The sequence below is a fragment of the Myotis nattereri genome, assembly GCF_964212035.1.
Source record: "Myotis nattereri genome assembly, chromosome: 19".
Lineage (NCBI taxonomy): Eukaryota > Metazoa > Chordata > Mammalia > Chiroptera > Vespertilionidae > Myotis > Myotis nattereri.
The window spans coordinates 24,597,195-24,658,142 of record NC_138095.1 but is presented as its reverse complement, the minus strand read 5'-3'; the positions used below and the strand labels follow the sequence as shown (position 1 = coordinate 24,658,142).

The following is a 60,948-nucleotide window of genomic DNA, read 5'->3' as shown; positions in this document are numbered from 1 at the left end:
TACAGTGAGTTTCTCATTCCAAATGTTCGGGTCTGGACCCCAGGCTGCTGACCCCAGAGCCTAACTGGAGAGGAGTCATCACAGCCTCCTGGCAACCAGGATGGCCTCTAGCTCCCACCTACAGGGGCCAGCTCCCAGGGTATCTATTTCACAGAGGAGCTTTTCAGGTGGCACCAACTATCTGCCGACTGAGTGAGTAAACAAGTGACCAGAAGAGTTAGTGAACTCGGGGCTAATGTGATGAGTTTCTTCTAAAAATAGTTTTGTGTTTTTTTTTTAAGAACAAGAAATACATTGGACAAAAAAGGATGACAGTCAATCCCTGATCTGAAATAGCTTTAAATAGATTCTCCCCTTTATCATGGAAACATCTTTTAAAAAATGGGTTTTGAAGCTCTCCCTCCCTCTTTTAAAAAACAACAACGAAAAGGCTGGAAAAATATACAAAAACCTACCCTTTGGGTCTAAACTATCTGATAGTCTCTTTCTCTCTCTGTCTCATGGAGAACCAATACGTCATAGTGCATTAGGTAGAAAGGATAGTAGACATTTTGCAGGCGAGATGAGCAACTTCAGCCACGAGCAGAGGGCTGAATAACCCTGAAGCGGCGCTTCCGTAGGGAGATGGGTGGGAACCGTATCATTCAGAGCTTAGCGTGGCCCCGATGGGGTCCTGGCCACGCGCCCCTTCTCCCCTCTCCCCCCCCCCCTCAGGAAGGCAGCCCCAGGACGCAGCAGCTCCATCGCATCCTCGGTCCCCAGCCCCTTCAGACACCAAAGCTGCAAACTACATTCCTCCTGGGTGCTGGTCCCCGCACACCCCCTCGATCCATTTCTGCAGCCCCTGGGTAGCAGGGAGCCCGAGATCATGACTGTGAACTCGGCCCTTTCCCTCGGGACGATTCCAGGGGACTGAGGGCACTGGGCAGAATCACCCGTCGCACCCGGGGCTTCGGCGGCCTGGCCCCGCTCCCCGGAGCTGCGGACCTCCTACCCCCTTCCCAGCGGTTTCCAGCAGCTGCCTAAGGTGGGCTGGAGGAATATGGCTTCGGAGACCTGACGATCTGTACATTGGGATTTGCCACGAGAAAAGAGGCAGCATTGCATCGTTCCTCAGAGTTTGTACCCATATCGACGAGCTTTACTTCAAGTTTCTGGTTCATTTTCTAAGGCAGGTGTAGCCCTGAGCTTTTCAAAGGCCTGAGCTCCCTCCAAGGAGACAACAGTATCTACACATGATGTGGTTCAATTAACGCAGCAGTGACTTTTTTTTTTTTCTTTCAGCAAAAGTTGGCGGTTAGGGTTCTTTAAAATATATATATTTAAATAACTTTTTACATTTACATAAAATATCTTAAAAAACAAAGCCGAGAACTCAATCCCACACACCTCGGAACCCCAAGCACACACACTTTACAAAACAGAAGAACATGTTATCAAAAGAGGCAAAGACTCGGAGAATTTCGTCTGTCGGTTTGTTAATGGGAGGGCGGGGGGCTTGCCACAAGGGGCTCACAGTTTGGGCTGAGAAGGAGGGCTCTCTTTATTACCACTTTTGTGTGTTTGTCAGAGCTAAAAAAAAAAAAAAAATTATTTTTTTTTCTGAAAAAGTCAGAGTTTGGAGTCTCCGTACAGTTCCCATTTCCACAGAGTTCCTTCCGGGCTCAGGCTCCCGTGCCGCCGCTGTCTGCTGGGCGAGACCTCTGTCCTGGGAGAGAGAGAAGAGCCGTCAGGGAGGAGCCGGCGCCACGGGCCTCGGGCACAATGCACAGGAACAAGGGACTTGGCTGCCCATCCCCAGCCCGGGGCCGGCTCTCCGAAGTGACAGCTCACAGCACTGGAAGGACTGTGCATACGGCAAAAGGCTTAAGCAGAGCGCCTCATGCTGGGCCAAGCACAGGTGTCTCCTAGAGAGCCAGCCTCCCTCATCTGGACCTACAGAACCTTCTGGAAGCCCTTAGGTAGCATGCAAACACCATGTTCAGAAGATGTGCATCAGGCACTGTTGCAGGCACTGGGGAGAGCAGGGAGGGGAGAAGAGACCCCCTCACCCCCTCATAAGCTTACAGGCCTCAAAACAAAGTGATTTTGGGTTGTGATCACCTGGGAAGGACACAGGGTGTGAGATAACCTCAGAGGTAGCTGGAGGGAGTCATTTAAACTGAGATCTGGGGGAGCAGCAGCAGAGAGGTCTGGAGGCTAGAATGAGCTGGAGGAATGTTGGAGGAACAGGATAGCGGCCACAGGGAGGCTACATTTTCAAAATTCCAAAGGGCATGCAAGTCATTAAAGATTTTCTAGTGTAAAGACATAGACTTATGTTCAAAAAAGAACACTTTGGCCCTGGCTGGGGAGCTCAGTTGGTTCGAGTACAATCCCAATACACCAAGGTTGCAGGCTTGGTCTCCAGTTAGGGCACACACAGACTCAACCAATGCATGCATAAGGAAGTGGAACAACAGATTGATGTTTCTCTCTCTCTCTCTCAAAAAATAAAAATAAATTAATAGCCCTAACCGGTTTGGCTCAGTGGATAGAGCATTGGCCTGCGGACTGAAGGGTCCCAAGTTCGATTCTGGTCAAGGGCATGTACCTGGGTTGCGGGCGCATACCCAGTGGGGAGTGTGCAGGAGGCAGCTGATCGATGTTTCTAACTCTCTATCCCTCTCCCTTCCTCTCTGTAAAAAAATAAAATATATTTAAAAATAAAATAAATTTATAAAAACGAAGAAGAAAAACAAACAAACAAAGACCACTTCAGCTCCCAAGTGGAAGAGAAGGCAAGACCCGTGACAGGAGACCACGCAGAGGTGCCGGATTGCACTGTTTCTTACCGAGACAGAACGTTTGGGAACTTTATAGCAATCTGATGATGCCAGCTGAATCTAATAAGAATTCTGGACTTGGATTTGACATGTCTTTTGCTAAGTTTCATTTCTCTGGGTATTCAATTTTCTGGACAATTCTCACAGGTTGAGAAGCCCAGGACACAAGTGGGAGGGGCAGGGTGGGCCCAGGGTTAGATGGTGCTGGGGTTTTGGGTGGGGAACCTTGGAGGAGGGGGTGCAGGAGAAATTTGAGAGGGCTGCTGTGGACCTGACAGGTGGGGGTGCTTGCGTGGCATCCAGGGGGAGAAATTATGGAAGCAAAGGGCCCAATGGGTCTGGCACTCGGGGAAGGGCTGAGTTGGGGGGTAACACTGGAAGTTACCAGGTACAGATGGTGTTTCAAGTCAACGGCACAAAGGGAGCCCTTAGAACATGACCGCGGAGAGAGAAGAGGACCCGACTGGCCTGCTGTCATCTGCTCTCACCTGCAGCCTCAGCGGCCGTGGCACTGGACTCCTGAGTGTCCTGGGAGGCACTGGGGAAGCTGGCCCTGGCAGCCCCTGCCTCCTCCGGAGGGCGGACAGGTGGCAGCGGTGCCCTGGGCTGGCAGCACAGAACCCGCTCTTCTTCCTGGGCTGCTCCCAGGCTCCTGTGGGGCTGCAGGGTGTGGGGGCCCAGCGTCCCACCCCAGGGGCTGAGGCCGCGGGTCCCTTGGCAGTCTGAGGGCAGGCCCAAGTCACAGTCCACATCCTCTGGAATGATGGGGATGCGCTGGCTCAAGTCCCGGGCCCCCGGGTGGCAGCTGGGCGGGGGCTCTTGGGCAAGCGTGTACTGCACGCTCACCGAGCAGTCCTCAGTGTAGCAGCCGCTGCCCCCTCCGCCGCCGTGGGCCACCTGCTTCTCTTCATAGAAGCAGCAGGGCAGGCCCTCATATTTCACCCCATCTGTCCTGGGCAAATGGTCTGGGTGAAGGCCACACAGGCCCTGGGAGCCTCCCGGCTGGGACTCCACACCTGTGGGGCCACAGCCCTCACAGAGGGGGGCGCCCAGGAATAAGGTGCTGCCCCCAGCCACTCCCCCGCTGGGCTCCAGTGCAGAGGGCTGGGGCTCGCAGCAGCAGGCGCACGACGGCCCCTCGCGGCTCCCCTTCCAGGTCCTCCTGAGGTCTGGGGCGGCCCCAGAAGCCTCGAGCCCCACTTCTGAGGTAGAGCTGTTGGGCCCCCTGTGCTCCAGGGAGGAGTTGCTGCTGTAGTTCATCTCCAGGCTGCAGGTGGACAGCTGGTCCCCCGAGGGAGAGGCAGGGCCCGGCCAAGGCTCTCCCCGCCCGGCACCTTGAGCGTGGGCTGCTGGGAGCTCCTCGGGTGGCGGGGAGCCCTCGAGGTGCACAACCGGCCCCCGGCCCGAGCCGCCCGAGCCCCCCACATCGCTGGCGCGACAGGGGCTCCGGCTGCGATAGATGAAGGGGTCGTAGTCGCTGCTGAGAGAGCTGCGGAAGGTGGAGCAGCTCCCGTACACGCCCTGATTGCTGACCTCCGTGCAGTCCACCACCGAGTCGCTGGAGGAGCAGTGGCACTGGCCGGAGCTGCTGCTGCTGCTGCTGTCGCTGCCGGGGCAGTCGGCCAGGTAGCCACTGCACACGGAGCGGTGGCCGTGGTAGCAGCTGAAGCTGGACGTGCTGCCGCTCTCCAGGTGGGAGGGCGGGGCCATGTGCACCACGGTGGGGAAGAGCAGGCTGCCGCCGCCACTCGGGGGGAAGACACGGGCCGGGCCCCTGGGAACGAGGCTGGGGGGGGCCTGGCCCTCCTGCTCGGGGTAGCTGAGGCCCTGGAAGAAGTAGTGCTGGTACATGGTCTCATACTGGGAGAAGCAAGCTGCCTTGGAGAAGCTGCGGCCGCTGAACTTGGGCCTGCGGAAGGGGTGGGCCGGGGAGTAGGCTCGGTGCTCCAGGCCGCAGCGGTGAGGGGCCAGGGTGTGGTCCTGGTGGAGGGGCGGGTAGCCTCGGATGTAGGCGGGGGTCTGTGGTGCATAGAGGCTCTGCTCCCCGTGCCGGTCCATGGTCAGCAGGGTGACGGGGTTCCCGTGGGAGTCCATGCTCGTCCTCGTGGGGTAGGCTGGGATGGCGTTGGTCCTGTGCACGCGGCCGGGGTAGTGCACCGGCAAGATGACCCTCTGCTGCCGGCTGCGTGCGAGGTTGCCGGTCTCCACGCAAACAGCGCCCGGGTTCCCCTTTTGCTCTGGGGAAAGGCGGAGGAAACAAAGTCAGCAGGGCCGGAGGGACACAGAGGTCGGTGCAGAGACCGAGGCAGCAGGGTTGGTGGTCACATACCTCGGTGCCCATTTCACGACCCTGATCTGCTCTAAGCTGTCACCAAACTCGGCCTCGTCGGCAGAGAATGAATGACCCGCTTCTCTGAAAGGCGGTCACTCCCATCAGGGCTCATCCCCCACCTCCCACTGCTCCGCCCAACAAAGGCGCCACAGGAGTTTGCAGAGGGCAACAGGGCTACCAAGATGGAAGGTACCGTCCCTCATGGCAGTGCAGCCGCCTGGAGTGCACCCTGCGATCCAGGCCCGCCACCCAATACCACAGTGACAGCAGCAGCGGCAGCACGACCCTGCCAGGCCCAGTCACCATCCCCTGTGGCCCGGGAATGACTCCGCAGTGCCGGGCACGGGCCAGCACCACTACTGTCACTCCCTTTAAAGAGATCGCGGGCCTGAGGCCTGGACAGGCCAGGACGCGGGTTCGTGTGAAAGCCAAAACTCAAACTCAGGGCGAGTCTTCATGCCAGGCTCTCCTCAGTGTTTGGAGGCTGGTAACCTCCACGCCCGAGGCGCCCACACCTCCAGTCCAGAGGGCAGTGCTGTGGAGGTTCTGCTCGCTCACCAGCCTGCAGCAGGTGTCACCCTCTTGCTAGGCAATGACTCTGCCGCAACGAGAGGCAGGTGACAATTACCTATGATGTTGTGCCGACAATGGGGGCAGGTGTGGTGCTGCAGCAGCCACGGGTCCACGCACTTCCTGTGAAAGCGGTGAGTACAGGGGATAACGCGCAGTTCCTGGGGAGGGAGGGAGACACACAGCCTGAAGGCAGGGGCTTCTTCCTGTGGAGCCCAGTGGGCGCCAAGGAGCCCTGCCCCCCGTGCCAGTACCCCAGGCTCCCCACCAGCCCCCTCATCTCTAGTACAGGTGGGCCCCATTCCCTGGAGTCAGAGCCCACACAAGGGATCGAGGGAGAGGGGAACAGGCCATCAGCTAGCCCCGTCCCCACGAGCCCAGCCTCTGCCATTACCTCTCCGTCGATGTACTTCTCAAGGCAGATGGCACAGTCGGACGTGGAGCTGCTGCTAAGCGTGTCCAGGGCTCCACAGCTCCCCTCCCGGCGCCCCTTGTTCTTGGAGTTGAACTTCCTGGTCTCCATCTTCTCCAGCGCCTGCACAGCCAGCCTGTTCATGGAGTTCTGCATGGCAGAGTGTGGCCCGCGTTAGGGTCTGGCACGTATGAACAGTGCGAGTCACCCTCAGGGCCTCGGCGCTCCATCAACCAGGATAGGGTAATGCTAGTGTCTATCAGGCCAGAGCAGGCTTGTGGGAAATCACCGAAAATTCAGATTGCCACAGCCCAGATGTGCCAGGCTCCTGAGTGCCCATGACAGCCACCCAGGCCTCTCCCAGGGGAAGGACCGGCAGAGGTCTACTTCAAGGACTTGGCCAACTCTGCAAGACCCTGCTCTGTCCCAGGGTTCCTCCTCTTTACCCTGGAGGAAGTTCTGAGGGCCAATGAGACAGTGTGCGTGAGGGCTCAGCACCTGGTCAGTCAGATGTGCTCGGCAAACACCAGTCACTGTTCTACTGAGAACTCGGCGATGCTCCTCTCAACCGACTGCCTGCCAAGGTCCCCCATCGCTCCCCCGAGACAGCACGCTGCTACCCATGTGAGGGTCAGGATTCCCGCCTCGCCTCTCATCACCTTTCACCCCCAAATCCTTCCTACACAGCCATGTGCCAGCAGGGGCCCCAGAGCGCCTACTCTGTTCACTGAGAATCACCTGGAAAGCGAGGTAGATGCGACTTAGATTCAGCAGGTCTGAGGCGGGGCCCGAGACCCTGCATGTCCACCAAGCTCCCGGGTGAAACTGCTGCTGCTGGTGCCCACATCAAGGCTCTGGGTTCCACATGAACATTTAAACATTTCTTTGGGAGAATGCCTGGCTGGCAGGCAACACCCCTAATGCTCGGCCTTCGCAGGACCGGGCCTTAGAACAGAGAAGACACAGCGCTGTAAGCTGTGCTCTAGCTTTTCTGTCTTTGCTATTTCTAGGCTCCTGGGACCGGGCAGGGCAGCTGGCATCAGTGTGCACGGGCATTACCTGACTGCGTCTCTGTTTCAGCTTGATCTTGACAAGGAGGATGAGGCAGACCAAGGAGACCACGACAAAGAAAGCCAGGAAAATCCCCATGTCGAAGTACTCCGTGGGTTGCTGGAACAGAACACAGACACAGTGAGTCACCGCTCTCTTCAGCCTGAGGTTCGGTGCACGGGCTGTGTTGGCTCAAGTCGGAATAAGGATGGGGCAACTGGGGTGCACTCCCCCTTGCCCCCCCATCTGCAGGGAACACCTGGGCATCTGCTAACATGCACACCGGGTGCTATTCAGGCCAGGCAGTGCCCTCCAGTGTCGCCAGGGGGAGGCCTGCAGCGGTCTCAGCCAGGTCTCCTAACAGTTCATAAAGCCCAGCTCTCAGCGGAATAGTGCAAAGTTCGCTAGAACCGGTAGGAGAGGCTTCTCCAAATAAACACAAATATCACATTTTTGGGACAAAGGAATGAGTGTCATGTTTTGAGGGAGCAGTGATTACTAACCATGTAATTAATGGTTTACAACAACTCAGAGAATTGTACGCTGCTTCCACAAATATCAGCTTCCACTACAATGAGTCATATTTACCAAAGTGCTCTCTTTTCCCTTTAAAAAAGAAGCCAGCATGTCAGCTCTTCTGCAAACTCCCTCTACTTTTAGTTCTTACCTTTTCCTCACGTCTCACTGCCTCCTAAGACCTTGAGGTCACCTTACCTACGACCTGCCTTTAGCCAATAGGAATAGGATTTTGCTAATTGAATGCTTCAGGTGTCCAGCTATGATGTACATGGAAAAGAACCATCCTAGAGTGAAGATCCCAATATCTGTGAGAAGGAAATAAACCAGATATGGGGCACCTGTCCCAGGTTCCTAGAATCTTCAGAAGTTTAGGCAGAAGATGCCAGACAAGAGTTCATGGTCAGCAGTGTCGACACCCTTAAGGGAAGCCTTAAAGACTATTCATTAACCTCCTACAAGCCATGAACTTCAATCCCAGTTGACAGCTAACTTTTCCAGAATCAGTATCAGTTCGGGGTTTAATAACGCTATTGACTCCCCGGAAGAAGGAAGCACAGGCTTTTCCCCTCTGGTCTAGGTCACGTGGGAGGAGACTTGGGAAGCTCTGTGCTGAGTATTCCTTCCCTTCAATCCTCCTCAGTCAGCCTTTCAGAGGGAGAGAGAGGAGTTTCCCAAGTGGGAGCACTGGGTGGAAGAGGCCAGGGAGATCCTGGCCCGAACCAGCTAGTTCTGATAGGGCTTTCCCACCCCCGCTAAAGGAGCATTGACCTAAGCCGACAGGAACCTGGGGCGCACCAGCATTCGATCGGAAAGAAGACGGGAATGAGAGCCCAGAGCCTAAAGGGAGCGAAGGCTCAGGTGGCAGCAGAGAAGGATTGGAGGCTCACTCGAGGGGGCCGGTGCTGAATCCTGGCTCGAGCCACTTTCTGCTTGTTGACGATGTTCATCAGCTTGATGGCATCTGCGCCCTTCACGTACACCACGGGCCTCTTGAGCGGGTCTTCCTGGCCCTGGTTTAGCTAAGGAAGAAGAGACGCTCCCGGTTAGAAGGCGCGCTTACTGTAAGAAGCAGGAGAGAGAGAGAGAGGCTGGAGGAAACGCATACGGAATACCCGTTTGGAAATCACCCAACTCCTCACGCATGACTGCCTCGGAGCTCCCAGATGGCAAGGCTGAGGATGAGGCTGGTTCTAGGCTGGACCAGGCAGACTGAAGGCCCAGAGGGTCTTGGGAAATGTCCCCTATATCCCAACTTTCCTGGCTCTTAACCCCTCTCCATAGTCTTGCCTTGAGTATGATGTCCAAGCACGAACAGCTACCATCAGCAGACAATGCCCAGGCCCTGAGATGAGGCTGACAGGACTGTGACAGGCCAAGCTACCCAAAGGCGGGGGGGCTTCTCTTGGGAGGGGGCGGTGCCGGCACGGTCCGAGGATTTACCTGGTCGATAGCTTCTGGGTTTTCAGACACATCGAAGATGACGGCGGTGGCTCCCCGCTGCACTGCTCGCTTGGCCTGGCAGAAGGAAACAGAGCAGGTTGGCATTCTGGCCCTCTGACCTTTCCTCTCTGTACATCAAGGGGCAAGGCCACCTACCTTGGGAACAAGATGAGTTAGAATAGGTGAAGATAAAAAAAACTGGGTACTCAATCAACCCCTGCCTCCCTATCCAACCTAAACACTAAAAACAAACTACAAACCAACAACCTGCCCCGTCAGCATAAAGGTATTGGTTTCAGTATTTTCTGCTATGAACACAGAACCACTGGCAACCAAAGCAAATGCCTTTGGTCCCTCTCTTGTGGTCCCCCTCTTCCCATGGCACCCGGCACTGCAGTTGGAGCAGCGTACGGAGCATTTCTGAAGGCGTCTCAAGATGGTCAATTTTAATAACTGACACGGGCCGAAGGCCTTTGGAGACGCCGTCAGAGGGAAAAGCGACGAGAAATCATTGTAAATGGGGATTTAGAGCAGTTGGCTGCCAAACCTGGCTGCACATCAAAAACCACTTGGGAAGTTTGTAAAGCAGATTTCCTGGCTCAAACCACAGAGACTGATTCAGCAGGGCTGGAGGGAGGCCCAGGAAACAGCTCTAAAAGTTTTCTGAGGGATTCTGATGACTGAACTAATTGGGAAACTATTGATCAGAGAGATGAGATTAGAATGTTTTAGGAACAAATGAGAAGCGGTGAGATTCTTTTTTGGGGAAAAGGATTCCTTTCCATCCCAACGTACCTCTTAATTTTATGTCCAGCTAAGTGGAAGATGGGTAGAAGCTACAGAAGAGAAAGACATAAGACATAATCTCTGCATTTAGGAACCTGAATCTTGTTACAACCTCTAACAATGGGGGAGAGAAAGAAAGAGGTGCGGGCCCTAACTGGTTTGGCTCAGTGGATAGAGCATCAGCCTGTGGACTGAAGGGTCCCAGGTTCGATTCCAGTCAAGGGCATGTACCTTGGTTTCAGGCACATCCCCAGTAGGAGGTGTGCAAGAGGCAGCTGAATCGATGTTTCTCTCTCGTTGATGTTTCTAACTCTCTATCCCTCTCCCTTCCTCTCTGTAAAAAAATCAATAAAAAAAATATATTAAAAAAAAAAAAAGAAAGAGGTGCGGAAGGACCAAAACCTCCTATAAGATGGGCAAATAATGGCTAATGCTCTGAGGTCAAGATAGTTTCTAGAGCCAGGGTTTTTGAGAAAGTATACAATTTGAATTCCTTCCATAAGAATAATCACTCTAGACCCTGCCTGGGTAGCTCAGTTGATTGGAGCATTGTTCCAATATACCAAGGTTTCAGGTTCAATCCCCAGTCAGGGCACATACAAGAATCAACCAATGAATGCATAAATAAGCGGAACAATACATCAACGTTTCTCTCTCTCTCTCTCCAAAATCTCCAAATTTTAATTTATTAAAATTTTGTTTTAATAAAGTAAAAACAAACAAAAAAAGAATAATCACTCCATATAGTTGCAGCATAAGAAAGCAACACTGGATCTAAGTGGATGAGGTGGCTAGAACTATGGCTCGGCTCTACCAGCCCACTAGAGGGCAGTCTTATCCCACCTTATTAGAACAAGTCAGCTCCCTGTGCTTTGCGCTCAACAAGCAGGGACACTGCGAAGGCCTCTGCAACTTCGCCAGCTCGGGCACTCTGGTGCTGTGCTGCCGAAGCTGTCCTGTCTGCTCGGGACTCTTGCTTGTTGATCTGAGACTCAGTGTGTGACTCTGAATACATAACGTCTCCTCTGCCACTTGTCCACCCCGCTGCAGTCAGGAGTGACCCTTGAGGAGCTCTTTCTGGCTCTACTAGGGAATTGAACCCACAACCCGGGCATGTGCCCTTGACCGGAATCAAACCCGGGACCCTTCAGTCCGCACGCTGATGCTCTATCCACTGAGTCAAACCAGCTAGGGCCCAGTTCCAATCTTGGACACTCAACTGACTGTCCAGGGCAATGCGGAAAGAGCTGGAATTGTCCCATCACCTGCCTCCAGCAGGAGAGGGCACGAGGCACAGACTCCTTTGCCTGAGGCCAACAGCCCGTGGACCCCGAGTCAGCCAGCGCTTGTGTCCCCGTCTTTCACGCTCTCCCAAGATGTCGAAGCGCCTGGAGGAACAGCACGGAATACGGAATACGAGGTAATAAACAGGACCTCTCATTCCTGAACTTGGCTTTCATTCCACGATCAAACACATCAAACAGCACCTGAGGGGAAGGAGCCTTCAGAAGCATCTAGATCAGGAGCACCCGGCGCCCCCGCTTTGATGCTGGCGCACCTGGCGAGGCTAATGGCTGCGGGCGAACGCCTGCAAGATTGGGGACCTGTGAGGCTTCCAGGCTCCCCTGCGCCACAGGAGCGTGGCGGTCTCGGGCTGTGGAGGTGAGGCCACGACCCACCAGGGGCAGGCACTTTGAAAAAGACATTTTCAACATAATCTAGGAGGGTTGGCCAGTCTCCTGGTTTCCACTTTGGAGAGAGCAGGTCAATATTAAGGTGCTTAAATCCCATTTACAGCCTCACCTCAGAAACAGCCAAGCTCATGCACGGGATCCAGGCACAAATATTTAGTTTGAGAAAATGATAATTCTCACAGTTGACTTAACTTTAAAAGTCATGTTTAATGTAAGCTGCTTTTAAATTAGGCTCATTTCCTGCATATGCCAGGACTGAGCAGGGTCCTCCTGGGGAACTTGCCAGTTAGGAGCCGGCTCGGGATTTGAAAGGGGCCACAGATAACCCCTATTGAGAAGAGGACACGTTTATTATACTATTCCCAAGGCCAATTTAAAAGCACAGGACACTACTTGGTCACGCTGTCCCCCTCGCCATGTTTTCAGTGTGATGGATGACACATATTCCTTAAACCAACCTTCCTACTTTAGATCGTTTACCGTTTTACCTTGTCAGGCTTGGAAAGACTATTTTAAAAACCCATCTAAACCACAGTGGGGAGATTCTGATTGCCAGAAACCTTATCTTTACAACATCCAACAGTCTCAAGATAAGGCTGTTTCAGATAGGATGGGCGAGATGCCCTGGTGGATGTTGCCAGACGAAGGTCACTGGTAAACTGGGTTACCCGGGACTGTGCACAGAGAGGCGGGAACGGAAAGAAGAGCGCGAGAAGGGTGTGAATAGCAGGAAACAGGTGGGAAGTCTCGGCAAGTCCTCCCAGAAGCAGCCAAAGGCCTTGCCTTGCTGACCTCCGCATGCCCTTCCCCTCGACCCCACCCACACAGGTATTTTTCCCATCTTTCATCAGCTTTGCTGCTTTGATCAGGCACGGGGCAGGTCCGCACCAGCCGGCGGGTGACCAGGAGCCCAGCAGCAGAATGTGGAATAAAAGGTTGTCAAGGTTCTTTATTTACCTTTCCCGGCCTGCAAGACCCGAGGCTAGACAATGCCCATAGCCACTGAAACAGGTATCAAGAGTGCAAACATCTGCACACGCGAGGTTTGTAAAGTACACAGTTCTAAGCCCTGGAAGACAGGGTCCCACTGTGGCTGGCACTTACTGCCATGCAAGGCTCCTCCGGTTATTCAATGCATGTTTATTCTACATGAGAGAAAGCCTCCTGGGACCACACTCTTGGGTTACTGTTCCCTGAATGTGGATGTGGTTTTCCCCTAAGGAAGTGCTTCTATCAACCTGATTCCTTTTAAAAAATATGTTTTTATTGATTTTAGAGAGGAAGGAAGAGGGATGGAGCGATAGAAACATCAACGAGAGTAAAACACTGATTGGCTGTCTCCTGCACGTCCCCACCAGGGACTGAGCCCACAACCCAGGCATGTGCCCTGATCGGGGATTGAACCATCACCTCCTGGGTTCATGGGTCGACGCTCAACCACTGAGCAACACTGGCTGGGCTGGGCTGACTGATTCTTAAATTTCCAGATGTGAATGGGGCATTCTGATGAGAGTATTCCGTTACTACCTTGTGGATGGGAAAACTTAGTCTAGAGACTAAATTAGTGTCCATTAAGTTCAGGAATTCCAATCGGGAATGAATCTGGCACTCTTTCGGCCTACTCAGCCTTGGTTTAGGGTTTGGTCCCACGGTATACTCACTCCTCAGAGGCCCTGGGCACAGACTCCATTTTTCACCTGTTGCCCGTTTCTTTGTCAAGCACTGAGTATGTTGCCCCCAGTGCCTAATCTTTATTGTAAGAAAATTTTGACAAAATACCACCTTAATAGGAAATAACCCAAGAGATTGTCCCAAACTCCTGTCCATGGGGAAACCAAGGAAGCTGGAGTGTATGTAACCGCTGATACGACAAGTGCCTTCAACCTCTCACAGGAAGTTCTGACGTACAGGGGCTCCCAGCAGATTTTTTTTCCCTCCATTGAATACGGTTTTGGTTGTTGTTGGGTTTTTTTGTACTTATGATAAGCTCCCAACAAGTCATTAAAAATTCATTGTAAATATTTTAAAGGCTGTGATATATCCCTTCACATAATCTACTTACTCATGTGTTTTAGATATTTGAGCTATTCCAGATTTTTATTATAATTAATGCTACATTAAATAAATCTTGGCTTATTTTTTCAATTTCCTTAGGATGGAGGTCCAGGGCCAAAGAAGATGAAGATTAGTACTAAGAATCTTAATATAATCCACACAGGATTTTAATGCCCCTCCGTATAAACCCACATAACTCAATTTATCTGCAGTAATGACAAGATAGGCTGGCACGGACAATGTGAGACAAGTTTATCAAGAGATTTAACTTCTGGGTAAACTGACCTGTTGGTAAGTTAGCTGGGAGAGGGAAGTCAGTTTGTTAGTAATTCTGCATGCAACTTCACAGGCAGAGAGATAAAAACCCAGAGTGAAGTATAAGTTGATCATACCTCTCCTACGGATTCAAGGTCAAGTTCATGGGTGACCCCTCCCCTGAGACGGACACGTCCTTCTCTTTAGTCAAAACCGCTCTTATTCTTTACTGAGCTCTAATATCTCTAAGGATTTCTCCTCTGCTTACCACTTGCTGTGATGCATTTCCCGCCCAAACACGATCACCTTTAGTGACTTTGCTACTGACAAAAGTAATATGTGCTTGATGTGAACATTTTAATACAGCAGGTCCTTGAATAACTTCATTTTGTTCTAACGTTGATGAAAAAAAACCCACAACACACAAAACAAAACACAAACACACTGATTACCAGCGGGGGCCACTGTGGGGAGTTTGCATGTTCTCCCCATGTCTGGGGAGTTTTCTCCGGGGACCCCAGTTTCCTCCCGCAGCCCAAAGACGTGCCCATGAGGTGAAGTGGCGTGTCTACAATGTGAGTGTGTGTGTGTGTGCCCTGCAACGAATGAATGGTGTCCTGTCCGGGGTGGGTTCCCACCGTGGGCCCTGAGCAGGCTCTGGCCACCTGCAACCCTCGACTGGAATAAGCGGGTTGGAAAAGAATTTTCTTTCCATTCATCTTTCTTAAATGCTTAGTTCAATGTTTAATATTAGAAGTATTTTAGGTCTTCCTTTAGAAGCTGGGTGTGTTTTTGTGACCAGGAATATGCTGCGGGAGCTTACCTCTTGTTTCTATCAATTAGCCTGTGGTCCTATTGGTTTTGCTACCTGTCATCTATTCGGCTTAAAGCTGCAGTTTCCAAGACCCTATGGATGGTATCAAATGAGGACTTCCTGTGATTCTGAAAGTAAAAGCAGAAAAACCTCTCGTCCTGTACCCTACTTTTTAAAAATTTAATTTAAAAAAAGTCCTCACTGGAGGGTAGTTTTTCCATTGCTTTTTTAAGAGTAGAAGGGAGGGAGGGAGGGAAGGGAGGAGGCAGGGGGAAGGGGAGAAAAAGGGAGAGAGAGAGAGAGAGAGAGAGAGAGAGAGAGAGAGAGAGAGAGAGAAACATCGATGCAAAAGAGACATATCAATTGATTGCCTCCCATATGAGCCCCGACCAGGACTGAGGATCGAACCTGCAACTGAGGTATGTGCCCTTGACTGGGAATCCAGCCCTCAACCCTTCAGTTTGCAGTCCAATGCTCTCACCACTGAGCAACCGGTCAGGGCTCTCCTAGTTTTATAACAGTGTGGTTTGTATCCTTCCATATTTTTTTAAAAAGCCATACATCAGCAGGAATAAAATGCATATATGTATATACTCACATTTCAAAATAACACTTAAATATAAATTAAATGTATATACTGTTCTGTACTCTATTTCCCCCTTAATGTAACAATTTATTCAATAATTTTGATGTAGAAAAATGTTCATTCTTCTTACCAGCTACACATATTATTCCATTATATGGTTGTGCCAGAGTTTAAGACTTTCCTTCTGAAGGCATTAGAGGATGTCTAACTTTTTTTTTCCTTTTGTAACAAATTACTTTGACGGAATGGTACAAAAGAAAGACGAGTGGATGGTTTGGTACAAGTTATAGAAAAGGTAAAGGTAACTCCAACATGCAGTGCTGCTTTGGTGACCAGTCTAACTTTCCACTATTAAAAACAGCGCTGTATTTCTATTCTTACACTTCCATTCTGGTGGCATCCATCCTTAAAATAAATACCCACCAGAGGTCTTGCTCAAGTCAGAGGGCATAGACATCTTACGTGTGAATGCCTCACCTGGGCGCTAGGCTAACCTGCCCTCCGGGTCTAATGGGGTCAGGAGGTAGCTCTTTTTTTTTTTTTTTTTAATATATTTTATTGATTTTTTACAGAGAGGAAGGGAGAGAGATAAGAGAGTTAGAAACATCGATGAGAGAGAAAAATTGATCAGCTGCCTCCTGCACATCTCCTACTGGGGATATGCCCGCAACCCAAGTACATGCCCTTGACCAGAATCGAACCTGGGACCCTTCAGTCTGCAGGCCGACGCTCCATCCACTGAGCCAAACCGGTCTCGGCAAGGAGGTAGCTCTTACTGACCAGTCTGTGTGCCCCATAAAGCCTACCAAAGCAGGTTGCCCTGGGACTGTCTACCCTAAACCAATTAACACAGCAGGTGGGGACGGAGTTTAATTCTATGTGTAGTGCCACTTATGAATTTATGTAACAGTAGTAATTAACCAGTTACTGCGTGTGCTAGGCCCCGGGGATACGTTCAGCAGTGAGCAGCAGGCAGACCTCTCTGAAAAGGCCAGGGGAGCCATAGGAATAGTCCGAGAGCTTCGTTCCATGGGCAAATGAGTAATTTATTACAGCCAGGGGTTCACTTAGCCCACGTCTCTGACGGAGCTTTTCCTGAAGTATGGCCGGGGGATGACAGGTTTTCTTGCTCAGTGTCCTTCGAGAAATGCTGAATATACTCGAATTGTTACCCCTGACACAGAGCACATTAGTACCCTAGAGGCTCTTTCTACCTGGCATCCCCAATTTTTGGGGACACATGCTTTTAACAGCAACTCCTGTTAACACCCTTCCCCCCATGGGAGACGTTTGGGACCCAACGCATGTGCTACTTGGTACACTAAGTTAGAGAAGTATCACCCCCCAGTCACTCCCTTGCTGTAACTCACAGGTAGGAAAGACAGGGATGTGACAGAGACCTACATTTTGATCTGGAAAACAATGTATAAGAATATATACATCACAATTTGAATGAGATGGTTATTGTTATGAAAACAGTTATACGGTTCAATCTGCCAAGTATTTAAGAGGGCCAACTGTGTGCCAGGCACCCCAGGAAAAATACAAGCCAGGACCTTCTAGAAGTGTCTGTATGTATTACACCCCTGCTGCTGTCCTGCAGGGAGAGACCTTATTTAGCACTGAGTGTTCCCGAAAAGTCTCTCCCCTTCTTATCCAACCAGGGGTTCACTTTGGCTCTTGTCTGACACGCTTCTAACAGGGTGACCCCAGGTGGCAGAAACCGTGCTTGTGGAGAATCCAAAATGGCACCAGAGTGCCGGGGCTTGGTTCCTATGACTTGGCGTCAGCATTTTGCTTCAGCTTGGGTCCCCAAGACATCTATGGTCATGTCTTGCTCAGGCTGATATGGATGCACGGGGTCTTGCAATGGGGCTTACTCTTCATCCAATCCTTCCCTTCCTCTAAGCTGGACTCCCTCCTCAGGGAAGTGTCCCCCTCCCGGGGATGGGGTGGGGCAGGTCAAACCAAAGCGCTTTGCCCTCACCCCTACACTCAGCTGCTTACCATGTTTTGCTGATGCCATCTTCCAAATCCATCCACTGCTTTTCCATCTCCACTGCTGCCGCCTGTCTAGGACACCACTCTTTTCAGGTGACTCACAACATCCTCCCTTGGGGGTGTCCCTAGCCCACCCTGCCTGCTCCCCAGTATGGTCTCCATTCAGTGACAGAGGGTCCTTTCTAAGTCACTGATCTGACCGGTACCACGCTCCTCGAATGACTGCACTGCTCTAAGGATAAGATGTAACCTATCCACTGCTGATCGCAAACTCAACGCTCCAGCTCCCAATCTAACTCGGCTGAGCTTCCAGGAGTTCTCTGACCTCCTGCACCCTTTCCACCGAGGAACGCACTACCTACCCCCACCAACACTGGCTAGCCTTTATCTCTTCTCTCATCCGGCTCAGGTCTTATTCCCTCTGCACGGCTAGTGCCTGTGGCCTGTCTCTGTGCCCCACTGCGGCTCTTATGACATCACATTGTAATTGTTGACTTAAAAATGGCTCTCTCACTAGAGGGCAGCCAATGTGTCAGACTTCTTTCCTGCTGAATCCCCAGCAACCCAGCCAAGGGCCTGCCACAGGGGTAAAAGGCCAAGAAATGTTTGTTGATTAACCTGAAAAGGACCAGACTTTTGCCCTCGGGGTCAGCATCAAAGACCCTGGGCCCTGGACTCGCAGCTCAGACCATCACTCCCGGCCACCTGATCGCCTTGGACTCTGACGCTGAGAAAGTCCATTCTCTACCAGGTCTTCTTGGAACTCGAGATGGTCTGCCTTCTGGATGTTGAGGATTTGCTTTCTTATGAACCGATGCAGGCCTTCTGCGATGGTGTTTGCTGTGGGCCTTTGATGGGTGGTTGGTTCTAAGGCAGATATCACTGTCTCCCGGCAACTTTGGCCCCAGCCACTAAAAATGGCTCGGCCTGCTGATGGATCTTTCTATCAGGCCTCAGGCCTCTGTGCGAGCACATCTTTGATGTCAAAGCTCCTAGAAAACAAGTCTGTGCACTTGCAGTGTTTGTTCCCAACATTCTCGGGAGGGAGGAATGCAAACCCCCTTTAGAACTCTCACCAAAGGGAAGCCGACAGAATGACCACCCCTGGGCACAGCCACAGGAACGAATGGCACCAATGGCATCTCTGGCATGAGATGCGGGATTTTTTTCCTTCCTTCCATTATCACTGCGGCGAAGCCCTAAAAGACTGATGGAGCCCACCCGTGGCCTGCAGGCTGGCCGGCCTTCCCCAGCAGGTGTGACCATCTGGAGCGTGGCTTTCTGGGAGAACTGGGGGCAGATTCCTCACCCCCAGACTCCATGGTGTGGGGCAGTGAGACCACCGCACAGACTCGCGCGGCACATCCACCTGAGGCCTGAGCCTCCTACGCATCGCTGCCAGGAGTGCCGGGCGCCAGTAACAGCCCTGCTTCTGCTGCCACTGCGGCTGGCCCGCTCCTGTGGTCAGGGAGGGGCGAGGGACGGTGAACACCAACCAGCCAGTCCCAGAGACTGGCCACGCCTGATGCCCATCAGTCCCTCTTGGCTGGTCCTCCCCAAATCCAAACAGCGGGGACTCACAGGGTCCCTTTATGCCCCTCTCTCTGGAGGCCTCTAAGTGGATTTCAAACCTCCCTCCTCACTTTTTCCTTTCCTCCACTCCCATCTCCTGCGCTTAGCAGTGGCCACCCAGGCACCAGGCTCTTGATCTTTCTGGTCAGCTGCTGTTCCCTGCAGCATGAGTCACTGCATGACAGGGAACTCTCTTGCCAGGGACAGGGGCTTGTAAGGCCCCTCTCACCCAAGCCCTGTTTTCCTACAGAAACCTTTCATTCCAAAGGAAATGAGGTCACACACCACAGCACATGGGTAACCGGTGAGAAAATGCCGGTGCCCAGAAGGGAGCGGGTGTCAGAAGAAAATGGGAGGGGCAGGACCCTAACACACACAAACCGCAGGGGAACCACCTGCCCCTCTGGAGGGGTTTGTAGGGAGGGGGTACACTCAGCTTAAAAAATAACAGGTTTCTTTTCTGACCAAAACCAAACTTGCAGGGCATTTGCTTCGTTTACTTCCATGACTTGGAGCCTCTAATCCACTGCCTAAAGGGGATCAACACACAGAACATTTGCAGAAGAACAGAGTGGGGGGGGTGGGGCGTTTGCTGGGTGGCCAGGCGGTTTCACTTTGGGGGGGCCGGGTGAAAGGAGGTGGGTGCAGGGTGAGGGTGGATGGTGCAGCCCTGTCCGCTCCACTGGCTCCTCGCTCCGGGGCTTGGCTGCAGCCCGGCCTGACCTTCCAGGTTTCCCTGGCAGAAGATCAAAGCGCTGAAGCCACAAACACGGCTCAGAACTTGGAGGCCCTAGCGGCCTCCCCCCAGGATCCCTCCTCCCCTTCCACCCCTCCCGCCGGCTTCTCCACGCCCCCCCCAGGTCCCGCCCCCTCCACTTCCCCACGCCCCCCAGTCCCTTCCCCACCCAGTGGGGCGGTCTTTGGGGGCGGGCTCCCATCCGGCCTTCCCTGAGCCGCACCCCTCCCACCGGGGGAAGGTATTTCTCGCCATAATTAAAGTCATTAAGCCTCCCAGGCTCCCGTGGGCTGCTGGTTCTGCGCTCCGGAACCAAGATGATGCATGTTAAGTCCTAGTTAAGATTATGCTGATCTATTTCGGAGACATGTAGCAGCGAGAATCCAGCGGTTCAGTTAGTGGTTAGGGCTGCCTGAGTTTAAATAGTGTTATTCTCAAAATATGTAGCAGCCTCACTTAATTTCTCCTAATTAAAGGAGCCGACAGAAGTGGCTGCACTCCGCAGCCATTGTCACGGCGCCATTGCACGGGCTGTACCCTTTGCACAATCGGAAAATACTGGGTGTCAAAAGGAAATGCGTTTCCCTAGATCTTAATCTTAAACATAGACATTTAGACCAGTTCCCCCCAATACAATGATCCTCTTTGTTTGAACACCTGACAAGGAGCACCCAAATCCCAGGAAACCCGTCCTCCCCTCCTTTCCAGCCGCAGTTGGCTGTTTCAGAGACGTCTGCGCCAGGAAGAGACACTTTTGGAAGAACTTGTTTGCTGCTATCTTTTTAGTTGAGTTTCCAGAAGTCCCACTTCAGGCCAAATTGTATAAAGTCAGCAATTAGAAACTTCAAAGAGGACCACCCCCTTCTCTGCATATGGCAGCGAACGCTTGTTTAATTGTAAACAAGTGTTCATTAGGTGGCGGAATCAGGCTTCACGAGGAACAACAGTGCCGCCAAGTCTGAAGACCCTACAGGAGCGTCCCTTTTGCCCCAGAGGTGGAGGACGGGCTCTCTCTGAGGGCTGAGGGCTGCGCCCCTCCCCGCGGGAGCCATCAAGCAGGGCAGACTTGGTTCTAAGCCTTGGCCCACTGGGAGGCAACTGGGGAGATTTAAAAAATACCCACGCCTGAGCCCTGCCCCTAGAAATGATGATTTCATCTACGTGGAATGGAACCTCGGCAGCAACGTTTTTCCAAAAGTTTCCCAGTTCGCTTGGAAATTTAGGTAGGGCTGAGAACCACCGGGCCCCAAACTGCACAAAGCCTCTGGGCTTTCAAGGGGCACTTACACATGTGGACGCCCCAGCCTCAAGGCCAAGGTCTGTCTACTCTTCTTGGGAAGAGGGGTGTGCTGCCAGGGCAGTGTGCCCCTAAGATGTCCTGGAGAAGCTGTCTGCAAGCCAGCGCGGGGTCATCTTGGGGGAATTCAGGGGACCCCAGGAGTGGTTTAGAAAGGGGTTCCCCCCAAACTCTTCACTGGGGTGGGTCAGAAGTTTTAGAAGCAGGGCCTCTTGCCTTGTTTTGGGGCAGTACTTGGTCCAAAGCATCAGACTCCAGGAGGGGAAAGTACCTATTATGTACCAGGAAAGGCAGTGGGTGCTTTCAAATGGCACTGAATCTGCACAGCAACTCCGCAAGCGAGGTGGTGTTGATCCCTACTTGACAGCTGGACACTCAGAGGTGACGTCACCCAGCCACGATGTAGAGAGCTGACATTTGACCTCAGCCTCTCTCCATAATCCCAGGCTAGAGAAACTCCTGTTATCCTAGGGCAGTGATGGCGAACCTATGACACGCGTGTCAGAGGTGACACGCGAACTCTTTTGGTTGATTTTTCTTTGTTAAATGGCATTTAAATATATAAAATAAATATAAAAAATATAAGTCTTTGTTTTACTATGGTTGCAAATATCAAAAAAAAATTTCTACATGTGACACGGCACCAGAGTTAAGTTAGGGTTTTTCAAAATGCTGACATGCCAAGCTCAAAAGGTTCGCCGTCACTGGCCTAGGGGTTTCCCAAATCCAGCATGATGGAGATGTGTGCACATCTAGAAACATGAATGCTGAAATTCCAAGTATTCCATCAATAGCTTATGTAAGTGTTGTATTTCCCAGTCTGACAAGGAAATTCCAGCTCGCTCTTATCCTAACCCATTTGGACTCTCATCTTTGAAACTCCCTTTACAAATGTCATGCAGCTCCTAGTCAACATAAAGAGGGTTGGCAACGTGGAAAGTCCTACTTTTGTCCAGGATCAGCTGCTGAAAGCCAGGTCTGTTTTGTCAGAGGCTATTTCATTCAAGGAAGTTCTATCCATTGCCATTTTAGCCAATGCAAGCTCACAAACAGTACAACTTTCCCTCTGATACCTCTTAAAAATCTATCTAGATTGTTTAAAAATGGTCCTCTGTGTATCCGATTGTATTGACTCCTTGTATCTGTGATTTGTATTATTAGAATACAAATCTCTTGATTTCATAACAACATCATTGATAACAGCAACAAAAACAAATCTCTCTCTCTGCCCCCCTCACCGGCTATTCTTATCTGGGTGCAGTTTGATGATACCCCTAATCAGGATGAGCCTGAGGAAGAAAGCCTGAAGGTGAACTGTGAATAGGCAGGCCAACCCAAGTTTTTATTTTTAAAATATATTTTTATTGATTTCAGAGATGAAAGGAGAGAAAGAGAGAGACAGGGATAGAAACATCCGTGATGAAAGAGAATCAATGATCGTCTGCCTCCTGCATGCCCCCAACTGGGGATTGAGCCTGCAACCCGGGCATGTGCCCTGACCTTGAATCAAACCAGCGACCTCCTGGTTCACAGGTCGACACTCAACACCTGAGCCCCACGTGCTTTTTAAGCATGGCCATGGGGGCTGGTAGGGGGAGGAGTTGTCACCTCACACTGCTTGTGCTGAAGTCCTGGCTCACCTTACTCAGCAGGTGTGACGACCGTTCTGTGCTCGCATCTGTTCACCTGTACAATAGGATAATACGAAGAGGAGGTAGTCTCATGGTTGTTGGGAGACTAGATGAGAAGATGCCTGGCACATGGTAAGCATTTAGGCACAGTCTCCTTCCTTTGGAGACAGTATGTGTGTCTCCTTTGGGCACCTGGCCCTTCCCTTGACTGTGAGTACAGGATTTTTCTCTTCCCCAGGCAGGAGAGCTGAGGCATCCTGTCTGGTCCTTCTTGCAGGCTCAGTTCCCATAGAGAGCAGCAGGCACTCAGGAGTCACAGTGACTCTACCTTCTGCAGGGTTCTGGAAGTTGATGAGACTGTGCTGCACCTCATATACACAGAGGACATCAAGTTTAGGGCAGGAAATGATGCCATGGCCTGGCCTATGCAGGTTTGAAAGCTCTCAGGGCTGGCTCTTAGGCACTGCCAAGATAAGCAACCACAAGACCAAGCCCTAAGGAGGTCAGGAGAGAGCGTGGCCGGGAGTGGGCTTCCTAATCCCAACTCATCAATCCTTGTTCCTTCCCGCCCAGAACTGCCAAGGTCCACCTCCATCCCAGCCACCCTCAGTCTCCAGGGAGGGGTCTGACCCTGCATTTTTATTTCTTTATTTTTTACAAATACACTGTATTGATTTTTTACAGAGAGGAAGGGAGAGGGATAGAGAGTTAGAAACATCGATCAGCCGCCTCCTGCACACTCCCCACTGGGGATGTGCCCGCAACCAAGGTGCTTGCCCTTGACCGGAATCGAACCCGGGACCCTTGAGTCCGCAGGCTGACGCTCTATTCACTGAGCCAAACCGGTTAGGGCTGACCCTGCATTTTTAAGAAGCTCCCCAAGATGTTCCCAGATGCTGCCGGGGTGACAGCCAGTGACCACCTTCTTCCTGTTGTGTGCCATGGCATCATTTCGTGCCCTAACCTTAATGTCCTGTGTGTATATGATTCCTTTCTCAGTTACAGTACTTGGTTCTAGAAAACCACTTAACACTATTCTAACTCATACTTAAGGGAAGCCCTTGTTAAAAAAGAGAAATACGTTTCAAGGCAGTAAATAATCGAGGCTCTTGTGATGTCTGGCTGTGGGAATGATACCCTCAAAGCAGAAGCCTGGGTCCCTCACAATTTTGGAGTCTTGGGGTCAGCCCCTAGCATGGCACCTGGAACCCAGCAGGTAGCAAATGCTACAGGGCACAAATGCTGAGGGGAGGGGCGGTGGGCACAAGAGCCATTGTCTATCCCGTATGGGGCAAGATTTTGGGGTTCACAGCAGAGGCTCCGTGGGGTAGGCCTTTGGCTGCAATGATATTTGGACTCCACAGGGGTCCCAGGACCTTGAACAAGGGCAGGACAGAGCAATAGAATCCAAGTTCCAGAAGTCTTCTGTGATAACAAGATGATAAATATTTCAAAAGATGAGAATCTGAAGGACACCATTTTCAAGTTTAAGTCCCATTTTTCTTCACAAAACACATGCTTTCAAACACATTCTGAACTGAGTTAACCAAGTCACAGAACGTGGATGCCAACTGCTCAGCTAATACCCACTTCTCTGTAATAAGTCATGACAGCTTTTGCCCTCAGGAACAACTCTAGTGACAGGGACTGGGGGTGTGGGGAGGGGATGCTGGCTGTAGCAGCTGAGATCTAAGGTTAGGCTGTTAAACGTAGTATGAGTTAATCCCAGGAAGACCATTCTTTAGTGTTTAATTAAAAGAACAAACCCTAAATCCCATTTCTATAGGCCAACGAGTTGAAGGCCATGATGAAACTACACTCTTATTTTTTCCAAATGCATTCCAGTCCTGGTACTCAATAAATAGTCATCACAATGGTGGTGATGATGCAGGGGAAGGAGAAAAGCCGAAAAGGCACCAGGCTAGCCTTCCTGAGGCCAAGAACGGACATGAGCTGGAGAACAAGATGTTCTTGGGCATCCCGACCAGGTGCCAGGACTGTAGCGATAGTACTTCCTGTCCTAGGTTCAGGTCCCATCCATGCCCCTCCATCGGGGCGGTGAAGCAGTTGGGGGTGTATGTGTGTGTGTGTGGGGGGGGGGGGCGAGTTCTCACCTGTGCAGAGTGAGCAATCTACTGATTTAGAGGAACGGAGTTAGACCAACAAGGAAGACAAATGGATCAAGAGCTCGAACTGTGTGCAACCACCTTGAAGGATGCTCACAAACAGGTCTGGAAGAGATGAGCTTGGAGGGGGGTGATGTGAGTTACGGGCTGGCCTGGTCAGGAAGGGCTTCATGAAGACCAAGCTGCCCGGATGAAGAAGGGAAGGCTGGCCAGGGGCTGGGCTGCGGCTGCAGACCTTTCAGACACAGACCAGGTGTCAGAAGGGAAGAGGTTCGCAAAAGGCGATGTGTGGTGATTACGCATCATTAGTCCACGCGCGAAGCCATCATATAAACACTGACTGCTATTTATTGACTGGGCTGTCTTTTGGTAGCAGTCAGCATGCCCGCGGGGGAGCTTCTGATACACAGCATCCAAGCGGCCTGTGGTTTACTGCCATTTTGGAATCAGCACCTGAAATTTTATTCTCTCTGGATGGGGTTTCCTGACCCCTACACAAGGTTCAGTCTGGCGGCTAGGTGCTTCTAGGCAACAAGCTGAATTGTGACTGTCCTTCCCAGGATTTGTTAATTCAGCACACTTACTGAACCCTATCCTGATGGTACAAGTGTATGCTGAAAAGACCCAGTCCTAAAAGATCTAGTTTCTCTCCTCCAGGAGCTCCAGTAGTCACACTAGAGCCCCTGTATGCACAGCAAGAAATACTCCTTGAAAGGGGTGGGGGGTGGGAGGGTGGGAGGGAAACAGAAAGAGAGAGAGGAAGAAGGAGGAGGAGGAGGAGGAGGAGGAAAGGTATTTGCTGACAGAGTCCACGTCTTCACCCTATGTCACACCTCAATTCATCCTGCGAATGGCACCCCTCAACAGTGAAAGCGTGCTGCCTCGGAACTCTCACTCGGCAAATATTAAAACATCTACTCAGTACGAACACTTATATCCAACAATAAGTATATGGGCAATTATTATTTCAAGAAGACAGATTAATTTTAAAGTTTAGTTTGATAGTCTTTAACATTGCGGAAAATTGAAAAAAACCCCACACAGTTAATGACTTTAGAAGTCATTACTGTGAAAGAGCCTAAAAGGGACTATGAACCACAGAGGTGGAGTTGGGCTCCATCACTTCCTTTGGTCAATAACAGGTTGATGACTGTGTCATTAAGAAAAGGACTTCTTGTTAAGGAACACCTTAATCCCAGGAAAAGGAAAGAGTAAAAAGGTTATATTAAGGGAATCAGGGATAATCTCTGTCAATGACCCAGCGCCTTTCCTGTTGGGGACGTGTCAAAAAGAACAGGAAAGGCGCTGGGTCACGATCCAGGTGCTTACCCTTTGTTTTATGATCCAGGAGTTTGACAGTCTGGTTTGTGGTAAGAGGAGACAGCTAAGAAACTACAGGTGCTATGTTGCCCCCTCCCTCCCCCCCAGAACAGGCAGGTAAATTGTAGAATATGCCAACACTGGCTCAAGAGCACCCAACCATCATGAGGACATGGAGACTGGCTGGCATCATTCTGAGGCTTAATAAGTCAAGATGCATACCCTCCACGGGCTGAACATTTGGAAGGACCGAAGAGCCAAATCCAGAAGACAGACTGAGCCTGCTTCTCTTGGCCCCAAGAGCCAAGGTGGCCCACCCGAGGGACAGAGGGGGCCGCTTAAGCAACAGTGACCTCAACGATGGTCCATCTGAATCGATTTAGGGCCTTCGGTCCTGGAATGGGATTAAAGAGCACCTCGACCATGTCCCCCGTTAGCAAAGGATGCAGTGACTTCCCAAGGTCAGGGGAGGGCGTTCAACTCAGAACTGACCATATCCTGTCAACCCTGCCCCCCACTTCTTTACAGTCCATTAAGCTTTGTCATGTCCAAGTTTTTCTTTTTGGGGGGAAAATCATAACTTAGGGCACTCGAGTGTTAGTTTTCCATAAATAACGGAAAGGTATATTTAACCAGCACCTGTTAGTAAGAACATACATATTTTGTGTATTATTTTAAGCAGCCATTGCTAGAACATTCCTATACGAAGAAGGAACATCCTTAAGGGAAGAATTTTTAAAAGATGACTTGTGAAAGGAAGAAGGTTGACTATAACGGTCTTGCTTGAGGACAGGTGTATGTTAGCTTAGAAAGGAGATTCAGTCTTTAAAAGATGTGTAAATTAAAATAATTTCAAATGTACCAATTGAATTCGCTATAAAAAAAGTAGTCAGGTGAGTACTTTTGAAACAATAACAGAAGTCCTCTAATTTCCCCCTATATACAGTTTGCTTCCTCTGAGGTTAGGGCATAATTCCAGCTGCTAAAACACAGAACTGACTGAAGCCAGAGCTTTTCAGCGAGCACCCAGCCCCTGCTATTCTGCAGGTCGTATCATCACATACACAGCCCTACTCTCATTATGTCATGAACACATACTACAGTAAGATATGATAGTGGCGAGGGACCCACTAAGACTTACAAATACAAGAGACCAAGGCCCCAGCTTCAGTTTTAGCTTCGGGGGGAAGTGCGCCCAGGATCAGGGTCTGACAGTCGAGAGGAGGTTAGGTTTGGGGGTCATGTTAACAGCTAACAGATGAAGTTATAGATTAACTCATCACTGGCATTAGTTGGTTAATGTACAATTTTGGAGGTAACTTCAATAGTCCTGGCCCAAGTTCAGAGTAAAAAAAGCAGCGGTCCCTTTTCTTATTTAAAAAGGAATAAAAAGGAATAAACTACTGATACAACCAACATGGATGAATCTCAAAGTAATTATGCTGAGTTAAAGGAGTCAGATTAAAGAGTAGATATTGTATAGTTTCATTTATATAAAATTCAAACTACAGTAGGAGAAAGCAGATAATGTCTGGAGATTGGCTAGGGACAAAGAGGAGGAGGAGGGAAGGGCTTCAAAAGCACTAGAGGGAACTTTTTTTAGAGTGATGGAAAGTTCGTGATCTGTGTGTGTGTGTGTGTGTGTGTGTGTGTGTGTGTGAGAGAGAGAGAGAGAGAGAGAGAGAGAGAGAACTTATCAAACTGTACACTTTAAATATCTATTATATTTCAATACAGTACTTTAAAAAAAAAACAGGGGTGGGGGAGAATCCACAAATATTCTCTTCCTATTATTGCTTAAAAGCAAAATTTTTATGACACAAATAAATGAATGCTGTTAATTTTAGTTCATATTAGAAAATTCTCAAGCCGGTTTTACAAATTGTCCAGATAGAGCAAGATAATACCACCTTCTGATATCTAAAACTACCTCAGTATTCCAACACAAATCCATCCTCAATAAACCTGGATGAATGGGAAAGTTCGACCAGCAATACGGAGCCTGCAAGGACTCTGGGAAGCAGCCGACTCCAAGGTTGGCATGCTTGAGAGAATGTTACATCAACATAAGTACAACCAGGATTTCAGAGGGGCTGTGTGCGCATGGGTCAATGCAATAGCTACTGTGCCCATAGTCAGGGACCCCCGTGGCCCAAGGGATTTTTAAAAATTCCTAGCTCTATTCCTAACTAGATGCCCTTGGGCAAGTCACTTCCTGTCTGCTCCTCCCTGTTTGCTCATCTGTAGAGCTGGGATAGTGACAGAACTTTGTAAGGCTACTGAGGGGATCAAATGGTTCATGGATATAAAGTGCTTGGCACAGTTAGGCACCAATTAACAGCAGCTATGCTTACTACTCATTGATCTCTAGACTTAAATGAGTAACGCAGTAAGAGGTGTTGACTGCTGCAAATCAGACAAGGCTGCTTTGAGAGCGGGAACTTAGCTCCGAGTTTTGAACCTGGCGTATCAATGTCTGCAGTAATTGCTTTAGCTTGATGTCCTGAATACAAGTGGCACTGTTTTCCCCTGAACTATCTTTAGCTTTCATTTGGAGCAGAACTGAAACCACCTCTCCACCATTATCTGGGTCTTCATAATTTAAATTGCTCCATTGTGATCTTCCATTTTTCCTGGCTCCATTGAGAGTTGCACAATTGATCCAAAGAATCAAACAGCTTCTCCTGCCAAGTGTAACAAGAAACTCACACCTGTCAGAGTAGACTGGGAAAAAAGGCCACAACACTTTCCGGCTCCTCCCATCAAAGGGTGGAGTTTATGTCTCAAGCCTCGGAGTCTGGGCTTGGTCATGTGACTTACTCTGGCCAATGGTTCGTTAGCAAATATGATGCATGCAGGGGCTTGAAAAGTGCCTGCGCATTGGGCTTGTCTCTTTTGCTGCTGGGAGCCCCGAGACTGCCCGGTGGAGAAGCCTGGATGGCCTTCCGGATGGTGAGAGGCCACAAGTTGAGAGGGCACAACCGTTTCAAGTGAGGCCCCCGAACACTAACAACAGACCTCAGCGATCAGCCGAGCTGGCCCAGACCCACAGGATCACGAACAAATGAAAAACTATTGCTGCTTTTAAAATACTAAGTTTCACGGTGGTTTGTTGTCCACCTGTGCTAACTGAACGCTCAAGGTCATGCTACCTCACCTGGGTTGTCCTCTGTGCAACCACAGTCCTGTTAACACAGCTTCGTGCCCATGAGCCTGCTTCGCTTCTCTCTCAGACGATCTGCTTCCCTTTGCTGGCTCTGACATGGTCCCACTCACTCACTGTTTGCCTCTGGAAATTTCCAAACACTAATATCCTATTTCCATATCTCTCCTTAGCTCTTCCTCGGTCTCTTTTATTGGCTTTCCCCTCTCATCATCCCTTATGCCAAGTTTTCCTTGAAGTCCCGTGCTGGTCCCCTCTCTTCCTAGCCTATCCTTTCTTCCTGGACAAGCTCATTCAGACTCTCGGTTTGAATACACATTCCCACCTAATGATTTCCCAACCTTCATCTCCAGCCGTGACCCCTTCCTTAAATTCCAGGGCTCCGATCCAACACAACCAAAATCAGTCATCAAGTGTCTCTCAAAGGAACATTAGTTGTCTCAGATTAATGGACCGGCCATCATGCTAACCCAGAAACCCGTCTTCTTCCCGTCCTCTCACAGCCCTTTTCTCTTCCCCCCTGCACTTCGTTTGCTTAACTCTACCGCCACAATGGACCACTCTCAGTAGGCTCTCCCTTTGCACCCCTGCTACCCTGTATCACAGGAGCTTCCCTGCCTCCAGTCTTTTTCCAGTTCATCCCGTACATCACGCCCAGCTATCCTCCTGCCCTTTTCAGATTCAAGTCCCCAACTCCTCTCCTTAATCAGAGCTCACCTTAGTTGGACTCCTTTTACCTGGTGTACCTCCCCTCCCACTGTCTGCCTCTGAGCACTGCGTGCTCCAACCATACAGTTGCCCCATTTCTGAAAAATTAAGACACACAAACACCTTCTTGCTTAGGTTATTCCTTCTACCTTCATTGCTCTCCTATACCCTCTGCCACGGTGCTCTAAGATACAGCGGCCCCCCTCTGCTCACAGCTCACCCCAACATAAGCCAGCACTCACTCAGCTGGGGCAAGTTCTTTAATCAGAATATGAAAACGTCTCATTTGAAACTCCCTGGTTAATCGGTAATCACTCTTAAATACTAAGAGGTCACTCACATATTAAGGAACAAACACACGTCTGTTTCCATGGCCTCTAACAGGTCATTTGCAAAAATCCCTAAACTCAAGCTCTATCTCAAGTCCCATTAAGTTAACCCTTAAATTAACCTTCATTGAACAAGTGAAAGGATGGCCTCATTTGGGCTTTTCCTCCTATAATTATTCAGTGTTAGCAAGACTTTACTTAGTAGAACAAACAGAGGAAGTGGGTTCTAGTATAACCTTTTGTTTACTTGAGTTGCCATCCTTGCCCCAGCAAAGCCCTGCTTTCCCATTCACTTTTTTCTAAAAAGAAAGTTCTCTAACCGGCTGCAACCTGTCTCCACCCTCCCGTCGGCCTTAGGTGGGCGAAGACCACTTCACCTTCCCAATGCGCCCAGCACGGGCTGACAGGATGCTTCATTCATCCGGTCTCCAGATTTTCCTGGGAACAAGAGGTCAACGCGCTGGGAAGCTCCGCGTGAACTGTGACAACGACCTTTTAGTAATGACCGGTTGACCTCTTGCAACATGATTTAGTTTGGAGTATAAAATACAACCCTCATCAGCCAAAGCAGTTTTAGTTTTAATCACCCTCCCCCCTGTCCCTCCTTCCCTTCTTAAAGCCACTGGGAGAGGGAAAGAAGTCTAGAAGGAAGGATATTAACCCAAAGCAATACACGAAAACCTGATTTCCATTAACCTTTGGATTTCTTAGGCGACAACTAAGCATTACACAACACCAAGTGGTAAGTTTTAGCAATTATTAGAATAAAGGTTTTGTATATACATCCTTTTACATCACACAGCATATTCTGTAACTTTCAGAGGGTTTAAAAGCAATTGTCACAAGATAGTCAAGTAGATAATATTTAACAAGATGCCTAAAATAAGCAGTTAACTTGGTGCAAGAAGTGAGCGCCCTCATTTTATTACTTAACAGACAGGACATAAATGGTAGCAAAGTGCCTGCCATATGATGGTTAGAAAATGACAGGAAGTACAGGAAACAAAGAGAGCACACCTCACAGATGCGCCTGCAGAACAGATGACGGAGCTGGGAGATGCGTGGAGGTAGGCAAGCTGTGATGTGGTGAGGGGTAGGGAACATCTTTTCCTTCAGGAACCTTGACTCTGGGCTCTCAGCTCCAGGCAGCCTCTGCAGACTCCCCACTCAGCTCTCACCCTTTACTGGGTTCACACTGCACACCACACTCTGCAGTTAGCCTATTGTGCGTGTGCGTGTGTGCGTGTGCATGTGTATGTGTGCATGTGTGTGTACTAGCTGTATTGTCTCCGCATCCCCTCTACTGACTGTGTACCCCACAAGGGCAGGGGACTTGTCTATTTGAGTCACCACTCTATCAGCAGGACCTAGCACATGACCTAGGACAGTGATGGCGAACCTTTTGAGCTCGGTGTGTCAGCATTTTGAAAAACCCTAACTTAACTCTGGTGCTGTGTCACATATAGAAATTTTTTGATATTTGCAACCATAGTAAAACAAAGACTTATTTTTTTTAATTTTTATTTTTTAAAAAATATATTTTATTGATTTTTTTTTTTTTTTTTTACAGGGAGGAAGGGAGAGAGATAGAGAGTTAGAAACATCGATCAGCTGCCTCCTGCACATCTCCTACTGGGGATGTGCCCGCAACCCAGGTACATGCCCTTGACTGGAATCGAACCTGGGACCTTTCAGTCCGCAGGCCGACGCTCTATCCACTGAGCCAAACCGGTTTCGGCAAACAAAGACTTGTATTTTTGATATTTATTTTATATATTTAAATGCCACTTCACAAAGAAAAATCAACCAAAAAAATGAGTTGACACGCGTGTCAGAGGTGACACGCGTGTCATAGGTTCGCCATCACTGACCTAGGAGATAGGAGGTATGAATGAACGTGTGAATGAATGCCAAAGATGTAGTCTGTTCCACATGGCGCTACAAAGGGAAGCTAATTAGAGTCAAGCTCCTTGCATCTTTCCGGGGAACTCTGCTTCCTGTCCAATGAAGGGACTGCAGTGAGATGATCTGCGAGGTCTTACACACATACATACACACACATACGCATACACACACGTACGCGCACACACACACACACATGCCCTGGTTTTTATGCAGCGCTGCTGCCGAACTGTCCTTCTTGGCTCAGGGGTCCCATGTACATCACGAGTCACATCACCTAAGCCTGTTTTATAGCTCAGCAGGCCAGGGGGCTACCGCTACCAGGAAAACTGCTGGGGGCATGTGGGGAATTAACAAATGATTTTAGATGACTGAGTGATATCAACGATGCCACTACTATTACTTGCGTTGTTCAAAACAACAGAAACAAATACAATTTTCTTAAAGGGGGAGGAGGGAGAAGAGGCTGGCCGGCATGGCTCAGTGGCTGAGCGTCAATCTATGAACCAGGAGGTCACGGTTCAATTCCCGATCAGAGCACATGCCCGGGTTGCAGGCTCAATCCCCAGGGTGGGGCGTGCAGGAGGCAGCCAATCAACGATTCTCTCTCATCACTGATGTTTCTATCTCTCTCTCCCTCTCCCTTCCTGTCTGAAATCAATAAAAATATATTAAAATAAAATAAAATAGAGCGGGGGGGAGGACACAACCCAAAAGCAAGAAAAACAACAGTGTTAATAAGGACATTTCTCAGCTCTTCCTGGGGGCAAGGTTTTGGCTAAGATCCTCACTGTTGTCATGGCAGCACTTGGGATATCCGTGACTTTATGGCAACATGGAAATGACCAGGGCAGAGGAAAAATACAGGGGAAAGATATTTAGGGAACAATATAAAGACTATTAAGACTTTGGCAGTTTTTGTTTTTTTTCTGAACATGGGGATATTTTTAACAATGCTCGGCTGTACTGGAAAGCCACCACCAATATTCTGTGATACCCATGGTTGTTTACATTAGAGAACAGTGCCCACTCTAGACCAGGCTCCCAGGCCACTCCACCCAGGTCCTCATGCGAATGTAGTAAAGCAGCATTGTCATAAATCTAGTATCGTTCGATGTACTCCATAGCATCATGCGTATGGCCTCCACAAGCAATTTAAAAATCTATGATAAATTTGTTTCTTGACATCTGAGCCTCCTTCCACACCCACGGTCATTACAAGTTTACCAAATCATGATACAAGCTGTTGATAGGTAAAAGTGCAGGCTGAGCCCTGGCCGGCTTGGCTCAGTGGATAGAGCGTCAGCCTGCGGACTGAAGGGTCCCAAGTTTGATTCCGGCCAAGGGCACATACCTGGGTTGCAGGCTCGATCCCCAGTAGGGGGCGTGCAGGAGGCAGCCAATCAATGATTCTCTCTCATCATTGATGTTTCTATCTCTCTCTCCTCCCTTCCTCTCTGAAATCAATAAAGAAATATATATTTTTTAAAAAGGTGCAGGCTGACATGCAAATTATCAGACTACCCCACCACCACCACCAATTTCAGTCTGATACTTTAATTTCGCTATGAGTATAAATTAGCAAAGGTTTTTTTAATAACCACAAAAGTAAAGTTGCTACCAAGAACCACACTTCTCAAAGAACAGAATAAATCAAGGACATATTGATAAGGTTTTCTTTTGTCTTATCTTTTTAAAAGGATCAACGTGGCATCTGAAAATTCAGTTTTCTCTTCACTCCCGGATCCACCTGTTTCCCAATAACCTTAAGTTGTTTCTCCGAGCCCCACTGAAAATTAAACCAAGAATGAGAAGTTGGGACAGGGACAGTTACTAGCACTGAAAGGATTCTTCACAGTCATCGTTTTGCCAGGCGGCCAACAGACTGGGCCATTTCTCGCTAAAAAGCTGCAGCAGCCTAACCACAAGCATAGAGCTGACTGCACAAGAGACATCTTGGGATTCCCCGAAACCCAACGTCAGAAAGTATGAGCATGCTGGGGACTTCTGGGAAGTAAGTGCAGAGGCCACGTCCATGGGCATGTGACAGCCAGGAACGGGTGACTCTCTGGCAGCACTGGGCTTCTCACCAATGGTGGGGAGACTGTGGGTTAGGAATTGGTCAGTCTGTCCTTCCGCATATGCATCCGTGGGACGCCACTCTCTGCAGGCTTCACTTCCAATTCAAAGGACAGAACTGACGTGCAAAGAAGAACCGAGGGGGCCCAGACAGAGCGGGCCTGACGTTAACTTGGGGCCGGGACCGAGCCTGTGTGGTGGCTGCAGCTCCGTCTCTTCTCCCAACACTCAGTGCACTCATCTTAAAACAGAGAATCCACCAGCTCACGAAGTTGTGAATATTAAAGGCGACTCTACTGGACAGAGCCCAGCCCGGTCTCAGCATGGAGCAGCTGTTCAGAAGCATCCTTCCTATAGTCGACTCAAAACTGTGTAACTTCTCCCAAGTTTTGAAATCATTTGGGCACAAGCATTCTGCGCCGCCCATTAAGTCAACAGCCTTTTGACAGGACACAAAATACCCAGAAACACAAAATTCTCCTGTGCCTTTTCACATTTACCAACGTGAAGGGTGACAGCTGCCTCAGGTAAGAACTTTGGGCCCCAGGAACGCTGTTTATTTGTCTTTCTAGGACCAAAGAGAAATTAAAATGAGCGAGGTCATCAATTCTAAGCCCCTAAGGGTTCCTGGGTGAGTGGACGAGGCACCCACATCAAAACAGAATGAAAGTGGTACGTGCAGGTTCTCCACATCCGTGATACTTCTGGACATTCTGAGAACTGAGATCAATTTGAGAAGAAAAACAACAACACACAGCCCGTTTCACTGTCTAGATCTAAGAGGCAAAGAAAGAATCATGTGGAAGGCTGAAGGGATACGAGGGTCCCGCCACCCTCTTCAAACTCAACCTTGGCCTTGGTGCCTCGGAGCTGCTGTCCTCTGACTGCTCTGCTCTGCATTTTGTTCACACTTTGTTCTCCTTTGGGACTTAAGAAACGTTACTTGTAGTCTAAGCATGGATTTGAGTTGTCTCGTGGGGCGGAGGGGTGAGAGGTTAGGGGGGCGGGGAGGCGCACGAGATCCAACTTGGCCAACAACTTCAAACGACTGGCCGATCCAGGTGACCCAGACTCTCGGGCCCAGACCAAGCTCTTTGTTTTGGGTGAGGCTGGTGGCGGGGTCCCCTGGCTGTGGTGGGCCCACATTGTCAGCTTGTTGCTTCTTTCCCAAAAGAGGATCTTGTTACAAAGAGGAGCTGGAAATTTCTTTGCACACAAGCAGAGACATGGCGGCCCTGCAAAGGCCCCAGGGTAAGGATTAAAGAAAAACAAAATAGAAACCCTTCCATCTCTAATTAGGGTCTTCATTTGCCAAAGTGCCATTCCCCGGCAGGAGGATTTACATTCAGGCCGTTGCTTGGAGTTACTTGGAAAACGTCTCCCAGCAGGTTGGTTCCTCGGTTCAGGCTCCTTTGAGCCAACAGTTTCTGGTTACTTGGAGGAGGGCTGCTTGCGTATTGTTTTAACTGGCCTGGCTTCTGCAGCCAGCTTAGCTGTGTGAACAATCTCCCATTCAGAATTCAAAGATAAAAGCACAGTTTGGTTGAAAAATCTTTTTTTTTTTTTTTAAACTTGGGAATTATAGGTTTTGGAGCTAGCATTATTTCTCTCACACACAAGGGTGTTTTTCCCCCCCTCTGCCTGGTTCTATGCCAGCAAAGGCTGCATCCTGGAGCCCAGCCAGCCACCAGCCCCACTTCCTCGCCATTCACACCGTGGGGCTGGTGGCAGCTGGCCATGGAGGCGGACAGGAGCTCCCCATTTGCAAGAGGTTGGCCGCAGAATAGTGTAGTCAGCTTGCTGGCCCCCTGCGGCCAGCCTAGGGCACCTTCTGGGCAGTTCCTTATCATTCTTTGTATCTGTAACAGCGCATCTTCTAACATACTGAGTCCCTAAGAGCCTGGCCCAGGAAGCAAGATTTCTCTTCCTTTCTGGAATTCTTGGGACAACAGTAAATTATAAGCCAGACTTAATAGTAAGATATGTTTGTATAACCTTCTGTATGTTAGATGAAGATGAATTAAGGTGCAATCACAAACCAGAAAAAAGAGATACCTTGTAAATCAGATAAGGCATTAATATATCAGATAAGGGATTAATATCCAGAATGTATAAAGGACTCCTACAATTCAACAACAAAAGAGCAAACAACTCAATTAAAAAATGGGCAAAATACTTGAATAGTCTTTCTCCAAAGCAGATATACAAATAGCCAGTGCGCACATAAAAAGATGTTCAACATCTCTAATCATTAAGAAAATGCAAATCAAAACCCAACTCAGTCCACCTATTCTTTCTTTCGTTTGTTTTTAAGGCATCATGCTTTATTAGTAGCAATGATTCTTAAAAGTGTATGTGTATGTGACAATTTTGGTTTCTTTTCACCAATGTTCCAGCAAATCATATTTAGTAAAACTGTGAAACATTACAAGCCTGAAAGTAATGAATACTATAATTTCCAAATGCAGTATGAAAATGTAGTCTCGTTTATGAATGTCAACTGGTAATTGTAATTTTGCTGATAAAGATAAGGAAAATATTGCCAGTGCTTTGAAAAGTTTCCTTGGCTGATTTATAGAAGGATATATATTAAACTATATATTATATGTGTTATATATAAAATATTACATTATATGTAAAGTAGTATAACTATTTCTGTTATTTATCAGTCTATTATTAATTAGCTCAGTAAACCCTTTTCATAATAGAATAAAAGATACATTTTGGCCAAAATATTATTCATTTATCACAAATCAGATGTTAATTAGGTTTACTGTCCACCTAAAATTTCCCCAAGCCCACCCATTCTTTTTTTTTAAGACTTCTTTAAAAAAAAAAAAGTTTTTATTGATTTTAAATACAGATGAAGGGAGAGGGATAGAGAAAAATATGGATGAGAGAGAATCATCTATCAGCTGCCTCCTGCACACCCTCTTCTGGGGATCGAGGCCACAACCTGGACATGAGCCCTGACCAGGAATCAAACTGGGGAACTCTTGGTTCACGGGTCGACACTCAACCACTGAGCCACACCATCTGGGCACCCACCCATTCTTGAAAGTTCAATTTCATCTCCTCTGTGAAGGCTTCCTGGCAAATACACTATTCGTCTAGGAAGACTTTTAGGAGAAAGTGACGTCTAAGCAAAGACCCAAAGGAGCCTGTACCGATTCTCTCCCCATGATGCCCCTGCAGTGCCTCGAAGGGTGGTTGGAGCCCTGTGGACACTTCAAAGCTGCTTGCTGAACATCAAGGCACCAGGGCAACCAGGACAAAGGAATGTCTGGATAGCTATAGTTCTTAAGACATCAAGTAAATTTAACATCCTGTACATGTCCATGCCTTAAATTACAAACCCTAGCCAATCCTATATAATAAAAGCCTAATATGCTAAGTGTCCGACCGTTCGACCAGTCGCTATGACGTGGACTGACCACCAGGGGGCAGACCCTCCGACCAGTAGGTAAGCTTGCTGCTGGAGTCCGGCTGATCTGGACTAGGCGAGAGGGGCTGGACACGCCCTGGAGCCCTCGCGTGGCCTCTCCCCTGCTGGCCAATCTCCCGCAGTCCCTCCCCAGTGCACCACTGGGGTCCCTAGGCGGCTCTCCAACATCCCCCGAGGGGTCCCAGATTGCAAGAGGGTGTAGGCCAGGCTGAGGGACCTCTAGTAACTAAACAAACATTCTTGGTTAACAAGGAAGATAAACTGGCTACCTTGATGAGCACAGACATAGAACCTGGACAAACAATAGAACTGAATTGGAGAATCAACTGCAAGTGGTGAGAGACCCCCAACTTCCCTAATCCTTTTATCATAGTTGCCAACAAAGATAATCGCTGGTCTAACTGATGAAAAACCAATAACCTTCTTCTGAATTAAATTTAAGTCAAGAGCCATCACCAATGTGCTCTCCACAGGCACGGATCTGAAGGAGACCCAGGCTTTTCCATGCCCCTCCCCACAGGTTCTGACCCAGGAGCATACAGACAAAAAACGATGCTCATTCCTTCAGCCTTGAAGAGCCATGTCCAAGTTAGATAAGCTTGATGCTGGGGAGCAAGACAAATAAAACCCAAAAGGTTCAAGTGAATCAGAACCCTATGCCCCTCTTTCCTAGTCTCTTCCAGACAAGTGCCTGACCCTTACGTACGCCAATGTAAACCAAGCCGCATGGATCTCTGCGTGTTAAGTTAGATAAGAATCTCAGGAGAGTTAGGTGAGAACATGGGATGTACCAAGCCATCACCTCCAGGGTGAGCAGAAGCCGGTGATGGGCAAACTTGTCCTCAGAGAACTCCACGTCTGGCCGGGTGCTCTCAAACATGTGGCCACAAGGTCCTAGCCAGACGCTCAATAGTCCAGGGTCCTCAAGTCCCACTAGTAAGAATACCCACCAAGTGGGACACAGTGGTGATAACATTTCTGAATATAGAAGAATTGTACCATCCTCGTATGGCCTTCCTCATCGTCTGAGCATACAAATGAGAGAGGTGCAATTTCAGATAGTTTTGTAGAAGGAAAGAAAATAGAGTTTTTCTACCAGTGGCAAATGAGCAGAAGAACAGGAGGAGATGGAATCAAAGTATTACAAAAGTAGAGATTGGTAGCAAATTTACTGAAGAAGTATCTAATATGCTCTCTATCGTTCTGTAACCCCAAGGCAGAAATTAACATCTTAAGCTCCAAGCAAAGGGGCTAGGCTTGGCATCTAAAATGTAAGCTCTTCAAAGGATATTCACCTTTTAATTCCAGCATCATCATGTAGCACAGCCCTCCAAGATCATTAAACCACTAATGCTTTCTCTCCAGTCAGATGTGAGGTTTCATTCCTCTGCGTTACTCAACAAGCAAAAACAAACTTCAGATCTGGTGGGTAACTGCTCAGGCCTTCGTGGCCCTGGAGGAGTGAGCAGATGCCAGCCACCCTCACTACCCCAGCTCCTGGGACAGGAACAGTGCCACCTGCCTCAACCGCATTCTCTACTGGCCCAAAGGACGGGTCTCGCTGAGAAAATCGCACGTGACCTCCGGATCCCCCTACTTTCCCCAGTCCCAGTATTCTCCTTCCTTTCCCTTTCCCACCCCAAATGATGCCACCTCTTTTTCCTATAAGGGGCTGAGGTTTTGCTTGCTCTTTTCTTCAATTCCAGAAAGGCTCCCAAACTCTCTCACCAACCTATAATCCCAACATCCATTTTAATCTGCAAGGGGGCAGGCGAGGCTCATTGGCCAAGTGCGCGCCTGGGTGTGCCTGCTCTGCGCATAGCCACACGCTTTGCTGAAAGGTTATGTCTGTCCGCGAGGTTTCACAGCCTCACTCCGCAAAGGCCAGGTTTCCCTCCTGGCAGGCAAGGGTCAGAGGCCTGGCTCGGCGGAGCTGCTTACTGTGTGGCCGCCTGGGGCAGGCGGTGGCAGCGCCGGGAGGGGAGAGGTTCCCTTTGAAGCACATGGTGCGAAGAGCTTCCCAGTGACCATGGAAACAGGCGCAGTGGGTTCCCAGCCTGAGAACCAGGGACAGCAGCCGTGATTCAAACACAAAACACACACAGGGTCTGAAAACCGGAGACAGGAGGGGCCGGGGTGAGGGGCAGGCGGCCCAGGCTGGCAGGAACTGAGCGGCTCCCTGGTAGGAAAATCCGGCCCATGAAGCTGAGCAGGTTCACAGGGTTCCCTTTTCATTCCCGGGGCTTTCTTCTCGCTCCCGTCACTGCCCCTCGGGTCCTATTCAGCACCTCATCAGATCAGTAGAGCCGGGCTTTTGGCTGGCCTGCTGGCGGCAGGGCCTGGAACCAGGCGGGAGGTGATCAAAGGAGCCGCCAGTGCAGCCGCCACCCTCCTCCCCTCCTCCCCGTCCGCCGCCTGCGCCCGCCTGCTCACCCTCCTCACCCTCCTCACCCTCCTCGGTGGAGGCCCTGCCAAGGTGATCCAGTGGAAGCCACAGGGGGAGGGCAAGGAAGAGTGGCACTTTTATGTCGGCCTTTCTGTCAGAAGAGACACAAAGCACAGCTTGAACGGAGACATGCCACTAGCAGGTCAGAACTCCCTCTTTCTGGGGCGTCTCTGTTCTGAAACCAGGCAACAGGGAAGCCACCTAGTCTGGCCTGCTGGGGGTACGCTCGGATGCCAAGAGCCTAAGCCCAAAAGACTAACATCCCTGTCTTAAGCTCCTTCCAAGTTCTCCTTCATAGCTGCCCGCCTCCAAACTCTCACACCAAGAAAGTGATCGGTGCTGTTGCGCCCCATTTCTCCAAGGTCCCAATGGAAAGAGAAGAAAGCTATCTGGAATTTTTTTTCTTCCGGCAAGGAGGAGGAAGTGATGTGATTAGAGTCTGCTAAGGAGGAAAGATCTTCCACGTACTGATGAGTATCTTTTCTCTCCGTTGGACTGAATGAGAGCCCAAAAGTGTCCTGTGGGCACAGGGCCAGGACCAGTGAGAGCATCGAGCCCACCCCTCAGCCAGGCCTCACTGCCACCATGGAGCAGGGCAGGCTCTGACCTTGACCAGCGTCTCTTGAAGAAGGCAGTGTTTGGACAGGCCTGTAATTCGAGAAGCCCATTAGGTGCGTTCTCCCTTTCTTACCTTTGTTGGGCTGCCAAAATATTTACTTGACTTCTTAACTCTAAATCTCTGAAACACACCTGCATTGCCTAAAACAGGCAATTTTCTTATTTTCTTGTATTCACAAAAGAGAGCCCAACCTCAGCAAAGATGACAATAGCACAGAGGGATAAGGAGGGTGGGGGCCTGGTAAGAGATGTGGCTTTATAGAATACAACCACTTCTTAAGAGGTGGGTGGATACTGTATTCGTCTCTTTTTTTTGGGGGGGGGGGAGGAGAAGGGGGAGTTCGCAGGGCAGTGAGGACAGTTGAAAGCAATTCCACAGGTAATCTTTTTGCAAAACAAACTGATTCTATCTTGACCTTTGGAAGAATCCATTTCCAGGCCAAGTAAAAACTCTGTGTGGTAGCCAACTGCATTTATTTATTTTAACACAGTCATGATGTAAAAGCCACTGCCCTGTAATATCAGCAGAGTAAAGGCTGTATCATAGGAAAAACGGGTGCTTAAACAACAAACAGTATTTGCAGGGTTTTAGGTGAACTTCAGATGATATAAATGACCAGAAACAACGGTAAAAAAAATTTTTTCCCCTTTCTCAGTGCTTCTGACATCATGAAAGTTGGGAAAACAGTCTCAGGTCTAGTAAGCCTGAAGCCACTGCACAACCATATCCCCTTGCCACGTGCACCTATCAGCTCCCGTTTCTGCCAGGAGCCTCCTGAAGCACACACATGCCAAGCTGAGTGGCCCCAAGTCAGACTTCCCAGACAGGCTGTGGTTTGTTGGCAGAACTCAACGAAAGGTCCCTGCATTGCCTGTTGGTACTGTTCTTAGGAGCACCCTCACCCCCAAAGCCACCTAGACACCCTTCTGAGAAGAAGGGCCTGGCCATCAGTTGAGGGAATTCCTTTAAGTCAGGTGCTTATCAGCCAACCTTTGCAAGAAAAATTATTTTGGCTCTTTCAGATCTTGGCTGTTGTAAATAATGTTACTATAAACACAGGGGTGCATATATTCTTTCTGATGGGTATTTCAGGATTCTTCGGGTATTATTCCCACAAGTGGGATGGCTGGGTCAAAAGGCAGTTCCATATTTAAATTTTTGAGGAAACCACATACTGTTTTCTACAGGGGCTGCACCAATCTACATTTCCACCAACAGTGCCCTAGGGTTCCCTTGTCTCCACAACCCCGCCAGCACTTGTTGTTTGTCGATTTTACAGATGGTAGCCATTCTGGCAGGTGGGAGGTGATATCTCACTGTGGTTTTAATTTGCATCTCTCTAGTGATAACTGATGTTGAGCAATTTTTCATATGTCTATTGTCCATCTGAATATCCTCTTTTGAGAAGTGTCTCCTCAGGTCCTTTGCCCATTTTTCAACTGAATTGTCTTCTTGGTGTTAAATTGCACAAGTTCTTTGTATACTTTGGAAATTAACCCCTTATCAGATGTATCCTTGGCAAATATGTTCTCCCATACAGTGGATTCCCTGTGCGAATGCCCATCAGTAGATGAGTGGATTAAAAAGCTGTGGTACAGCCCTAGCCGGTTTGGCTAAGTGGATAGAACGTCGGCCTGCGGGACTAAAGGGTCCTGGGTTCGATTCCAGTCAAGGGCACATGCCCGAGTTACAGGCTCAAGCCCCAGTGGCTGACGTGCAGGAGGCAGCCAATCAATGATTCTCTCTCAATATTGATGTTTCTATCTCTCCCTCTCCCTTCCTTTATATATATATAAATATATATATATATATATTTAAAAAGCTTGGGTACATTTACACAATGGAATACTATGCAGCTGTAAAAAAGAGGGAGCTCTTACCCTTTGGGACAGCATGGATGGACCTGGAGGTGATTATGCTCAGTGAAATAAGCCAGTTAGAGAAAGACAAATACCTTTCATATTAGTTTAAAAAACACATTAATGACAATAGTCAGTTAGCATTATTTTTGTGAAAAATGGTTCATTCTTACTTCACTGGTGGTAGGGTAAACTGAGGGAACTTTCCTACAAAGCAATTGATAACTGTTGACATCAAGAATCACAATAAAGTTCATATCCTTCGATTTTTAATTTCCTAAAAATATTACCATAGGGAATAATTCAAAAAAGAAAAAAGAAACCCAGAAAGCCCAGCCTACATAAAGAAAGGTTTCAGTTTGGCTTATTTGTTAATATTGAACCCTGGGGGCAGTGGTCAAGTAAATTATTTGATTGTCATATTTTGCAGCCTTTCAATTATAGATTATGAAATATCATCCAATTGGTAAAATGAGTGGCATATGTTATTAAGTTTGAAAAGGCAGAATAGGCCCTGGCCGGGCAGCTCAGTTGTTTAGAGACTCGTCCTGGTACGCCAAGGTTGCGGGGTTTGACCCCTGGTCAGGGCACATACAAGAATCAATCAATGAATGCGTAAATCAGAACAACAAATTGATCATATTCTCTCTCTCTCTCTCTCTCTCTCTCTCTCTTCCTCTCTCTAAAATCAAAGTAGACATTTATACCTTCATAATAATTACATCAGGAATGTGGTCCAGGGAAGATGACTGGAAGGGTATAAACCAAACGGATATTACTTGGGTTAATGGTGTAGAATTAAAGGCGGTGTTTTCCTTCTGTTTTCAAATTCTCCATAATTAATTGTATTGTGCAACAAATACTTACTGAGTGCCTGCTATATGTGTTAGGTACTGTTCTTGGTATTAGAAATGTAAGAATGGTGGTAAAAACTATTATATTGCTTATACACTTAAAAAAAGTGGGTATCCCTTTTAAATTAGGGGTTATAAAAATGTTAAGATTCCTATCAATTGAAACTTCTAAAAAAGGGAAAAAAGAAAATAACTCATTTAAAAAACAACAATCTACTATGTACAAATGAAAAAGAAAGCTTTTGGAGCTAAACACTTTCAAATTCTATTTCTAAAAAGCAAGCCAAGGTAACAAAAGTTCCTTGCGTGTTCCACATTCTTCTCCCTGAGGTTCATTTAAGAGTTGATACATTTGTGAAAACCTATCAGCAACAGGTTAATGTGTAGAAGTGAAGGCCAAGTGCCTTTGCACATCCCAAGAGATAGGTACATTTTTTTTTTTTTTTGCCACATTCTTAAGGCTGACTGGAACGTTATTTTATCCAGCAGTGCTTAGGACAATTGGAATGTGTTGAAGTGCTTTTATTATATTTATGACTAGCAAAAATGATGGAGAATTTAAAGTATTTCAGTATCCCAAAGGAATGGTTTAGACGGCCTCAAACTTAAAACAGAGCACAAAAAGCATTAGTCAGAACACACAGCCCAAATGTCTGATTTGGAAAACAAGATTACCAAAGCAGAAGGGTACCTTTTATCAAATCAAATATGGGGCTTTTGGGAAAGGAAACAAATACAGAAGACAGAACAAGGAAAAGAAGTCACATGTGTCTGCAGTCGGAGAGGATCTTGTGACCAAGGACAGCACACGGGAACTTGCCGGTGTACCCATTCTTCCTGCTTCTGCATCCAGCGGGAATCTCAGCCCAGCCTGGGGGGGTGCCACTCTCACATGCAAGTGCAACTCAAGTCCTTTAAAAGGTGCTGTGGTCAACCCTCAGGTGCTCCAGGGGCTTGGTAGACAGAGAACCAATTAATGACACAGTTACTGTCAAGGCAGCCCCGAAAGTCTGAAATGCCCACGGACATGGCCAGAAATGCACTCAAGGGACAGCCCACTGTGGCTCACTTGGGTTAATTCATGCACGTGGCCAGGTGTGCGCAGGGCTCCTCTGTCTGAGACAGAGATAAGATGGAACTTCGGGGCTTGTCTTTAGGTATGAGATTCGAGACTGGTACTGTACGTATTACGATGACCTAATATGCTAGGTTCTAACTCCTTTCATATTTTAAAAAGGTCGCTCAAGGGTCGACAGGGCCATTAGCTACTTTTGGTGGGCTGTCCCCTAGCCTGTCACACCATGCCTCGTTTCCCGGACAGCCGCACTTGTGTCCCTTGCTCTGTTGAGAGCCTGGTTCAATCGGTGGGGACAATGGCCAGAAGGAATGTTGTGGGCCAGGCTGCCCCCAGTCCAGAGAGGTGAGCCAGCAGCCTGTGCTCCGTCAGTTGGCAGACATTATTTGTTCTACTCACTCTATCTTAAAAATTCCCTTAAATCTCTCAGTGGATTTCAAATAATGGTTTTGGTTAGCCTTTTATAGCTGAAAATGTCTCAGATCTAATAAAAATATTTTTTAAAAAAGCATTGTGCTAAATGTAGCTTTTTAACCAAGAGGTTCCTGGAAGATTTAGGTGCAGGAGAAAGGCATCTAATGAAAAGTTTGTGACTTCCAAATCAGACACATGGCCTTAGGAGAAAACTGGTATTCCCTACGGCTTTCCTTTTTCCATTTATATCATGCCAATCTTTTCCTCCTGATCTGATTCCTCCTGAGTTCCTTTCCTGCTTTCCTTTTTAACCAAATATGGGGAGTATTTACCCAAGTGCTCCTTAAAATAAATCTGAAGAGCCTTCCAAACTTCCTCTCCAACAAGAAATCCACCTCAGCTCACCTTAGAAAAAGGGGTTCTATCTGTTTAGCAGAAGTATGTTTACAGAGGGGGGGGGGGAAATTGCTATTTATTGATTATCCACACATTCGTTCCAAGAACTTAACATACATTAATGATCACACTATCATTATAGAGGGGAACAGAGAGAAATGAAAGCAAAGAGAGACTAACTGGCCCAAAGTTACCAAAATAGAAGAATTATCATTTGCATCTAGGCCCTATGACTCCAAGATCTGGGCTCATTGCACTACTCACGTGAAAACACGGACATGCTCTGACACTGATCATGCATTTCAACAGAACATATCACAAAGGATGCCACGAGCCTGCCATATACAGGAGGGCAGTGGGGCAGAGAAGGGAATGAAGGAGGAAAGAAGTGGGGTTTAAGGTTTCCTTAGGAAGATAAAACTTGCATGTCACGGTAAGACAGGCTTTCTCAACTGGGACAGATGATTCTTTGTTGTGAGGGGCTGCCCTGTGTTGAGCAGTACCCCTGGCCTCTACCTACTAGATGCCAGTAGCACCCCCACCACCTCCTGGATATTTTTGTCTGAAGACCAAAAATGTCTCTCTCCAGACACTGCCAAATGCGTCCTGGGCCTGGGGGGGGGGACACGGGGACGGGGAGCAACACGCCACCCCTGCATTTCTGTACCACTGTTAAGTGAATAGTTCAGCAGCATTAAGTGCATTCATACTGTTGTGCAACCACCACTACCATCCATCTCCAGAACTTTTTCATCTTCCTCGAATGAAACTTTATTCCCATTAAACACTAACTCCGCCCTCCCCAACACACCAGGCCCTGGCAGCCACCAGTCTCTTTTCTGTCTCTGTGGACTGACTCCTTAAGCAATGCCACTTCGGATGCTAACAGAAATTGAGGAGTAGTGAGGTAGGTAGAGAGAAGGAAGAGAGGACGGCCAATAAGGGTTGCTACTTTTTTTTTTTTTAATATATTTTATTGATTTTTTACAGAGAGGAAGGAAGAGGGATAGAGAGTTAGAAACATCGATGAGAGAGAAACATCAATCAGCTGCCTCCTGCACATCTCCCACTGGGGATATGCCCGCAACCCAGGTACATGCCCTTGACCGGAATCGAACCTGGGACCCTTGAGTCCGCAGGCCGATGCTCTATCCACTGAGCCAAACCGGTTTCGGCAGGGTTGCTACTTTATTCAGTGCTTTCAGTTGTGCCCAAAACAACCACCAACACTTGACAAGCACTAGCTCCTTTAGGTGCTGTTCTCATCAAAGAGGCAGAACCGTGCAGAGGGGTTAAGTGGCTGCCCGGGGTCACACAGCTTCAAGGGCCGGAAGTGAGGTTTTCGCTCAGGTTAGTTTGATGTCTAAACCCAAGTGGTAACCATTACGTGTTCCCTTCTCCTCACAACCACCCTGAAAAAATAAAATTCCTCTGACTCTGCTTTCTGTCTTCCAGTCATTCTGGTTACCAGAGTCTTTATTCATTCTTTGGAAAGAAGTTACCAAGACATTTTGAGAGCTGGATGTGGGTTGATGAAGTGAAAATGAACATAAGGGTTCAATTCTCTGTCAACCCCTCATCCCTGGGTTTCCTGCTGCTCATCAGAAGAGCCAGGATTTCCAACCAGCTCGCCTGTCTATACATGTCACACTTGCCTAAATTGTGAAAACAGAAAAAGGCCAGATGAAGAGACTGGGGCGTCTTGAAGGCAAACACGAGGTGTCCTTGACAATGTCATTGACTTGGGCCTCATCAAAGCATTTAAAAGAATTGATGTCTGGGTCCCCTCTGTTCCTGAAAACATCCAGCAGCAAAAGGTAACCTGATCCTCTCCCTGTCCAACTAGCCTCGCTGCCACGGCCACGGCCACGGCCAAGTGAGCATTTCCAAACTGGAGGGCCTCTAGGGCACCCGTGCTCCTGTCAGAAAACTTCAGCGGCTCCCAGCTACCGAGGGGATGAGGCTCCTTAATCTAAAGACTCTTCTTTCCCCAGCAACTTTTGATGCCCCTTGTAGAACTTCTTGCTCCCTTTCTCTCTGCCCTGTTCCTGGAGAACATTCCCACATCTCACCCCGTCACACGAGCACCTCTCTGTACGATCCACCCGGCCCCTCCAGCCCGGCGGACTCACTTCTCTCTGTTTGTGCCAGAGACTGGCCCTCAGTCCAGGGCAAGAGGATCTGACTCCTCAGGGTACACTGATGAGGTAGTAGAACAGTCTTTATCTCGGATCTCAGCTTAGCTACTTGGGAGATTTCACTCCTATGTTATGGAAACAGCATCTCTGGGACTCGATTTCTAAACTGCAAAATGGGAATGCGGACACAATCTCAGAGTTAGTCTGACAATGAAAGGAGACACACTGCATATAACACTCTTAGCTCGGGGCGAACAGCCAACCCATGATGGCTGCTTTTACCCCCTCATCGGGCATTTACCCCGAAGCCAGGCTCTGCGTTAAGTGCTCCACAAACATCTTGCAGAACCCCCACCACAATGACAAAAGCCACATAAACCCCAATGAGAAGAGTAAAGCCCGAGAGCTGAATGCCCTTTCCAAGGTCACTCAGCCAAAGCTGGATCTCTGAGACTTAAAACTCTGCCTTGTCTTTTCATGAACTTCCTCACCGTCCTGGAAAGAGCCCGGTCCACACCTGGTGACTATCCTGTCTTTCAAAATCCTCCCTAAGACTCCAAAGTGGGGGTGGGAAGGGGTGTGTGTGTGGGGGGGGGGGGGGGGAGATACTCTGCCTTGATTTATGAAATCTGGGCCAGTGGGCTTCGTTAGAAACTCCAGCAGATTTTGTGTGTTCCCTGCCATGACTCTCGCGAGGCTGGTGGGTCACAGAAACAGGCTCCTGCGCTTTGGGGGTGGTTTAAGAGTCTTACTTTCAATAGCAAGCTGCTTGGAAATGTCAGCTTTATTCTATTTCCATTTCCTAGGACTTAAATTGTCACAGGTAAAGAAGTCTGTCTTTCAATGCTGCAATTAGAATCTCCCCAAACTAGAATAGTAAGGGAAGGTTTTAAATATGATACAGAGGCTCAAAATATTAAAAGAGTGAGGAGCCTAGAACAGCCTCACCACATTCAGTGAAAAAGAGGCCCCAAAAAGCTAAGATTTGCCCCAGGCCTGGGGCGGGGCGGGGTGGGGGGGGGGTGCGGGGGGGGGGAGCGGTCATGCTCACCCCAACTCTGCCTCCCTAGCTGATCCTACTGTCTGTTCCACCTCCTACAGAATCAAAAAGATGATGAGGAAGGGATCATAAATCATTTTTTTTTCTCCTGAGTTTACAGTGTTCCTTTCTGAGGAGTTCAAAAGCACCCAGTAATAAACCAAGGTGATGAGTTTACGTCTTTTGCTTTTAAAATGAAACTTTATTTGAACTCCTGGAGAGGCATTTATGTGTGTTTTTTTTTAATTTAGGACATTCCTCTCTCGTTCCAACTTTTCGCCTCATGGCATTTTCTGTGGGCGGGTAGGTGATGAGGGTGGGTGATGGGGGAGGGAGAGGGGTTTGTGCCCATTCTCCCTTCTATGGTTTTAACAAGTCTCAACATCCATGCAGAGAAGTCCCGCCCCCCGCCCCCACACTGACTTGGCTGTTTCTCCTTTTGTGCCTCTCTCCACTGCCCACCTCCTCGCCACAGCCACTAAGAGCGAAGAAATGACAGAAAGGCCGTGCCATCTGCAGGAGATCAGGCGGCCATTGAGGGCCACCTGGCTTTTCTTTACCCTGGTCGTCTCTTGCCACTGCCCTTAGGGGATCAGAAAAAGAAGCCACACAGTTAGCAAAGGTAATAAAGCTAGAGTAACTACACTTTCAGAAGAAGATGAAAAAGAGAATGAGAGAGAGGGAGGGAGGAAGAGAAAGGGAGAAATTAAGATGCCTGCCTTTTCGCACCTCCTACACCAATCCAGGTTTGAAACAAATGTGAAACTGTCTTGCCCAAGCATTTTTGCTAATGGTTTTACTCGGGTGTTAAGCCAAATTTCAGTAACTAACCACATGTAAATACCGTCTGGCCACCGTACAACCTTTCTAAACAGAAACACGGTCTCTGTGTGGGGTGAGGGAGGCCTGTTGCTTGTAAGCAGGTAGAACCGCACGCTTAGCTTCTGGGTCCCTGCATTCAATAAATATTTGGTGAATGAATAAACCCAAGAAGTACTTAATGATTCGATATGCATCTGGGTTTTTATTCCCTCTGGCTTCGCAGGTCAGCGGGCCAAACCTTACAAAACTCTCCAAGTAAAATCACTACAGGGCTGTTCTAGGTACAGGAGGAAACAACGGGAGAAGAAGGGGGTGTCCCTGGGAGTCCAGTTCCAACCCATTTACAGACACAACAAACGCGAAGGTGGAGTCCCACCAAACTGGGGCAAAGAAAATTACGACAAGCTGCTGAGACCTGCATAGCAGCAGCTCAAGTAGAGGAGAAAAGATTCTATTCGGAGCACACTGCCTACAAGGAGAGCACTGTTCCTGCAGCCTTTGGATGTAGCTGGCATTCCTCCTAGGAAAACATTAAAATATTCTCAAGAGAGTGGGGGCGGGGGGGGGGGGTCACTGTTCTCCTAGCATCATTAAGCAGTTCTGGCCAACTATGTAAACGACCAAGCATCAGGGCCTGGGCCACCTAAAACACCTCAATTCAACTTTGTGAACTACAAACCAAACAGATAATTCTTGTGTCCCGCTTGTTTGTTTTTCCCTATAAAGGGGCCAAAGAACTTGACAAGTGCTAGCGCACTACTTAGAAGAGAGGTGGGAGGCAAAAATCACAGATGGGACCCATGAGACATTCCAGAAGAAATTGGTTGGGATGTCTTTAAGGCAGGGAAAGGCGCCCTCCCAAGGATCCTGCATGGGTATGGAAGCCATCTCTTCTGCGTGGATCTCCCAAGAAATCCTCAGGAGCCCAGGAACCAGGACCGGCCCCCCCTTCCCCCCCCCCCACTTCCAATCTATCTCCCCTTAGGACCTAGAACAGCAGCTTCTGAGAATATAAAAAATATCCAGGCAATAACAATATCCTTAGGAGATACCACGCTTCCTCCAATCAAAATTCTAATAACTTTCTCCAAACCTTTCCCTTGCACAAAATGATCCAGTTTAAAACAGGCTGTTACCAGTCATATTTTAAGATCACTGATGAATGGTTTTCCAAAATAAATTTATTTCTATCTTATACTGCAGTCAGAGGTAATGCTGATATATTCTTGGCTTAAAAAAAAAAAAAAAAAAAAACGAGAGCCTTTTTTAGTCCTTCTAAATAGGATGACAACAGCCAATGGCAGGCAGCGAACATGTTTTGAGAGCTTATTCTGTGCTAGACGCTTGCATCTCATCTCCCCTCCTAACCATCCTATGAGGTAAGTTCTAATATAGGAGCATAATTGCTGTCTGCCATTCTGAAACCAAAAAAGCTCTAAGACCCAAAAGTTTTTCCATAGCTTACTTGGCAGCAAAACTTAATGGACCTGAACTCATTTGGGAGGCGAAGCTGCCCTGACTTAACAACACGAGACTATTTAGATTTTAGTTAACCCACTAATGTGACTATCCATAAAGTTTGCTACACAAATATGAATGTATATGACACCTTAATACCTTCCTAAAGACTCAAAGTCTCAGAATTCTGAAACATCTGGCCCCAAGGATATAAGATAAGGTATGGTGAATCTCTATTATCAACCCATTTCACAGGTAGGAACTGAGAGTCCTTGAGGGGAAATGACTTGCCTAAGGCTACAAAGTGGACAAGAGGGGGAGCTGACGGGGGCCGGCCGTCTCCAGCAGAGTCCGAGCTGGTAGTACCACGGTGGGCAGCCACGAGACATGTCTTAGTGCTCCACCCACTCGACGCCATCTCGGAAAGAGCACTGTGCCAGCAAGGATTTTCTCTGAACCAACTACTTTGAGGAATGGAGGAAATGGCAGCGTGGAGAACACCCATCAGAATGGGAGAGATTCGGAGGGACTTACCTTGCCCAGGACAGTGAGGCATGGTTTCGGGTCCAATTCTGGCTGTTCCAGCTTCACCACTCCCACCCAGCCATATTCATACAAGTCCTCTTCGTCATTGTTATTACATAGGCCCAGTGGGTGCATCTAGGAAACAAAAGGCAAAGAAAACTTCAATACACAAGCTGCAGGTATGACTGACGCACATTTCTCAGACGTGTATTTCTCAGACTCCACAGTCAAAAGTACCTCAAAACTTAAAATTAAATGGGGGGGGGGGGGCGCATTTTTCAACCCACAGGGAATCCTGTCTCAGCACGAGCTGAGCACTGGGGAGAAAACAACAGAGCCACTATAAATATACTTAGAGGCCCGATGCACGAAATTTGTGTAAGAGTAAGCCTTCCTTCCCCTGGCTGCTGGCACCCGGAACCTGGGCTTCCCTCCAGCCACTGGCAGGCACCCAGGACCCGGGCTTCCCTTCAGCCTGGCTTCGTCCAGAAGGTGGGCTGGAAGGACATCCGGAAGGACGTCCGGTCTAATTAGCATATTACGCTTTTATTATTATAGATTTTATGGATGCTTTCTCACTGTTTTGTACACAGTGGTCACCCAAGGTGGACACCACCCTATGGGATGTAGGGAAAAATAGTGTAGCACCCATGCAAATGCCAATCTAATTTGCTGTGTGATACCGTAACATTGAGCAGCAGTTACAAAATTAGACTAGCTAGGTTAGTATCCAAGACTATTTGGCCTCTAGACCTTAACAGCGCAGCACTGACTTCAACTTCTGCAAGAGGAGCTGGAAACACATTCACGAATGTATGGAGAGACCACTAGAAACGTGGTAGAATCACCAGGAGAATGGACAGGCTGTTTAAAGGCTCTCCTGGTTCCTGGGAAACAGATTACATTCTTTAAAGCTTTTCCAGAATTTACAAAGCACAGAAATCAAAGATAGGTAGAGGAACATCGTCCGATTTTTGCTAGTAAAAGCGCAGCCCATGGAAACCTGAAAACAGAACAATCCTAAGGTTTGCACTCAGAGATCTATCACTGAGTTGAATTAGGCCTTAGAATCCCTAATAACAAGTTGAGAAGACAAAATCCTCATAGATAAACATAATTAATCAAGACGTTGATGAGCCTAGTACAGTGCCAGGCTCCATAAATAACTGGGAAAAACCCACTGTGGCAGACAGAGTAATGGCCCCGATGTCCTAATCACGGCCTAATCCCTGTGAATGTTACCTTACGTGGCATAAGAGACTTTATATTTATAGATGTGAGTAAGTTTGAGGTGGGGATATTATCCGGGATTAACGGGGTGGGTCCAATGCAGTCACAAGGGTCCTTCATGGACACAGGGAGGAGATGGAACAATGGGCTTTGAAGATGAAGGAGGGAGCCATGAGCCAAGGAATGTAGGCAGTGGACCTCCAGAAGCCGAAAAGGACAGAAAATGGGTCCTGCCTAGAGCTTCCGGAAGGAACATTGCCCTGCCAACCCATTTTTGACTTCGGACCTCCGGAACAGCAAGAGAATAAATTTGTGTTGCTTTAAACCACTAAGTTGTAGTAACTTGTTATAGCAGCAGATAGGAAGGTAATATACCCTCCTTAACCCCCACTCCTTTTACAGATGAGAATATAAGTTCAGGATAAGTCGTTTCGCCAAGACAACACAGCCAGCAGACGGCTGTACCCAGAGGTGACCTGGCTCTTGGATTCACGGTCCAGAGCCTTCCCACTTGACCTGTTTAACTTAACTGTCCCTTCCTCTGAGCGCTGGTCATCTCACTGGGGAGAAAAGGCTAAGAAATAACATCTTCATTTTAAAAAGTTGCCCACCAGCTCTAAATCCTGTGGCGTCAGAGTGCCGCATGAGCTTAGCGCGGGAAGCAAGGGTTGCTAGAACGTTCGGGGAGGCTTTGTGCAGCTGCTGAGCCTTGCTTGAGCTGAACTTCCAAGGGAGAGTTGACTGGTCAGGGAAAAATGAGTGACGGCAGGCGGTCACTCCAAGCCCGGGGCGGAGAAGCTAAGGGCTGGAGGGCGAAGAGAAATGAGAGCAGCCGGACGAGTATGGACGGCCACAGTCTACACCAGAAAGGAAAGAGATGGGCTAGACGACTACGTAGGAATTTAAACACCAAGACAATAGCATCGCTTCTTCAGTAGAAAAATGGCACATGGAAAATAGCATCTTTTAGGCAGATGGTGACACACCTCTGGCAGCACTGTCCTTGGACTCTAGAGGCATCAGTGAGGGGAGGGCTGGCGAGTGCAGCTCAGAGAGGAAAGATCCTGGGCAATTCAATGGAACAACAAGGAGGGTGCACAAGCTCGTGAGGCAGATGAGCACAGGGTGCTACAAGGGGTGTCCAACTGCTGTCGGTATGAGCCGTGGGGCCTCCAGTTTCTGCATGAGTCCTGAGGCGTAAAGAGCGTGCCCAAAGGACCAATGAGGGTTCTGCATGCGGTGGATGGCACCGCCTTCCCACAAGCTGCCCCCGAAGAACCAGCCCACTCTAGAATGTTCAAAGGTTATTAAGGGATGAGCAGCTTGAAATGTAGACCTCACAGTGGAGAGAGGGTGGGTGAGGGTGATAAGCGAATCGTACCCACAGCTCAGTCACCCCTGACCTCCAGGAAAGGTCTCTGAGCCGGACTCAAGTCAGCTTCCTGAAACCCTAGGTCAAGTCGTGTCCATGGCAACCATCCACACTGTTGACCCTTTTCTACAGTATTCCATGATATCTGAGGCCTGGCCACGTGATTTGGAGGTTTCCAGATGGATAGTTGCATTTTGTTACTTACACATGTATGGGGTTTGGCCAATACTCAAGAGCTGGGTTGGGGGAGCAGAGATATCATGCACTCTATGACCTTGTATTTATATCAAAGAAGCCAGACACAAAAGATCATGTATTATATGATTTCACTGCTATGAAATATCCAGAATAGACAAATCCAGCAAGTTAGTGTTTGTTGAGGTGGGGGTGGGGGGATGGGGAGGAAGGACTGCTTTGGGGTGAAATCAGTTGATGGTGATGGTTGCAGAACACTGCTAATGTACTCAATGCCTCTGCACTGTATACCTTAAAATGGTTGAAATGATGAATTTTAGATCAATTTTACCATAATAAAAAAGGTTGTAAAAAGTGTCCCTAGAGTTTCCTCAGAGATGACTGCCCTCAGCTAACAGGGGAATCCACAGTGGAGGGCAATGAGGTTTCCCCCTTCCAGAGCCTAAGCCGATTACCGCAGCAGCCCTTCTGGAGATGGGCTCCTGCAGAAGGCTAGCCCTGTAAGATGAAAAACAGGTTCCTGTACGAGTACAGAACTTGAGAAAGACTTCATAGGGACTCAGGATTCACATTTATAAATTAAAGGTCTGCAGAGGCCTAAGGTTTAAAAAAAACAAAAGGTTTTTAACCTTTATTAAAACCAGCATTTCCTACCCTTTGATTATAAGCCCATTTGGTGTTTAATATGGTCACACTGTTTCACGGCACAGGCTTTGGGAAATGCATACACGCATGACAGAATAAACCTAAAGCAACTATGACTCAGATGCCGAACACCCATGACACAAAGGATAAGGGATATAGTGAGAGAGCCGAGGGACAGCTGAGGCTGGGAGGGGGGGCAGGATGTGGAGAAGGGAGAGGAGGAGGAGGAGGAGGATCAGGAACAGAACCCAAGGGCGGCAGAAGCAGAAGGCAAAGCCGAGAACTGGAACTTTCAAGCCATAGTGAGGAGGAAGTGGGTCTGACCAGGTCGGAGGCTCATGCTGTGGAAAGCAAAACCCAGGGTCACATTCAAGAGCGTGTCCCTGGGTATACAGAAACCTGAACGCCGTAAGCCTCAAACACAGCTACTGGTCCCCTCGGGTCTAGCAGGCCTGATGCCCTGGCTGCACTTCATGGCGGGCCCTCTGCCCTCCTCAGCATTCTCCTCCAAGACGCCCCTATCAAATCTTCCACTGACACTGGGGTGACTGTTAGCAGCTCAAAATGTCAGTCCTGTCAAGGGTGTTGACTTCTGAGCAGAGATCAAAGACTTAAAAACCAAAAGGAATTTTTCTAAAGTGCCAGTGGGTGTGATTGATTGGCGTCGGTTGTTTATTTTCCCATGGAGGGCAAAGAGGCCACCAAAATAAAATCACATCTCAGGGGATCGAAACTCCACCTCACACTCTCCACCACTTTCCCAGCTCCACTCTGGAGTTCCTTCTCTCCCGAGTTCCTTATTCCAGTTTCCATGCCCAGGTGCCCAAACTACTGGTCCTGTTAATGTCATCTCAGCTACGTTTTAAGTGTAACTGACCTCTTCACTCATGCGCCAAATATCGAATAATTCAGGTCTCTGTCAGCTTGCCCTGATGACAATATCAGCTTCTGGAACTGCCCACCACCCCAGGCCACCAACCATTTCCACCCTGGAGTTCTCTTTTCCCAAGGGCTCCAAGTTATGAGTGTATCAGAATGTTTTATAAGGAAGCACAAGTAGCCATAACATGAAAACATTCCTTTGTGAACTGATCTGTCTCAAAGGATGGAATAGTCGAGGCAAAGTCATAAAATGCAAATGGATAAAAACCAACCTGGGGAAAATGAAGAAGGGGATGGCTTTCCTGTTAACTGAGCATCTACTATGCTACTATATTTATATATTGTATTTAATCCTTTTCGTAGCCTCTTACAAACCGTTAGGACATCCGATGATATAATGACTAGACCAAGTAAATAAGCTGCAAACTAGAATTGCAAATCAGCCACGGATGCAGAATGTAATGGAGTCCACAAAAGTCCTATTAGTCAAAAACAGGATTCTACTCAAAGCCGATGGCAACCAGTCTAGTGAAGGTTTAAAGAAGAAGGAATCCACACAGGAGTTTCCACTGAGAATGGTCAAAGGATTAAGACAGAACTTTGGAAAAAGTGAGAGTCCTCGAATATTTTTGGAAAAATGACTTTCGATGATCCTGTAACTGAAGTCAAACACAAGAAGGAGGCCACATCCATACTCCCATACAATTTTGCTGAAAATATCCCACACTGCCGAAGTGGGGTTCGCTCTTCGTTTATTCTCAGAAATCAGTACAAAGCCATTATACTTTAACTTATTAAATTAAAATGTAAACTATCATTTTCAGTTTCATTTTTCAAGGTAAAGCCCTAATCAAACTTTTTCCCCACTACTTACTAAGAAATATTAGCCCCTAATTTAAAAAGAGCCCAAAGTCCTTTTCTGGAAAATAATCATATAGATAGATAATGAGAACTTCCTACGTATGGAATGCATATACTCTCCTGAAAAGTCAATTAGATATTGCTTTCACACGGTCACGCCCAGCAGTTGTTACATAAAAACCAGATAGTTAATTCATACATCTTGACATCAGCCGATGACATACAGGCAGTGACTACATATAAGATCTGTGTGCACTTCTGAATATGTAATCATTCCAAATGAACCTTAGGGTACGTCCATGAATGATGTTCAAGCATGTTAACTGTGAAATTAATGTGGTACATGATGAGCACTTAAGAATTATAGGTATTTGACCTTATTTCCTTAAAACGTTTGACTGTATGGGGTTTACCTGATCAGATGTTTGAAATTTAAGAAGTTTTTGTCTTATTATTTTTTAAGAAGGTTAAAACTGTTTGAACTGTGTATAAGAACTCAGAGACGCCAAAAAGAACTATTCATGAAAATAGAAAGGAAAATCAAATAAACTCGAAAATCTAGGATGGAATTTGAGAAAGACTCCACTGGACAGAGAACACTGAAGAAAGGGAAGGACGCCTGGAAATGAGAAGACAAGCAAAATCCCGGGACAGATCCACAGAACAACACAAGTACTTAACGAGAAACAATTACAGGGCCAGGCTGTAACAGGAAAAAATGTCCTGTGTTCTATCTTTGGCCTTATGCTATCAGAACTTTGAGATGCTCAATGTCCTTGCCTAAGTCAATTGAAGGGAAATGCCCAGTGGGTTCTCTATCAGGAGGTTTGACACTATCGTGAAGCTGCGGCTCCTACTCTCTTCCTCTGTGATTTTGTTCCAAAGAGTGTTCCAGAATGAAAAGAGTAAGAGATGTGGAATCATACAACTTTGTGCTTAAAACTCCTGCCTCTCATGAGGCACATCTCCTTGGGCAGATGATTCAGTTTCTATAAACCTTGATTTTCCCATCTGTCTAACAGGGACGATAGTATCTGACTCAACAGGGTGCTGCTGTAAGGATTAAATGCGATAACATATATAATCATAGTAGCGCAGCAGACGCTCAATCAGTGGGAAAGCCTTCTCCTCCTTCACTTTCTCTAGACTTGTCACGTTTGCTTTTCCTTATGGCTTTGCCTAGAATACTCTGTCCTTCGAGACCAGTTTAAATGTCACCCCTTCTATGGAGTTTTCTTGAATGCACCAATATAGCTAGTTGTTTCCACCACGATGTCCCCAAATGCTCTGTCTGCTGCTTACCACAGTTTTTTCAGCCTCCCCTCTAAGATGGGCACCTGCTTCTAGAACAGCGGTTCTCAACCTGTGGGTCGCGACCCCTTTGGGGGTCGAACAACCCTTTCACAGGGGTTGCCTAAGACCATCGGAAAACACATATATAATTACATATTGTTTTTGTGATGAATCACTATGCTTTAATTATGTTCAATTTGTAACAATGAAATTGGGGGTCACCACAACATGAGGAACTGTATCAAAGGGTCGCGGCATTAGGAAGGTTGAGAACCACTGTTCTAGAAGGACAGTGTTTCTCAGAGGTCCTCTTACAGCCCACCCAGAGCCTTACGCCCAACAGTTGCTCAGTGAATGACTGCTGGGTGAGCAGCCTTTAGCCTGGAGGCAGGCCTGCTGCCCTGCCCTGTGCTTTGTTTTTGGTAAGCCACTCAGATCTCTGCTCAGCTAAATGAGGAACCAGGGTAAACAGGTCAAGATTAATTAAACTGCTGCATGAACTTCAAAAGACCCAGCTCTTATAGTCATTGATGATGGGAGTCACCAAAGACATTCCTGAGACAAAAAAAAAACTTATTGGCGATGGCACAGGAGCAAAGGCAAGCAGAGAGAGGCAGCTTATGCCTTCTACATGCAGAGGACACCGCTAGGCTGCCTTTACTCAGGCCGGCTCATGACAGCCCTTTATAAGGGCAGTGGAGACGGGGGCGGGGGGGGGGGGGGGGCGAGATAGAGGATGTCCTGAACTAAAATGCAAAACCTCAAAATTTCCCTCCAATGTCTGATCTTGGAAGCTGCTGTTGGCTTCAGAAAAACCAACAACAAGAGAATAAACCAAAGACGAGGCAGGCATGGGACCCAGGGCACAGGAAATCCAACAAAGAAGAGCCAAAGAGGTAGGCCATGGGAATCCCAGGGACGGCTACACAACCATCTTCTGGGTGACCAGTCCCGATGGGACCACAGCAATCAGGGTTGCAGGAGAGGCAAAACCAACCAACCAACAACAATAACCTGAGTCATTACCCAGTGGGTTTTACAATTCTGAGAAGAATATTACGGTTCTGAACAAGAACGTGAAATGTGATAGTTACATAGCAAGGAGCTGCTAGGGCAAAACGCTAACAACAAGCAGTGCATATGCCTGGCATCTGTGCCAGGTACCGAACATCTGGTTTTATGTGGATGAACGGGACCGACTTCAGATTTCTCTGCGCCCAAAGAGGTCGACGCTCACGGTTTCAACCGTTTTCCTAATGGACCAAAAAAAAAAAAAAAAAAAATCCACGGGAATTTCAAAGCCAAAAGACTATGTCAGACAAGGTTAAATATCTGAAGAAACAGAGCTATGTTCCCTTGAGTACGGGACATCAAGCCAAGCTTTGAAACCAAGACCAGCTCTTTAAGAAGCTTTCAGGACGAAATCCTTGAGATATACTGGTGCACTTTCCACATGTCTGAAAGGGCAGAACTGAAACCCGGGCTGGGAGAGCTCTTATCCAAGGTTACAATATCTCTACACTCCACTGCACGTTTAAAATAACTTCAAAAGGGCCGCCTGCTTCTAAGTGGGTTACTGTTACACAAGGAGCCAAACAGAGAACTAATAGGAGGAGAGACATTTCACTCTGTAATATTATCTCATCCAAAAATTCCTGGGGATTTAAAAGGGAAACTTCCTTCCTTTTGTCCCTTTGCCGCTGTTGGCTGGGGTAGGGTGTCACTATGGTACAGGGTTTCACATGAAACAACAGTCCCAGACCTTAAAAGGTGTGGTGGCTCGAATCAAGACGTGTAATTTATGTGAAGGAATGGAAAAGGATCGCTCCACCCATTTTTCTCTTGAATCATAGGGGTTATTTTTTTCTTTCTTCTAGGCACAAAGAAACAGACAACTCTTTTGCTCCTTGAACAAACAGCCTGAACGTTTTTTCTGGATCCCGAATCCGGAAGTACCTGAATACGGTTTCCTCCCCTGTCATCATAGCCGGTGGGGGCAGACACTGCCCCAGACCCAGAAAAGGGGCTGGATGCGGCCGCTGTTTGCTGGAAACATCCGAATGGGAATTGCCTGGGGATTAAACCAGCATTTTTTTTGCAGAGGGCTCTGGTTTTCAGGACACTAAGCTGGACTCTCCCACAGTGGGTGTCACCTTTTAGAGAAAAGCCAAGAACAGCTTCCATCCTATTTGGTTCCTCTGTATCAAAGGACAAACCAAGAAGCTGCCTGTCAGAACCCGGGTATATCAGCAAGTATTTCAAATCCACCTTCTCACTTGACCATCTCCCATCCCCTGGAACTTCATTTTTGCCAGATAGTTACATGGGAACTTGGATTTGGCCCTGTGTATATCTCATGTCTGACTTTACAAACCTTCACTTAGAACTTCCATTTCCAATTTTAAATAGGTTAGGAGATGTTTCATAGGTTAGTTTTTGTTTGTTTGTTTGTGGGGTTTCTTTTGGGGGGGGGGATCTAATAGACTATAGAAAAGTGTCTGAAAACATTAAGCAAAATTTGATTCTAAATCCGTTATTAAAGTGACTCATATGGCTACCAGATGACAAGTATTGATTTGTACATAGATTTTCACTGACATCGTTTCACTGCAAATTGCAAGGCAACTTAATAAAGGACACTCTTTTATTCTTGTTTCTAAAAGGTGAGGGCTAGGTGCTTACACACACCAATGAGTTATTAAATTAAGAAGAAATATGTTGGGGGGGAAAGGGTAAAAGTGGAATCCTCACTCTTCCAGATTTAAAAAAGCATACCATAAAACAACAAGTCCATAAAACTACATGGTGCTGGTCTGAAACCAGAAAAATACAACAAGTGGAAGAGAAATTCCAAAAAAATAAATTTCCATTTTTATAAGCTCTTAGGATGACACAAACCAGGACCAACATATGGATAGCTAAAGGATTCACTGAATACATTCTGTTGGGACAGGTGGTTAGCATTGCAGAGAAAAGATCAGTCTGGCCATCCATAAGTTGTTCTGAGAAATGATGAGGCAACAGGAGTTGAGGATTCTTGTAGGTCAATTATCATGCTCGATAGCAACAAAAGGCATAATAAGAACAGTGTTTTTTTAAAACTTCTTCCGGGGATCAGTCACAGAAAAGAATAAGATATATAAATAAATAGTTTACAGTAAGGAAACAGACAAACCAC

At 48.1% G+C, this 60,948-nt stretch overlaps 1 protein-coding gene across 2 annotated transcripts; it reads right to left on the bottom strand.

Moving 5' to 3' along the window:
- Positions 1-278: 278 nt before the first annotated feature.
- On the bottom strand, positions 279-51,427 carry ZNRF3 (zinc and ring finger 3; the record flags this gene model as incomplete). Of its 2 annotated transcripts, none has more annotated exons than XM_081113805.1 (8): positions 279-1,708; positions 3,314-5,062; positions 5,786-5,888; positions 6,122-6,289; positions 7,199-7,309; positions 8,596-8,727; positions 9,149-9,223; positions 51,302-51,427. In XM_081113805.1, the coding sequence occupies 8 exons, from the start codon at positions 51,425-51,427 to the stop codon at positions 1,665-1,667; spliced, it is 2,508 nt and encodes an 835-aa protein (XP_080969931.1). In that variant the 3' UTR covers positions 279-1,664. The 2 variants fall into 2 exon arrangements, with proteins under 2 accessions (XP_080969931.1, XP_080969932.1); XM_081113806.1 differs by having other exon boundaries at positions 1,490-1,703.
- Positions 51,428-60,948: the final 9,521 nt, after the last annotated feature.